Genomic DNA, 71,657 nt, shown 5'->3' with positions numbered 1-71,657 from the left:
AGACCTCAGCACTCAAAACCTGTGTCCCTGATGCGCCCCCTGCTTCTAAGCATTTCTTTGCACTAACTGGAGCAGGAAAGCCTCTGGTGGGCAGGGCAATTGCTTCCCTTTGCTGACTTGGTTTTCCCAGGAAAACTGGTCACTTTAGATTTGGGGAGTTACCCAGTACAGGGGTCAGGGTGGCTGTCCCTTACAGTCTCTTCCTGTGCCCCTGAGACTACACTCTCCTCTTTCAACATCAGTCCTCTCAGCGCTCTCTGCTTCCTGAACCCCAGGTAAGTGGCTGTGAATGAAGTTTTCTGCTGGGTCCCTTTAAGATGGAGCCTGGGTCTGAGAGTTCTGTCTCCCTCTCGCTAACAGTAACCCAGCTCTTCTTTCAGGTAACTACTGTCTGTATGCCTCTTCTAGTCTCTGGGGCTCCAGGCTGGGGTTCCAGTCCTCGGGCTGAGGACCCACAACTCTCAGGGCAACCCACCCCACCATGAGGGACCCTCCAGACTGTCTCTCACTCCTGGAGGTGGAGCAGCTCTTTCCACATCTTTGCCCTTCTTACCAGTCTCAGTGTAGTTTCTTTGGTGATGCTTGGTTATAGATTCCTCTTAATTTAGCCCACAGTTGGTTTTTCAAGATGATTGTTCCTAAGTTAAGTTGTAATCCACTTTGGTTCTAAGAGGTAGGAGTTATAACGTCTGCCTACTCCATCACCATTTTCTCTTCTTGTGATTGATTTATAGTTTTATACCATTATGGTCATAGAAGATGCTTAGTATGATTTAAATATCCTCAAATTTATTGAGATTTGTTTTGTGTCCTAACATGTGACAATCCTAGAAAATGTTCCATGTGCACTTGAAAAGAATGTATATTCTGTTGCTTTAGGGTGAAATACTCTGAAGATATCAATTAAATTCATCTGATCTAGTGTGTCATTTAAGGCCACTGTTTCCTTGATTTTTCTCTCTGGAGGATCTATCCACTGATGTCAATGGGATGTTAAAATCTGCTACTATGACTGTATTACTGTCAATTTCTCCCTTTATATTCAACAGATTTTCTTTATATATTTATATACTCCTATTCTGGTTACAAGTATTTTTTTTGTTTTGTTTTTGTATTTTTTAAGTGAGAAGAGGAAGATAGGAAGACAAACTTTCACTTGTGCCCTGACAAGGATCCACCCAGCAATACCCATCTGGGACCAATGCCTGAATCATCCTCAGTACCTGAGGCTGGTGCTTGGACCAACCAAGCTACACTCAATGCCTGGGGACAACATTTGAACCAATGGATTCACTGGCTGTGAGAGGGGAAGACAGAGAAAGGGTAAAGGGGGGGAAGAGAAGCAGATGGTTGCTTCTCATGTTACTCTGATTGGGGATTGAACTCAGGAAGTCTACACGCTGGACCAATGCTCTATCCACTGAGCCAGCTAGCCACGAAGGTTGCAAATGTTTCTAAGGATTATATCTTCTTGTTGAATTGTTACTCTAGCTTTCCTTTTCATTTCCAGTTGCATGAAATATCTTTTTCCATTTGTTCACTTTTAGTCTGTGTATATCTTTTGTTCTGTTGTGGATTTCTTATAGATAACATATATATGGTTCTTGTTTTCTTTAAAAAAAATTTTTTTTATATTGACAGAGACAGTCAGAGAGAGAGGGATAGATAGGGACAGACAGACAGGAATGGAGAGAGATGAAAAGCATCAATCATTAGTTTTTTGTTGTGACACCTTAGTTGTTCATTGATTGCTTTCTCATATGTGCCTTGACTGTGGGGCTACAGCAGACCAAGTAACCCCTTGTTTAAGCCAACGACCTTGGGTCCAAGCTGGTGAGCTTTGCTCAAACCAGATGAGCCCACACTCAGGCTGGCGACCTCGGGGTCTTGAACCTGGGTCCTCTGCATCCCAGTCCAATGCTCTATCCACTGCACCACTGCCTGGTCAGGCTGGCTCTTGTTTTCTTATCCATTCAGCAAGACTATGTCTTTAGATAGGAGCAATTAAGCTGTTTACATTTAAAGTGATTATTGATAGGTACATATTTATTGCCATTTTATTCTTTTTAACTATGTTCCTTCCCCTTCCTTCTTTTTTTATTCTTAAATCAGGCCCTTTAAATTTTCTTGTAGTACTAGTTTGTTGATAACAAACCTTTTTAGTTTAGTTTTTTTTTTTTTTTTTTTTGTCTAGGAAGCACTTTATCGCTCTTTCAATTTTAAATGATAGCCTGGCTGAATAAAGTAGTCTTGGTTGTAGATCCTTGCTTTTCATCACTTTGACTATTTCATGCCAACCCATTCTGGCCTGAAATGTTTTTGTTGAGAAATCAGCTGACAGTCTTATGGGAGTTCCCTTGTAATTAGCTGTCTTTCTCTTGCTGCTTTTAAGAGTCTCTCTTTGTCTTTAACCTTTGCCATTTTAATTCTATTTCTTGATGTGTTATTCATTTAAGATACTGTATTCTTCATTTCTGTCTGGTTTTTTGTCATGGTGTCTTCTGAGACCTAGTGGTGCAGTCTCCTTGCTCAGGTGCTCAAGTGGTGCTCAGGTGGTGCTCCAGGAATGTCCCTTCTATAGGTAATGTGGGCCTTCCTGTTGTAATTGAGTCTGTATTGCTATTGGCTTATTTGTGCATGGCATTGACTTTCAGGTTGGTTGACTGTGAGAAGCAACCTTGTCCACAGTGTATGAGTTGGTGTGCAGTTGCTGACCATCTGAAGCAAAATTTACCTCAGCAGGGTCTGGTGCCTGTTGAGATCACCCTTTGGGTATGCCACTTGTGAAGCTAATTGGATCCTGCTATGATGTTGTCTCAAGTTGACCACTGAGTGTGTTGGTTCTGGAGCTTCTTGGGGTGACTCTAGTACTGTATAGGCAATGTTGGACACTTCCTGTGACTGGACATGGGAAACCTATTTAAAGTTCCACAGGGACCCACAGTTTACAACTGCTTCTGATGGGCCTGGGTATGCATGGGAAGGACTAAGCTGTGCACCAAGGCTACTTTTATCAACATCAAATCTGAGGGAAGATCAGCAAAAGACCAAGTACCTTGTGGTCCCCCTCCACCTGCTGGCTGCCTGTTAGGCTCAGTCACTGAAAAAGCATCTGATGGTACACAGGTTGCATGCATGAACTAGGTTTTCAGTGAGTCACCAGGTAAGGATTAATTGTGTTAACCAGATTGATACAAGGTCAAACTTGGTGTCAGTGCTAGTTCTGAGGCTATTCAGGTCCTGGGGTATACCAAGCCTAGCTGCCACAAACTGGATGCTTGCACACCTTTGTGGTGTGGTAGGGTCTCAGAGAGTCTTCAGGTTGAGGCCAGCAGAGTTTGTGAGGCCCAATCAGATGAAGATTTGGCCAGTTAAAAGAGGGCTCTGCATCAGTCAGGCAGGCAAAAGAAAAATTCCACTTATTTTTGAATCACACAATTCAGTCTGTCTCAGATTCTTCCAGGAGCTCAATTTCAGCAGTACAGGGCCACTGGGTGTCAGGAGGATGGTGCTAGTGGATCTTCCAGAAGGGGAGGTATTGGTCCGGTTTATGAAAAGATGGAGAAAGTAGTCTCCAACCCAGAGCCACACAACTCAATCTGGCCCAGATTCTGTCCAGACTGCAGCAGGGTGGGGCTAGTAGGAATCAGGAAGGTGGTGCAAAAAAAATCCAAAGAGTGAGGCTAAAGGATCTTTGGAGCAGGGGAGGCACAAGTTAGGTTCATGAGAGAGTGGGGGAAATGGCCCCTGCTCCAAAACCCACACAACTCAGTTTCTGACACCTCCTGCGTCTACCTAGTTCTTTATATGCTGGTTTAAGGCAACTGACTCCTCAGTAGGGCACAAACCCTACAGGGTGGGATGACAGGGAGTCCAGAGGGTAGGGCTATTGCTTTCCCCAAGGCTGATGCCACATGAAGGGGAGTGCTCCACCCAAGAAAGATGATGTCTACAGTATGAGAGAATGACTCAGCACAGGGATACTGATGGCTGTCCCTTCAGCCACAAAGCCCAGTCTCACTTTGTGTGACTTGAGTCTACTCTGCCCTCCCTCTGCCAGAGCCCAGGGTGAGTGGCTGCCAATAAAATTTTGTAATTAGGCCTTTTAAGAGGATGCTTGTGTCGCTAACAGACTTCCATCTCTCTCTGATGAAAAGAATACTTATTTTCACAGCCAGCTATTATAGGGGCATCTCTTCCTGGCTTTGGTGCTTTGGGCTGGGGAGCTAGTTTTCAGGGGAATCTTTTAAGTTGAGCTATCCCTCTGGAATCTCAGCCACAGTCCTTTTCACCTCTCCACTCTAACCTTACCAGTCAGTGTGTGTGGCTTCTTCTGTAAATCCTTGGTTATAAGACTTCTCTTCAGCTAGTCTTTCATTGGTTATTCAGGTTAATTGCTCTATTTTTAGTTGTAATTCCAGTTTGGTCCTAGGAGGAGGTGAGTGTGACATCTATGCCACCATCTGTTTTGTACCCTCCACACAGCCTTTTATTAAAGCCACTACATACTATCAGATTCGGTCCTGCATTATCAGGAAACACTTGTCAGCTGAAGGTCTGAAACCTCTTTGTCCACTGCCAGGTTCCCAAGACTGGCTCCCTTTGTTCATGAATTAAGTAGACTAAAACACTCAACATTATAATTGAGAAACAAAAACAAAATAATATAAATGAGATTTTTAGTTGTTTCCAGAAGCAGTTTTCCATTTATTCCTCCCTGTACACAACTTACTTTTGTCAAATTCAGAAGGGGCCCTGGAAACAGAAAAAGACCAAATTTGTCATGTTATAATAATTGAATTTCTTGGAAAAATTAAATTTTAAATGTTTTTCAAGTTTATATTCATTTTAGAAAGAAAGAATTAAGCATAGGAGCACATAAAATAGTCTTGACAAAGAATGTTTCCAAAAACTGAACTTTAAACAAATTTCCAGTAGATGGCAGTATTGGCTAACTTTCCTTTAAAAATAAATTTTAGTTCTTTTCCAGATGCTAATTAAATATTGTTGGGCAAATTAGATATGTTTTTTAAATTCCTAAAGAATTAAATGTGGGGTTTTTTATTATACATTGTTCACTAAATTTTAAAAATAAGAAAAACCTTCAAGTGCTAACAGAAACAACAAAAATAGAGTAATTGAGTGATTAATTGAGTGCTAACAAACGCTAAGGGCTTTGTTATGGACCTCCCAAAATTCTTATGTTGAAGCCCTTACCCATACTCTGACTGCATTTGTAGATAGGACCTTTAAGAAGATAATTTTAAATAAGGTCATAAGGGTGGGGCTGAACTACTAACCTCCAGAAGTGTGAGAAAATTAATTCCTGTTATTTACAGTAAGTCACCCAGTCTGTGGTATTTCATATGGCAGCCTGAGACCACTACCACAGGCTTCCTTAATAGTATATCTTTAAGTTGTCATCACCCTGAGGTAGGAAGTACTATACCTGTTTTACCAAGAACACCAAAGGTCAAAAGGATAAATTGCTTCACAGTATCCAGGTTCATGTAGTGAGTGTGTCTGAAACTGCAGTGCCCCTGCTGATTCCACCACAGACAATGACCTCTGTGTGGCAACAGCCAAGAATCTGTTTTCTGTCTTCATTGTGCTCAACCTATCAGCATTGTTTGACACAGATTTTCATTCCCTCATCATGCTTAGTGGTTTTCTCCCTACTTTTTTGGCCATTCCTCTCAGGTAGACTTTGTTAATGTCCTTGTATCTCCTGGACTCTAAACCCCAAGCTAAGTCCTATGCTTCTTTTCCTGTTTATCTGTAAGCATTCCCTGGTGATCTCACCAGACTGATGGTAATTGCTACAACCTCCAAACTGGTTTTCCTGCCTCCATATCTGTCCCCCCACAGTGACACAGCCGCCAAGGCATCCTTGTTAAGATATGAGTCAGGTCATACATTCTTTGACTCAAAACCCTTGCTCTCCTCTACCTCCAAGATAAAGCCAATGGTTCATGAGGACAGGTCCCATGAGCACCCCTAGCTCCCAGACCCCTGTTAGCTCTAACTTTCTCAGTGGCTTGATCTGTTACCATGCTTTCCTTTGCTCATTCACTGCAACCAGCTGAGCCAGTTCTATTTCTGTATCAGGACCTTTGCCAGAGGCAGATTTAATGGCGGGCGCACTGGGTGGCCACCCTAAGACCTGACTTCTAAAGGGCCCCAAAAAACCCCAACTTTATACTTTTTTCTAATGACACCAAGTTTGGTTTCATATGTGTAATTTTGACATTAATAGTACATAATATTTTTTATTTATTTAAAATATGGTTAACATGTACTTTTATTTTTCCTGTCTCTCTCTTTTTTTTTAAAGGGCCCAATATTTTCTTCTGCACCCGGGTCCTCAACCAACCTTAATCCACCTCTAACCTTTGCATTATCTGATTTCTCTGCCTAGTGATGTCTGTGTCATCTTCCTCTTGGGGCATCCCTATCTAAATTGCAAATCAGACACTTTCAGTACTTCTTAACTCCTTTTTCTCATTTATGTTTCCTTTCCCCTCTTTTGTAATTATCTAACACACTAAATATTTTACTTACTTATCTTGTTTATTGCTTGCTTCCTCTCCTCTAGAATATAAACTCCACAGGGTCAAGGATAGTTGTCTTTTATTTTCCTTGTTTTAGCCCCCAAATCTAGAACAATGCATGGCACATGACAGATACTCCACAACACAATGAAAGAACCACAGCACATTGTTTCACCTAGAGGGAGCAACTAAGAAGGGTATTGTGCAGAGAAGAATTCCCAACAGCTCTTTACCTCTCGCACAGAGAAAACCAGAAAAATTAGATAAAAACTACTATATGCAAGACTAGCTTGAATAAAAAGTTATCAGACATTGAAGATTTTTAAGTATTGCAATTACCTATAAAGAAAAACTACCAGATCTCTGGAGACATTGGAACATAGGACAGTTTCTAAATTTCTTGCTGGCTATTTACCATCACTAGATGTCAAGGCCAGAGGAAGGATTGGTTGGTTTTGAGTGGTGTTCCAGGCCCAGGTATTTACAGCTAAAATAAATGTATTCTTTATCTGACTTTCATGTATGTAAATATTCAAATGCAGTATTGTAACATGCTTAGAGGGTTTTGTAAACAACAAAGAGCATGGTGAGACTAATTACTGTTGTTTTTTTTAAAATACAACAGCAGACTTGCTTATAAATATTATTGTATGTAATCCACTCATAGGCTTGTATGAATCACTTTCCTTAAGGAAATGTCATAATTTTTATAATATCCCTGAATATTATTAGTGTATGTTTATATAGCACTCTTCAGTGAAGTCAATAATGTGATTTAGTGGCATATTATTTCCACATCAGGCAGAACTTACTTGGCTTTTAAAAGTTGGGTATAGACCACCTCACCCCTGTTAGATTAGCTATGATCAACAAGATGGGTAATAGCAAATGTTGGAGAGGCTGTGGAGAAAAAGGAACCCTCATTCACTGTTGGTGGGACTGTAAAATAGTACAACCATTATGGAGGAAAGTATGGTGGTTCCTCAAAAAACTGCAAATAGAACTACCTTATGACCCAGCAATCCCTCTACTGGGTATATACCCCAAAAGCTCAGAAACATTGATACGTGAAGACACATGTAGCCCCATGTTCATTGCAGCACTGTTCACAGTGGCCAAGACATGGAAACAACCAAAAAGCCCTTCAATAGAAGACTGGATAAAGAAGATGTGGCACATATACACTATGGAATACTACTCAGCCATAAGAAACGATGACATCAGATCATTTACAGCAAAATGGTGGGATCTTGATAACATTATAAGGAGTGAAATAAGTAAATCAGAAAAAAACAAGAACTACATGATTCCATACATTGGTGGAACATAAAAATGAGACTAAGAGACATGGACAAGAGTGTGGTGGTTACCAGGGGTGGGGGGAGGGAGGACAGGGGGAGAGTTAGGGGGAGGGGGAGGGGCACAGAGAACTAGATAGAGGGTGGCGAAGGACAATCTGACTTTGGGCGAGGGGTATGCAACATAATTTAATGACAAAATAACCTAGACATGTTTTCTTTGAATATATGTACCCTGATTTATTAATGTCATCCCATTACCATTAATAAAAATTTATTTTAAAAAAAAAAAAAAAAAAAAAGAAAACCTCTTAAAAAAAAAAAAAAAAAAAAGTTGGGTATAGAGTAAAATACAAATAAGTGAAAATGCTTTGCCTAATAACAATAAATCTAAAATTAGGATTGGCTCTCATATGCCCCCAAATTTTTACTTAAGTTCCAGCTGAAGGTGATGAAATACATTAGACAATATTTTCTAGTTTTGTGAATTGTGGTTTTTTAAGTTGTATGGTTTCATTTAGACTCTTGTTCTGAAAGCAATGTTTTTATGGAACTCAGCTGTCAGATATATGAATCTGATTCAAGGGGCGTTAGCCTCAGAGACCATCAGAGCTGACACTCTAGCTTTACAAGTCGGGAAATATGACCTGGAGACACGAAGCAACTTGCCTAAGTGACATGCAGGTACCTTGTGGCAAGGCAGGCACTAGAATCCTATTCTTCCAATTCAGTCTGGGTCCCCTTCCTTTACCCTATATCACCTAAAAAATATATGAATCTTCCAAAACATTGTAAATTGAGCATTGCTCTACCTGTGATAGCAGCAGTTTTTAGAAGGATATATATTTAAGCAGGTCATATGGCTTTAGTAAAGAATGGGCACAGCATAGGAGTAGGGACCGGCATTTGGCAATCATTGTAGCAATGATAAAACCCTGGCAATGGAGAGTGGGCTCCTCCACCAAGCTGAACTGTGTCTCTGTCACACTGCACCTGGCTCTAAGGACACATGTCACATCTTTAGCTCTCCCAGGTAGTTCTAATTATAGTTGGTAATCATGCCTATAAATTTCATGTACAGAAAAAAAGTAAAATAACAGAATCCTTATTTAGAAAAGGAAACATAAATATTTTCTACACCATCAGTCTCTATTCTATAGTAAGCCATCTGATAATGGAGGAAATGGTTTGAAAACCCACCTAAATTAATCTGAAATGTTGTATTTCCTGCCTTTAGGGCTTTGCATTTTTAAGTTTTATGTTGTAATAAATGATGAGCAGGCTTAAAGTAATGCTTCTCTTATTTTGCACACATTTCAGGGTATATGTGCATAAAATTCACATAGTAAGATGCATGTTTTCCTAACATTCAGGTATACTTAGAACACACAAGAATGCCAGACTAGAATCTAGTTCCTCCAAGCAACAAATAGTATCTTCACATATGACATTGATTTGTCAAGCATAGTGTGCTAGTGTATGAAAATTCTAACACTAAAATATGACATTCAAAGTAGAGTTCATAAATCTGAGTAAGACTTAGCCTCCTGTGCATTAGGTGCATAAGTATCATGTTAATGTTTTATGTGTGCAACAAATAAGACACAAAAGAAAACAGTTAAAAGGTTTCACAGTACATCAGTGTGGTAATGTGTACATTAATGATGAAAATTATAACAAAAGCTAAAAGTGAAAAGGAGCGCCTTAAAAACAGATCTTTAAAAGAATAATATATTTTGTACAGGACTTTTCAAACATTTCAGTCACTAAAGCTGTTAAGAAACAATCAAAAACCTTTTATGATGGTAAAATTTTAATAATTTCCACATTCAAGGCAATTGGCAATAAAGTTTATAACACTAATAATTACATGAAAGATGATGGTAGTAAAAAATAACAGCTGTACATATTATGACAGTTTAGGGATTAAGATTGTGTAAATCATTAGGGATTAATCTTATTCAGGTCAAATAAGAATTTTTCCATTTGTAGGTTATCTCTGCTATAGTCCTTGTTTTATATTTGCAAATAGATGAGCTGTGTTATTTACTTTGAAGACAGAAGTGAAAGGAAAAACATTATGGAATTATATCTTCACATGTTTTACTATGTAAACATGTATACATTTATATAAAATCCTACTTATAAAATGTCCCTATTGAATGCTAGCAAAATCCCATTGAATTCTAGGGGTTGCACAAACATAGTTTGAGGAACCCAATTTAAAATATGTGCTTTAAAAAAATTTTTTTTTTTTTTAGAATTATCATTGAATCAGTTGGGATGATTTTGGTTCCAACTAAGTTAAATGTCTTTTATTCACCTGTTTGCATATTCAGTCCTGAGGTAGAACAGCTACAGGGTTAGTTAACTCAGCATCTTAACAAGATCATCAAAGACCTAGAATTCTTTCCTTCTTTCTACTCCGTTATACTTTGCATGTCGGGGCTTCCTTCACGGTCACAATGTGGCTGCAGTAGTTGCAGACATCATATCCCTTATATCTCCACAAGGTAAAACCAAAACTTAGAAGAGAAAATAAGGAAATCAGCCTTATCTTCTGTTCCTTTCTAAGAGGAAAGAAAACAATCCCAGATGCCCCTACCCCAATTAGGTTTCCCCTTAGAAGGCTGAAAACTGCATCACACGCTCATTTCTGAACCAGTCACCAGAGAGGGGAGTGGAATGGCCGTCTCTGGCTGACATAAGTGATTCCCACCCCAAGCCACATGCGAACAGCACTTAGAAAGTTTTCAAAAACCGTCAAACTCCAAACCAACTAACCACAATCTCTGGAGGTGGGCCCAGGTGTCAATATTTGTACAGATTTCCCAGAAGTTTCGACAAACAGTGAGGGGTAATCACACCTGTTAGAATTGCTATTATAAAAGAAAAAAACATACAAGATAACAAGTGATGGGGAGGATGTGGAGAAAAGGGAACCCTTGTGTACTATTGGTAGAAACATAAATTTGTAAATTGGCACAGCCATGGTGAAAAATGGTTTGGAGGTTCCTCAGAAAATGAAAAATAGAACTACCATGTGACTTAGCAATTCCACTTCTGCATATTTACTGGAAGAAAAAATACTAACTCAAAAAGATATATGCACTCCAATGTTCATTACAATATTGTTTACAATAGCCAAGATATGGAAACAACCTAAATGTCCATCAATTGATGAATGGATTAGGAAAACACGATATATAAATATATATACAAACACATACACATAATGGAATATTATTCAGCCGTAAAAAGAAGGAAATCTTGCCATTTGTGACAAAGGGATGAACACCGAGGGCACTGTGCTAAGTCAGACAGAGAAAGACATAGTGTATGATCTCACTTATACACAAAATCTAGAAAAACAAAAACAAAAGCCATGCTTGTAGATATAGACAACAGATTGATATTTGCCAGAAGCAAGGAATGAAGGGGGGTGTGGACAAAACAGATGAAGCAGGCGTCAAAAGATACAAAACTGCAGTTATAAAATAAGTTTTGGGATGCAATCGACAGCATGGCAACTAAAGTTGATATATTGTATTGCATATCTGAAAGTTGTTGAGAGAGTAGATCTTAAAAGTGTTAATCACAAGAAAAACATTTTGTACCTACGTATGGTGCTGAATGTTAAGTAAACTTATTGTGGTGATCATTTTGCAATACATAGGGTGAAGCAAAAGTAGGCTTACAGTTGTGAGTATGCGAAACACAGAGTTTATTCTTATATTATTATTTATTCATTGTTGTGTTATTTTCCATGTAAACTTTAAACCTACTTTTGCCCCATTCTGTATACAAATTTCAATGATTATGTTGTACACCTGAAACTTCTCCTCCCCCCCCCCCTCCTTCCTCTCTGTCTCTCTCTTCCCCTCCGGCAGCCAAGGCTCCATTGGAGCAAAGATGGCCCGGGCGCTGGGGATGGCTCCTTGGCCTCTGCCCCAGGTGCTAGAGTGGCTCTGGTCGCAGCAGAGCGATGCCCCGGAGGGGCAGAGCATCGCCCCCTGGTGGGCAGAGCGTTGCCCCTGGTGGGCGTGCCTGGTGGATCCTGGTCGGGCGCATCCGGGAGTCTGTCTGACTGTCTCTCCCCGTTTCCAGCTTCAGAAAAAAAAAAAAAAAGATTGAGATAATTTAAAAGAGTGAGAACCAGTCTAATTCTTAGATGAATTGAGATTGATCCCCTTGGGTAAGAGAGGAACTCAGTCTTTCTTGAGACATGTGGTTACCTAATATCTGAACAAAGTCAGAGTTCTGCTATCAGGGAAGTAAGGAGAGAATGGCTTTTGTTGTTGTTGTTGTTAGGTCCATCATATTACAGAGAAGAGTTAAGAACTGGTCTGAGTTATAAAAGCACTTGTTATAAATATACTATACTATAAACACTGAAAATGATTTTCACTTTTGAAGTCACAAGCAGTCTACTGCATAATCACTGGTCATTAAAGAAAATGAATTTCTTCCTTTTCCTTAGGCTCAAAACTACTTAGGCTTTAAGAAGCAGGTTTGTCAAGATGACAGAGCTCCAAGGTAATGGATTCCAATGACAAAACAGGAAATTGATTCATGAGCTTTTTGGCATACCTCCAAATTTACTTAGCCAGAAAAGGGATAACTAGATTTTTCTACTTCTGTTTATTATTCTCAATAAGAATGACCAAATATTAGACTAGATGTAACCAAATATTAGATTGAACCTTATTCTCCCCATCCCACCAGACTGCCACCCACTTTAATATTTCAAGAGGCAGAGGTACAGAGAGGTTACATAATCATTGGAGATTACATCAGGAATCTGTGGCAAAAGTAAACTTTTTTTTTTTTTTTTTTACAGAGACGAGAGACAGAAAGAGGGATAGATAGGGACAGACAGAGATGAGAAGCATCAATCATTAGTTTTTTGTTGCAACACCTTAGTTGTTCATTGATTGCTTTCTCATATGTGCCTTGACTGTGGGGCTGCAGCAGACCAAGTAACCCCTTGCTCAAGCCAGAGACCCTGGGTCCAAGCTGGTGAGCTTTGCTCAAACCAGATGAGCCCGCACTCAAGCTGGAGACCTCGGGGTCTCGAACCTGGGTCCTCGGCATCCCAATCTGACATTTATCCACTGCACCACCGCCCGGTCAGGCAAAAGTAGACCTTTTCTTCATCTTCCTCCTGCCCTGTCTTGGGCACTCTTACAGTAGAGTGTTTCTCTGATCGCAGTTCTGTGTGTATCTCAACAGTGAATGCTGTGTAAGAGGTGCTAAATAAACAATTTAGCTTTAACACTCAGTTTTCTAAGAGGACACGTGGGGGCAGCAAAAGTTTAAGAAAAGAAAATCCCAGTTCTGACTTGTGCAGGCTGTATACAGGGATGGGCAAAAGTAGGTTGACAGTTCTGAGGGCACAGAACAGAGTGCATTCTTGTGTTATTTAGTTATTAATTATTGTAAACTTACTTTTGTCCACACCTGTACATACATTTGGAAACATTTGGAAAAAGACTATATGGAGGCAGGGGAAATGGGGGTTGGTTAATTTGATGGTACTGAGATTACTTATGACCCACAAGCATCAGCAAGGTGTTGGGGATTTCAGAGAAAGTGGTAGTCACTGTGACTCAATTTTGCTTCCAAATGTGTCACTACTAGAAGATTATGAAAAACACTTCTTATAAATAGGAAGTATGTCTTCAAAATGTTTGTGAATACTTCCTTGTAGATGTTAATGAGATTTTATGTCATATGAATTGGAATGAGTAAAGGCAAACTTACTGGTGAAAATGTCCTTAGCTATTATTACAACCTGTTTTCATTGCTATGATTATTGGTGGGAAAAAAAATTCTCCTATGGTACTTCTATCTTTTATTTCTTCACTCTTTCATGTTTTATTTCTTATTGTCAGTTGTTTTGTATCCTTCCCTAATAACTCCAAGTTGTGATTCCTGAGAGATTATTCCTGCTTTTATTCTATCAAATTATTACCTAAATGTGAAATTCTTCCACTGGGATTCATTGCTATAAAATACACTGCTCACAAAACTTAGGGGATATTTTAAAGTGAATATGAAGCAATTAAAAAAGAAGCATTTGATTTATTTTTATTAAACAAGAACATCAGAAGAGCAAATGACAAGTCAAATGATTATACCAATGAGATACAAAACCAACTTTTATTTCATTGATGAAAATGCACTCTACAAAAGACTGAAAGTACTGGAGTATCTGCATATTCCCTGATCCCTTAGTTTTTGTGAGCAGTATATCAGGCATGTGTCCAAGCAGTGTTCAAGACACATTAAAGAGGTAGGTAATGACTTCAGGTATATTCAAACTAGAAGTTTACATTTTCTGGTTTTCCTGTAGCTTTCAGTCAAGGTGGAACTCGTTGGTAGGAAACAGTCACCAAGGAAACATCAACATTAAACCTAAGAGCCATTTGTATAGCACGATTCAGAATCTAGATTTTGAAGGTCATTTGTAGCAACATTGCACATTTCCTATCTGCAATTGACAGTGGGCATGCAGGTCATCTTTGATTCAAACCCTTTTAAGGCAGATTGGATGCTTTAGGTTGACAAACACGTTTAGTCAAAAAGTATTTTAATTAGGCCTTTAATCCTGAAGACTATCTAAGACACAGCACCTACTATTGTGGACAAACTGCCTGGAACTGGTGTGGTGGGTGGAAGGCAGGCCACCACCCTGGACATCTAGTCTTAAAGCCTTTGGCCACCAACAAACTGAGTGGTGCTGGGTTCAGAATACACACCTGTAGTGAGGGGCATTATGATTAAAGAGAGTGCTAAGGCTAAAAAATTCTGTGATTATAACAGTTTCTTCTTCAGGATAAAACTGGAAAACATCCTGGAATCCCTCACTTTGGGAGGTTTGAGCCAGGCTGCTGTTGAACATAACAAATCAGACCTTTTCTATCTAGTATTGGCACTGGGGCGCAGAACTGCCAAGGCCAAGGACATTCTGTTGTTTGAAGATGTTTTGGTTGTTAGGTCCTCTTTTTAGTAGTAAAAGGAAAGAAAAAGTGATGTTTAAAAATTCTGTCATTATTTGGTGGGTTTTGTATTGATATTTGAATGTAATAAAAGTATTTTTCATGTTTTACTTAACTTGAATTTTATAAAATGGTTGCTTAAGTTCTCAAAAAAAGAAAGGAGAAAATATGTATTTAAACAGTTTTTAGGTATTTTTCCTTTTATTTAGTATACTTCAGAAGTTCACTCAAGTTGTAATTTAAATTTTTTTTTAATTTAAAGATAAATGAAAATTGAAAGCAGTAAATACTATTGTCTGAGTGTTTATTCAATTAAGTGTCTTAGCTGACTTGTGTTTAAAAATTCCTGAGACAAATGAAAGCTAGTTTTTCAAAATTGGAAATAAAATATTTAAATTGAAGATCACAGTTAACTTAGTATCCTGTAACTTTGGTGTTTTGAATAATAATTCTCAAAGAGAAGAGTCAAGCCAGAAAGAAAACTGTATATAAATTGCCAAGTTTTGGTGTTTGTTTTTAATCACTTCCCAAGAAAAAAACACTTTCTTTTCATTTTTCTCAGCACCACACTTCAAAGGAAAATTTTGTAATTCTTAATGTCTACAACATAAGGGCTAAAATGATCTCATTAGAAAGGTTATATATTTACATTGTAAGATTCAGAAAGAATACATTTTGAGTTTAGAAATAGATGAAGTGACATATGCCATGTTAATTTTCTTTAAAAAAAAAATCATGTAATTGATCTGGCCTTGTTAAATTGTAAACTTAAATTTTGAATGCAACTTGTTGTGTTGAAGTAAATAAAGAAAAAACACAATGCCATCTGAACAAGGGCTCCCAAAGGTTCCAGAGCCATGTTAAGTATTGTTTTATTGGGGGGGGGGGTTAAGTTTTAAGTTAATGATTAAAAAAACAACTTGTAGACTTGAGAAGCAAGCTACATACGTCTTTGGTTTTTGAATATGTAATTGCAAATCCAGAGGTAGCTGGTCTGTGATCGTTGATAAAATAATCTTGTACAGCCCCTCAAGACGCACAGCAGAGCCCCTTCACTGTAGAACAAGCCTTTCAGCATCATGTGCAAACACAGTAAGGAGCTATTATTGAGAAATTACAAGATATTAAAACATAGAAGTCACACAGGTTTTAATGGCAAGTGGGGTTTGCTCCTTCAAAGCCAGTGGCGGCGTGGAGAAGCAGTAGAGCCCACGTCGGAGAGTCTCGTTGCGCACATCACCAGGTGCTTCCTTGAGGGAAACAGAAAGGGCATACATAGCCAGTGATTGCCACGTTTTAAAATAAGACCTGACCTCTTATTTCTAAATCAAAACGTCAAATCCTCGAGAATAATCTCTGAGCACGTTTCACAGCCTGTCCCAGTACTAGTCAATCAGAACAATCCGAAAGCAAACGGAGCCGGATCGGAGTGGTTCCACCACCTCGGGCCCCTCCGGGCCGCGGGAAACGGGGCGAACACTCAAGGGACTGACTGCACTAAGGAACCAGGACCGGGCCGTCGTGACAGCCCGGGCTTTTGCAAAGCAGAAAGCTTGAGGCTTCCTCTCCCGACTTTCAGCAAACTTGCATCACTTTAGAAGCCTCTCCGACTCTATCAACCGCTAAATTCTGAATGTGAATGAGGCCAGCTAGCTCCCGGCTCCCCGGCCCGCCAGAGTTTGGCGCCGGAACTCCCTCCAGACCCGGGCCATGCTCAGTGGGGACTGGGCGCAGGGCTGGGCGTCCTGCGCTCCGCGGGTCGTCCCTCCTCACCCGCTACCCTAGGCATCTGCCCAACCAGCCTGTGCGCACCCGGCCACAGCACAAAGTGGTGGCGGCGACCCCTCCGCGCCTCTAGGAGGGCGCCCACCTGTTTGCCTAGATTACTCCGTTTCCAAGGAAACTCCCTTGTAGTCGAACGGTAACCAGTCCCCCACCCTGGGCACACACCCTCCTCGGGATAACACGGCCAGAGGAGCCGCCAAGTGTGCAGCCCGAGGGCCCGGCGCGCTTGCCCGCGGTGCGAGTCTGCGGCCGGGAATGCCGCAGCCCAGCGCTCCCTGAAAGCGCACCCGAGCGGCCCCACCCAGCCCAGCCAGCACCCTTTTTAGACTGAGGAGGCAGATTGGCCCTGGGGCGGGAGGGCGGGGCAGGGGGGTTCAGAGCAGGCACTGCCATTAGGTGCGCACCTGATCTTCACAATGAACTGGACGGGTCTGAGGGTAGGATGCAGAGGAAGGCGGGGATTTCACTCTTCCAAGGCTTCAAGAAGCTGGCGGACTGCATAATTCTGTTGTTAGACTTCAGATTCAAACGACAAGTTCCAAGGACAGGGCTCGAGCAAACGAGACTGAGACGCCAAGTACGGTTCGAGGAGTTGAGAACAGAGGAAGAGGAAAGACTTGGGAAGAAAAAGAAGCCCGTAGCTCAGAGGTTGAGTACAAGTTACATCTAGCCCCAAGTAAAATCTAGGTGTGGTTCTAAAACCTGTATCCCGCGAAAACCTCCAACGCCACCGAGAGAGGAGGGGGAACGCTGGCTTTGTACGCACTCACTTAGCAGTTATGTTGAACTTGTTCTTAAATTGGTTAATCCTAATGCAGGTAATATTGCTTGAGAGACTTACACCTCGCCATGCCTAGGACTGGGATGCACCATGTTTTCCCAAAAGAAAGGTAAACCTGAGGTCGCAAGTTTTCTACATGGCTAAAGGTCAGGAATACCTGTAGATTAGAAAGCCAGCCCCAAATTCTGCCTTAGATAGAGGCACACATTTTTTTTAACTCAACAGGTGCAGATTTGAGCTTGTACTAATGTCTCTGGGGGAGGGAAGGCTGGTTAAAATACGGATATCTGGGCCCCTCCCTCAGTGTTGTTAGTAGAGATAATGTGGTGCCTGAGAATTTGCATTTCTAATAAGCTTCCAGGAGATGTTGATCTTGCTGGTCCCTAGACCACACTTTGAGAACCACTGTCCTAAGCCGTTGGTTCTCAGATTTGGCAGCACGTGGCAACTATCTGGCATATATTTTAAAATATTTATGTTTGGGTTCATTGGGTATTGGCATTTTAAAACTTTTTAGGTGGTTGCGATATACAGAAAGGTTTGAATGCCACTGCCTCAAATCATGCATTGACCTAAGTCAACTTTTGTGGAAGGAGAAGGGACCAGGACATTTTGCTATCCTGCTCTTGGTGATTCTGACAGCTTTGGATCCAGCTACCCAGTCTTTGAAAAGGAAAAACCCTCACTTTGCAGATGTTTTGCAGTGACACAGACATAAGATTAAGTTTCCACCTTCATCAAATGTACAGGAATTATAAAGGATGTAACAGTTCTTCCAAGGCCTTAAAAAATGCAGATGATAATTTAACACTGTATGGAAGTGTCTTCAACCATCTCAGCTCAGTATATCCCATTAGAAACCAAAGCGATCTCTCAGTCTTTGTGCCTGCAGATTTTTATGCTGGAATTATGGAGACCAAGAGTCTAATATCCAGGCTGGATGGCAGGCACTCACATCTGAAGTCGCCAACCACATTGTTGTGAACTTCAGGGAAAATCTTGCCCTTGGCTGAAAGAGTGGGGGAGGGGAAATGGTATTGGATGTCCAAGATCGCTCTTGCACAAACCCCAACTCTGGTTAAATTAAATGGTGAATTGCTGATGCCAAGACTGGAGAGGTCTTCACAGCAGACACAATTAAAGGCAAATGGTGAGGGTAGGGAAAGATGGGGTTAAAAAGGTCTTTCTCTTCATTCTTCCTCAGTGCAACCCTAGAGACAGGCATCTGCACTCCAGAGGAACTCCCCAGAAGCACTCTTCTGTGTATGGTTTTGGCTGCCTTAGGGATTTAGAACTTAACTGTAGACAAGCCAGGACAGGGCCGGAGATAAAATATAGGGACTGGATCCCCACAGAAATTGCTTGTAATTTCCCAGGACTTCTGCTTTTCCCACATTTTCTGTTCATGTGGCAGGTATTGCCACACACCTCCTCCTCCTCTACGAACGAGTGAGTGGGGAATACATGGAAATTAAGGGGAGCGGCACCCCCCCACACACACACATACACACTGGTTAGGAATTCCTGAAGACTGTCCGCTGGGACAGTCCTATATTGCTCCTGCAGATTCAAAAGGAACCTCTCAGTTTCTAAGAACTCACTTCTCGCACCCTTGTGCACATCTGTTTGGGAAGGGAGAGACGGTCTGAGCGTCTCTGAAGACATCAAGAAAGAAGACATCGGAGTGAGGAGCTGCAGATGGGTGGATCTCATAGAGTCAAAAGAGCAATTCAGCTCTCTGCCCCGCACAGTCCCAGCCTAGGCTCCACTGTCACACCCTCGCGCCAGTGCTCGAGCTGTCCTCTGTCTTTTTTCGGTCTAGAGTGACACGGCGTGTCCGAGCGATTTACTCCGGAAAGGAGTTGGGAGAGTTCCCCATTATTCCTCCGCGCCCTCCCCCCCACCCCAACTCTGCGCGGTTCTTCGCTAGGGTTTCCCTCGGGGCAGATTACTTTATGACAGGGTGTGATAAGTGGTGATTTTGTTCCTCTTTTGATGGCAGGATTGCTTTGTAAACAGAAGCGCAAACTCGTTCCGATAGTGGTTCCGCACCAGTGCGCGGCGGCTGCCCTGGCACAGCGGGCGGCCGAGGTTGTGGCTGCACCTGTCGCCTGGGGCTGGGAGGGGCCCGGGTCGCGCGTGAAGGGAACACACAGAGCGGGGTCACGGTTCCCCGGCCTCCAGGGTATCTCTAGGTTTTTGGCCATTGGTTTTCCCGTTTTCGGGTCTTCTGTCCTCCGTGCTCCAGAACTCCCAGTTTGAAAGAGCATGTCTGGGAGGCACTGGTGGACACATGTCAGGGTCTTGAGGTTCTCCCTTCTGCACTCTCTACGGGCACCTTTGGTTAGAGGTTTGGCTTCTGTATTCTGTGGTTACTGTAACCCTACTCCTTTGTCCTAATCCAACTGGAGAGTCATTAACTTTTGTGCGCTGGATGAATTGCTCCAGGTGAGGGCTTCAGGTTCTGGTGTGGCAAGACGTTGCTCAGCTCCCCTTGCCTTTCTCCTCAGATGGTCCACTCTCCTCCCCTCCTTGCTCCCAGTCTGGGGGCCAGTTTACTGCTCTGAAGTGGCCTAAAGAAAGACCTAAAATTGACAGGCTCTCTCAGGCCCCAATGCAGGGAAGATGCTCCTCCGCAGGAAAAGTCTGAGGCACAGAGTGCTCACTCAAGCTGTCCCAATCATCCCTGACTCCTTTAAGGGGAAAGTGAAGCCCAGTTCACCACGGTAGTGGACTTTCAAATTAACCCATTGTTCAGATTCGGGTCTAGATTTTCTAGTGCCTTAAGGGGCCTTGAAGGGGTCGCTGGGCATTTGGCATTTGCTGATGAATGAAAAGGTGGGAGAAGGGCCCTGGAGGCTCTGAGGTGGGGTGAATGCAGTTCAAGCACAGTATTACCCTAAGGATTGTTCCCTCTGCAACTTGGGGGCTGAGGAAGCCGGAGTGAGGGGATGGTTACTGTGATAGAAGTAGATTCCTTCTGGATATCCCTGGACACCAGGGGCTTCAAAGAACCCGAGCTTGGTGTTACCTGAAGCCGGGAGCGCTGCACAATCTGACACCAAGTCACCCAGTTCCTTCCCGCAGCTCAGGTCGCCTGCACTGAGGGTGCACAGGAAAAAAAAATGTTACTGGGTCAAGAGTCTCAGGATGTGTTAGCTGTGCAACCTGCTTTGTGTGTGTTGGGGTCGGGGAAGAATTCCTGCTGTTCTCCCTTTCCTAACACGGTTACACACACACACACACACACACACACACACACACACACACACACACACGGGGGAGGGGAGAGAAAGCAAGAAATAAAGAAGAAAAAAAGTCAGTTTTCTCTGATTTGCAAGAGGACAGATGTTGCAGTTCTGGAGACTGCTTGGGTGCTGATGTGAGTTGCCAAGTGGTCTTAGGCCTGCCTTGGCACTGGGCGCAGCTAGCTCGCTCAGGTGGCTGACTGGCTTTTGGCCACTGGGTGAAGTTGGGAGGCATGTCGCCCCTTCTCTTCCTCTTCCCATGGCTCCCCCCGGAGGGTGCAGTGTCAGGATGGTAGGGCTAAGGAGGAGGTTGAGGTGGGGAAAGGTCCTTAAGGGTGAAGTGGGTATTTGGGGATCAAAGGGAAGAGTGTACACCTGGGATAATGAGGGTTCTGAGGGAGAAATAGAGGGAGGTGCAGTTGAACCAACATCCTTTTGCCTTGTGCCTAAGAGAAGGGAGTGATGGTGTTGACCTGATCTGGAATTGAACAGGTCTTGGGTGAGGCTGGGGGATGGGACCATTCTTGATCAAAGTCAGCAACCTTTTTTGAGAGAACAGGTGGGCCAGGTGTTGTGCTAAGCATTTTGTGCACATTCTTTTAGTGAATTCTCACAACAAATTACCTGTTTTACAAATGAATACATGAAGGTTCAGACAAGTTCAATAACTTGCCCTAGATCACTCAGCCCAAATGTAAGGGACAGAGCTGAATTTGGACCCAGTGGTCGTTTTCCAAGCTCTGTTCTTTAATTTTTATTTTATTTATTCATTTTAGAGAGGAGAGAGAGAGGAGAGAGAGACAGAGAGAGAGAGAAGGGGGAGGAGCTGGAAGCATCAACTCCCATATGTGCCTTGACCAGGCAAGCCCAGGGTTTCGAACCGGTGACCTCAGCATTTCCAGGTCGACGCTTTATCCACTGTGCCACGACAGGTCAGGCCCCAAGCTCTGTTCTAACTTCCCGCTGCCTTAGGATTCCTCAAGTCCCTCCTCCTTTCTCTCCCCAGCACCAATCCTGACCAGGGCCCTATACCTAGCATTGGAGCAGACCCCAAGGGCACTCACACCCAAGGCCTGAGCTGTGTCCTTCCAAATCTTCCTGTCCATTTCTATCTGACCCTGAGCAGGTGGTTGGATTCCCTCTTAACCACATAAGCATCTTTTTGCCTTTACTTTCCTGCACACGAACCCCTCTCTCCCCTCAGCACTCCCTCAAAGTGCAGATGTTGGAGATGGTACCCTTAGGTCCCATCCCACCCTGACATGCACCCACTCATCATTTCCCAGGTGGGTCTGGCCCAGTCCTCCGCATCTCAGGTCTTTCCAGCTTTTGTTCCACTGGTGCACGAGAGAAGTGAGGCTGTCTGGGTCTGAAACCAAGCTAATTTTTAAGAGAGCACAGCGCCCCAGTCTGAATTTTTAAGAACTATAAGCATATTCTCAGGTAGAGTCTTGAACTTTGACACATTCACCACTCTGTTTGGACAGTCTGGAAAAAACCAGGGAAGTGAAGTGTATATAGATACTTATGACTTTGAAACTGCTGTAATGTTAACCATTTAAATTTCTTGTAACCCCTCCCCCCCCCACACACACACACAAACAAAAGCTAAACTTGTGGAGCAAAGTTCTAAGGCAGATCAAAGATAGCTTTAAATCAGCAATAGAATCAGCATTGGCATGAAAGTCTCTCAGTCCAGGGACAATTAAAATGCTTAGGCGATACTAGGACTCCCCGAAAAGACACCACCACACCGTCCCTGGGATGCTGGGAGGGTGTAAGGTCATCTGGGCGGGATACCAGGGATGAAGGCACGAACGCAGGGTTAGAAAGGGGAAGTATTGGTGTGGGGACAAATCTCCACTTCTCAGCGCGGAGCTGCCCTTTTGCACACATTTGTCCAACGTGCCAGAGAAGACAATTCGAACCAATTCTTTTTTTCATCTTTCAGTTCCCGCGACGGCAGCCCGGGAGGGAAACGGGACATGTACTAGGTGCCCAGGCCCAAGCCCTGGACAATCAGAGATCTCTTGGCTGTCGGGATCTAGCTGGCAAGGTCGCAAGGTGAGCGCAGCCTGAGGCTAAGCTACTTAGCCTCGTCTTTCTCCCAGCCAGGTGTGGTTCCTGCAGGGGAGGTGAGCTCCCGGGGAGCCCAAAATCCTGTGGCTTCTTTTAAAGCTCCCTTCTAATTAGAAGCAGCGGTGAAATCACTTGAGCGATTTTATCTGTCATGGGAAAGCAAACCCCAGCGCAAACCTCAGTTACCCATCCCAGAACCACCAACGCACCTATTCTCCCTTTAAAAAGTTTTCAGTGGAAAAGAGCTGGGAAGCCAGAAAGGAGTGGGGGAGGAGAGGGAAGTTGTGAAAGGGTGGACTTTAAATAGGAGCGTGCGCGTGTGTGTATGTGTCTGCGGTGGGAGGAGACTAACCCTAGAAGCCAGAGATGAAACAGAACTGTGAGACTCTTCACTTACTGAAAAACACTTTGATCTGGGGTCCGACGCTGAAGCAGCCCTGGGGTTGCAGACTGGGATCTGCGAGGCCCAAGGCTGTCTTGAACGTCGTGGTCCGGTAGGGAGGGATCTGTTCCAAACCCAGCATCCAGGTGCGCAGGACCTATCCAGATTGATCCTATCTTCGGGCCTTGCACTACCTTCCCCCTCCGACAGTCGGGGTGGAGACTCTCCCAACCCCAAAGTTTCAAAGGGGAGCAGAGACTTGGGAAGAGAGTGTGCATACCCCCAATGCTTGAGTGTGAAAACACAGCCTCTCACGTCGCGCCAGCAAACCCCAGCAAGCAGTCTACCTCGGTTCCCAAGTCGGGAACTGACCGGGAAAGCGGGTTGGGGCTGTTGGAAAAAGCTGGAGCTGATGGCAAGATTGCCATGGCTATAAATCCATCACTTCCCAAGTCAGCTCCGTGAAGCTCAGGGACTGGGGCTGACAGAGTGAATTCCTGGACTAGCGCGCATGCGTCGGCAGGTAGCAACCCAGCTCTTTATGACCAGGTGAGATGTTGGTGAGCAGGTAAAAAAAAAAAAAAGAAAAAAAAAAAAAAAAAAAAGGAGGATTTGCCTAAGCGATTCCAGGGAGCGGGCCCAGTCGAGCCCTACAGCCCATGCCCGGCGGGAACCCGTCGCCAGGAGCGCCGAGCCGCGATGTCCATACTTGCCAAAATGGGGGACTGGCAGGTACGGGGGTTTGCAGGGCTGGGGCCCAGCTGAGTGGGGGTGGAACGGGGGGATGGGGCCGGGAACAGAAGGCGGAGAGGAAGAGCCTTGGCCCAGGGCAGGAGAGTCGTAGGTGAGCGCGCTTGGCAGTGTTCAGCAGAGTTCCTAAGGGAGAAAGAGAACAGGAAAAAGGCGCGCAGGCGGCGGCCCGGGCGCTGGGGCAACACACGCTGCCAGAGGGCTGGGCGCCGAATAAAGTCCGGCGTACGCTCCACAGGTGGCCCCGGGGGTCACTCATTTGTAGTTCGCGCTACAGCCATGCCCCCACCCCACCCCAAGTAGAAACTGGGGTGGATGACTAATTCAGGAGGGGGGAGGGCGCAGGGCGGGGGCTGCGGTGAGCCATGAGGATGGTTGCCTGCTCGCTATGCCTTTGATTTTGTCCCAGAGCCCAGGGATACGCGGAGATGGGGTTCCGGCGCACCTGTTTCTCCTTGTGTCTCCAAGTTTTGGGAACCTAAGGAGTATGGAGAATGGAAAGGGTTCCAGATGGAAGGGTCGCGCGACGAGCAAGTTCTTTTGGGAGATACTTTAAAGAGTTTGCGCAAAGTTTAGCTTCTCACTCAGTCCTCCTGCTGAAGGCAGTTTTCGCCTCTTGGGTTACTGATGGGGTGATTGGATGGGGGCAGGGAGGTGAATGGTGGTCAGTGAGGCAGAAAGTTTAAAATTTCCCTAAATCAAAGCCTGCCACACTTGGCGCTGCTAGGCCGCGGGCACCGCAAGGCCAACTAGGCTTCGGATCCTGCCGGCTCTGAGCCACGGAACCAGATCCCAGCAACCCAAGCATTAGTTCAGCGCTGTCCTTCTAACTTCCAGACGTCTACCCTCTGGGAACCAAGGCGGCTCTGGCGAGATTGGTGAGGGTAACAGCCTCTCTTCTATAGCCGATTTCATAATGAGAACCTCAGCGCCCCTTTTTCCCACCCCAGCAAAGCAGTGCCTGACTAGCGGGAGGTTCTAAGTGCCTAAAAGTTTGTGGGCGGTTTGAACCAAACGCCCAGATCTTCCCAAAGAAAAGTCGAGCCTTATTCCTTCTGGAGCGAGTTTTTTTGCTTGTTTCAAATTTGGGCCATTAAAGGCAAAGTTCAGAGAAGCCCCGTCTTCAGGACACTCCCTGGAGTTGGGGAAGGGAAGTCATCTTGCAATATTCATTTCTTTCCTTGTACTTGTATGTTTTTAAATCAACCATGAGCTTTTTTTTATACCTCTCCACCCAGGCAAATTTCACTTAATAAAATTTCATTCCCCAAGTTAGACTAATTTTGTGGGTTAAGGACGCAAATCTCACACCAAACACAGTCCTGGGAATGCGCACCTTTCTCTCCTTTGCCCCTGTGGGCCTCGGGGCCCTTCTTTATTCTCTTCTCTGGAGGGTGAAGATTAGGGAAATTCTTTGGAGGAGATTTTGTGGTTTCCTCCTCAAGCGGGAATAACTTTATTGCAGAATTCCTTGGTGGTGAGAAGGCGCTGCCAATGCAGGCTGGGACTGGGTCTGGGCCTCCAGAGGGCCTAGCTACAGTTTAAAAGTAGTGAGATTACAGGATTATAGGCTGAAAGGAAAAGGAGTGAACCCTGGGCCTGGCTCCTGTGGGATTACAATTTGGCAAGTGGTAGGAAGCCTGGATCTCGAATGGGGTGCTGAGGATTTGAGGCTAGGAGCTGTTGCCTGCTCTGGGATTGGTTTGTTCAGTTTCTGGTCCTACTGGGTGGTGACAACTGGAGAAAAGAGACGTTCTAGCCTCTCTCAGTCTCTATTTCTCTCAATATCTCTGTTTCACACAGAGATACTTGCTCTTCTCTCGACGCCCTCTCTACACCCCCAAATCTGGCCTGGATCCCCGACCCCTAACCCCAGGCCTGACGCTACCGTTCTGGCGTTCCGCCCAGGCCAGGGCATTGACATGCAATCAAGCGACTTGTCGTGGTAATGACGCTCACACTAACGCGGTTGGCTGGTTCCAGGAGCGACCCGGGTGCTAGCCCGAGCCTCTTTTCAGTGCCCATAACACTGGCGGCTGTGCTGAGCTTGCAGGCCCTAATCTACACCTCAAAGGTGGGAATACGACAACAGTTTAGCAGCCCCCGCGGACTCGGAGCCGGAGATCTGTGGGGCGCCGGACAGCAAGGGGGGGGGGTTCGAAATACTGAAGAGCCTAAGCCTTCCCCAACCCGCAAGCTAAAAGAAAGAAAGCGAAACTTAAGAGCTCCCTAAAGCATGCTGTGACGACGTCTGGGGGTGGAAAACACCAGGCTTCCAGGCCTGGGGTTTGGCCTATAGATCAAGCTCTGTGCCTACAGACGCCTCTGGGAAGGTGTCACTCCTCCCAGAGGCCCATCTCACTACTTCAAGACTGTGTTGGGCAGTGGGCCCCGCGTCAGCCCCACAGGGTGCGTGGTACTAGTCCTGATTCTTTCCTGGATGGAGTGTGGCGCGTAGCCCCAAGCTGGATTCAGCCAAAAGGCTATGCTAGTGTTCTGAGTCGAAAGGGAGTACAGGGGAGCACCCAGGGTGTGGAGAGGGAGTCCCTGGCTCTAAATCCCTCTTCAAGCAATACTCTTTAACTTTCTTTTGCGGGGTGGAAGGGGCCTCTAGCCTCCTCTGCCTGGCTTGGGAAATTTTCTGCGGTCCTTTAGAAGGAAAATTGCTTTCCCACAGGCTTGAGGGGAGGTGTCCTCTCTTTTCATACCTTCTTTCCACCTGTTAGGGAACGCTTCGTTTTTTTTCAACAGCTTTTATTCCATTTCGAGGACACTAATAGGAATATGGGAGGCTTGGAGAGTTTCAAGAAACAGGCCCAGAGGGAATCAGAGGTCGTTAGTAGAGTAGCTCTGCGACGAGACCTACTGCTGTCGGAGAGTTTTCGGTATTCAAGAGGGAGAAAGAAAGAAACTTTTTCGTGTGTAGGACCAATGAGGAAACTCAGAGAAATTACTCTGTACTTTGAATATCCCCTCTTTGTTTTTGTCTTCTTTAAAAAACTTTTTTGCTAAAACAGAAGAAAATAAATAAAGGCCTGGTGGAGCAAGCAGGCAGCCCCCTGTGTTGAGCGGGAGAGCTTGGACTGGCCAAAATGGACGAGGGGACGGCTGCCCTGTCTCTGGGTTCCGCGTCAGCCGGGCACGGCGCCGCGAGCGCGCCCGCGTTAGTAACCTCACCACGAAGGAACTCTCCCTGCTTTAACTAAAAAGGGGATCTTGGGAAAACCAGAGCAGATTAGAGCAGCGAAGAGCTGCTTCCCAGCAACTTATTTTGATGCATGCATGACAAGGTGCACACGTCAGTATTTCGGCTCAACTCCGGAAACGACTGGTAATCTGTTTAGGAGTTCTGTGCCCTTGTCCACACCGCACCTAGGAAACTCGGCCCCAACATCACGTTGAGTTAGCACTGGGCCCTAGCTTTATACAAACAAGAGGGAAATCATGAACTCCGGGAGCTGTCAAGTAACCTCTTCAGGGTACAACAATTTTTATTTTACACTCGGCAATTAAAGGATCGCAAACCCAAGCCGAGCTACTGGGGCCATTTAGCGAAATCTTCAACCTGGGGGTAAAGCGCAAAGCCAGTAAAATTCCCAAAGCTCTGCGGGCCGAGGTGGTGGCTGCTTGGAGCAAAGGCGATCTCTTATGAAGTGACTTCGCTGGTATTGGTTTGGTGGTTATACTTAATTGTGAAAGGAATAATAATTTCTAATAAAATTGGACGGGACCGAAAGGACAGTGCGGTATTGGCAGCAAAGGTAGAGGAGAGGTACTGAGAGCCTGGCCTCGGGCACAGCCTCTTGGTCTATGCGCAGTATTCGGCCTTAGCGCCGAACTTCTCCTTCTAGGAGGAGACGGAGAGGAAGAGAAGTGGGGACAAATGGGGAGTGCGGTGGGGCTCAGGGGTGATTTCAAGGGCTCACAGGCAGGCGTGCTCTCCAAGAGCGAGTTCGCTGCTCGGCGAGGCCTTTATACCGGGGTCGGAGCGGCCTGCGGCAGACTGTGGTGCTGGCGAGCAATTGGACTATTGTTGATATGCTAATGAGGCGATTAGGCTCTTGGTAAAGATCTGGAAAAGGGAAAAGTTTCTACCATTAGAGGGAGATCTCCGAGCGCACACGGGAGCTCTTTCCCTTCTCGCCTCCTCCTCCTCACCCTCACCACCCTCCTCGCCCTCCTCCTCCTCCTTCTTTCTGCCCTCCTCCTCCTCCTCTCCCTCCTCCTGCTCCTCCGTTCACCGTCGCAGCCGGCACTTTGCGCTTACCCAGAGAGTAGCTGCACTTGGGTGCGAGGCTGAGGGGCGCAAATCCGTTCACGCCGATCCATGAAAATGCTTTGGAAACTGACGGATAATATTAAATACGAGGACTGCGAGGTAAGTGCGGCGCTGGCTGTTATCCTCCCGGCTTCAGGCTCCGAGCTCTACCCTTCCACACCTCGTCTTCTTGCAGCCAGCTGAGAAATGCGGTGGGACAAACTTTCCTCCGCGCAGCGCCGCCGGCCACTCCGATTCGTCCGAAGAACGCAGGGGAAGCGCTGGAGACAGAGGATGTGTACGCTCCCCTTTTTATTTTCCCATCTCGAAGCTTATGTCCCACTTTCCCCTTTTTACTGACCGATATTGTCTGCGCCTAAGTGTAGACAGAAGAGAGGCACATGGGTTTTTGAAGCAACTTCTGGCAATTGGGCAAGAAAGAGCCTGTGCACTCTACGTGTCTCTCTCCAAGTGAGATTCTGGGGGCCTAAGTTACCAGGAAAAGAAGGAAAGTGAAAACCCTTTTCCTTCTTTAACTTCCTCTCTGATCCTCAGTGTTCCTTCCTTCCTTTATTATCTTTTCCTCACCAACCTTTTTAAAAAGGCTCATTTCTATGTGAAGAAGGGCCCGTACACTGTGCTTGAAGCTGGGTTGCATCTCCCTTTTAGCAGGTTCATTCAGTTTGAGGGCACTCGTCTCCCAAACAGCTGCTGGGCCCGCTCCCGGTGCACTCTATGTTATTCACGGAGTTCTAAGCAGCTTCTCTCTCTGAACTACTTGGTTGGAGCATCCCCGGGGTGGGGCTGGAAAACTGCAGGGCGCACGGCTTGCGGGCCTCTGGGTCCCCACGTATCTGCTCCTGCTGCCGCTCGGCAGGCACTCCGTTGTGTGACCGTGGGAATCCTGGCGTGGCTGCAAGGGATCTCCTGTGCGGGGACCCCGCGGGACCGATAGAGCGTCTGCATTGGAGCCCACTAAAAAAACCTAGGGTCTCAGGAGCTCGGTTTCTTGGGGCAGCCGGGAGAACCCCAGCACCGCCGGTCCAGGGCAGGAGGCATTGAGACCCGGCCTGGGGGCAGCTGCTCCTGCCGCCATCACAACCCCCCGCTGAAATGAGTCAAGGAGTCACAGGAGGGAGGGAGGACAAGGCTGAAGATTGCCTATATAAATAGGTGGCAGTCTGGCTTTTGCAATTTTTTTCTTTCCTTTTGGCATTTGAAACTAGGTATGTCAGGCGTGGAGGTCCAGGAGAGTGCGGCAGGGCTTGTTTTCACTCGAAATCAGAACCTGGGTTTATGTGAAAGTTGTGTTACTTCCCCCTCCTTACCCCTCCTATCTGTAGACTATTTTAAATCAGTGTCTCCTTTCCCGGACCCTCTTTTTCTTTCTCTCCATTCCCACGGGGCACGGTGTGACATCCCACGGGGACAGGCGCTTTCTTTGGGGTTCCTATCGTTCGCAGTGCGGGCGCAGAAACCCCATGTCAAACCAGTTGCTTTGTTTTCAGGACTGGAGTTTCCTTCCTGGGCTAGTCGGGGTGAAACTCAGCCGTTTAGTCTCGCAGGGTGAATTGTCCCGGTCAGGGCTGTGGCCCGAGGCTCGGGCATTCACCTTCGCGGAGACCGAAACCCAGCTCCCGGCACTGCGCTCTCAGCGGGCGGGGTCCCCACCTCCGCGCGGCGCTCTGGGCGCCTGTGAACCTAGGGTGGGAGGCAATGAACTCGCACCCCTAGAGAGGGACCCTGTGAGGGCTCATGTGAATGTATGTGAGGCAAAAAAGAAAAAAAAAAACGACGAGAAACGAGACGGCGAAGACAATAAATAGAAGGCTGTTTCAACAACTTTAAGTGCGGTGGGCGAACGCCAGGGCAGGGATTTCGGGTTTCCTAGCCGGCTTGGGGTTATCTAATTATGCCGGGGCTCTGCAGGGACATGCAGGAGGCGAGGTGCCGCTTGTTCTGCCAAACCGGCGGGTGGACTGGCGGCGGCGGCAGCCTTGCCGCACTGAGAGAGCGAGCGAGCCGTGTCACGGGGGTTGGAGGAGGCGTCGGGCGGGAGTGGCCCAGCCAGTCGGACGGGTTTGAGCCGGGAGTCCCTGCCAGCGGCGCCCGGGCTGGGCCGCCTCGCAACTCTGCGCGCCCCGGGCCGCGTTTCGGCTCCCTCCCCGAGCCCCTGCCTTGGAGAGGCGAAGGTGGGGCGGCGGCTAAGGAGGAGAGCACAGCCCCGGGTGTCCGAAGGAAGCTCACGCGGCGGCCGAAGCGAGGGCCGTACCGGGCGGGGTGCGGGGCCATGGAGGAGCGGCGAGGAAGCGGGCAGCTGAATCCCGAGTTCCAGGCCCGGCTAAGGAGCGGAGGAGCTCGAGGCGGGAGAGGGCGGGGAAGCAACTCCGGTGCCGAGAGCCGGATGAACGCCCGGACGCTGTCCCCGGTAGCTCCTGCCAGCCACACGCGGACCCCGCGGTATCCCGAGGTCTGCCCCAGCCTTTTAGGTCCGATTGTCCTCACTTGCTTCCTTTTCCCCCTCCTCCTTCAGCTCCCCCGCGGCCTCCCCCTCCCGCGCGCTACGACTCAGCCCCCTCCCTTCCTTCTCCCTCCCTCCCTCCTTCTCTCCCTCCCTTCCTCCTCTCGGGCTCTCTCCCTCCTTCTTCCCTCCCCTCTTCCTACTCCGGGCTCCTTTCCTTCGCCCACACTTTCTTTCTCACACACGCAAGCAGATGCACTCTCCCTCTCCGCACTCTTTCCCTCCGTCTCCCTCTTTCCCTCTCTCCTTCACTTTTGCAGGCCCTGCAACCTTTTAAAATGTTGCCCCTTCCCTGTGATTCGCCAGCCGCCGCGCCGCAGCTCCCCGCGCACTCGCCCGCTCCCTCTCTCGCCGGCTTTTTGTCTCGCGCGCGCCCGCTCCCCACCTCCGATTTGCTACACTGAGGCTCCCGTCAATGGACTGCATTGAGAGCTGGCTCCGGCGCGAGTTGCCTCTCCGCTTCACGCTCCATTTCCAGGCATTCTTCCCTTATTAAGTATTCGTGTAATATTAATAGTCATGAATATCTGCTATTAGGAGGCTCCAGGAACGCTGCCCAACGCGGTTATTAGAAGCTCAAGCGAAGCTGCCGCTAAGAAAAGAGGGGAGACACGGATTAAGGAACACGCGCGCGCGCACACACACAGACACAGGCAGACACACTTTTTCTTTTTGGGTTTTTTTTTTTCATTTTTCTAAGAAACTTTGATTCCTAACCGATCACGACAGGATAGAGGCCGTGGTGGGTTCGACCAGCTGAAGGCGCCGTTCGAATCGGTGGTTCAAGTTTGGATGGACCAGAGCGGGTCTCCAGTGCTCGGGGGAGCGTCGGCGCAGTGACTGGAGTCCAGGGTGGCGCGGGGCTCCCGGAGCCTTTTGTGTGGGGCATACTCAGGCGACGGGGCAGCCAGGCTCTTCAGGCTTGCTTGGTTTTTGTTTTTTTTTCCCTACTCTGACTCGTTACCCCAGACTCTTCGCAGATGTTAGTTCACAGTTTTTCAGCTATGGTGAGTCCCACCCCCAACCCTATCCCTGTTTCCTTAGGAATTCTATTCTGAAAACCTGGTGCAAAGGATCTTCGAGAGACGTCTGCTTTCCTGCCCAGGCTTTCCATCAGGGTACCCCTTTCCATCTGCATTTCCCTCTACCCTCTTTTCCATTCTCAAATACCCATGTCCCTGCTCGACACCTCCCAGCACGCAGACCTACCTCGCCGATACTTCCCAAGGCGCGTTTCTCGGCCACGTTCATCTTTATTTCCTTGCATCTTCACTTGTTCCCGAGATCTCAACATTTGATGCTAAATCCGTTTGCAGGAAAAAAAGAAAGAAAGAGAGAGAGAGAGAGAGAGAGAGAGAGAGAGAGAGAGAGAAGGAAAGGAAGGAAGAAAGAAAGGAAGAAAAGAAAGAAAAAGAAAACGCAGCAGGGCTGTGCTTCCTACTCTAGGGGCTGGGGTTGAACCGCCGAGGGTTCGCATTCCCTGGAATAAACTCTGTTCGCTTGTTTTGCAAGCGAATTTCAATAGAGGAACAGAATGTCTAGCGTTTCTTCTGCCCTTTGGGGCTGGGGTGGAAGGGGCGGAGGCCTCCGCCCCGGGGTGCACTTCTCTCTTCTAAACCCAGCAAGGCAGAATCTTTCTATTTTAAACCTTGCCTCGATGTCCCCTTCTCCCCATCTATGTCATAAATCGATCCTGTTGAGAAAAAGGCTCCTAACTGAGAAAGTGGAAAAGACAGACTCCCCCAACCCCCACAACCTAAAGTTAAAATCTCCTTTAAACTCGTAATTTAAACGTGTGCTCTCGTTATAACCCCTCTACGGAATGTTTCTATTTAAATAATCATGAAACGTGTATGATTGCCCCCTCCAAATAAATGTAACAGGATAAACAATAACGCAGGTTCAAATCAGGGGAAAAGAAAAAACCACTTCTACTGTTTAATATTTAGTAGGAATTTAAATTTTGCTTAAGGAAGGTTTCACGCCGCAGCTTAACAGGCTATTCTGGAGGCCCTGTCCAACCTCCCCCCCCCCCACCTTTGAAAGAAATAGCTCAAGAGAAGCTCTTACGCCCCAACATTTGCAGTCTTATTCCCCGCGTTTTGGAAGGGCCCGTTTAGCTTCTGGGGCATTTTCCGAAATGAACAACTTGGAGCTAATTTCTTCCTGCGGTCTGCCAAAGGGAAGGGGCGGTTTCCCACGCAGTCTTGGGGAGTGGAGTTAGTGTGGACAGCTGTAACTCGACGCCTGATTTCTTGTTCTTTCTCCCTCCTCTCGCTCTCTTCTAGGACCGTCACGACGGCACCAGCAACGGGACGGCACGGTTGCCCCAGCTGGGCACTGTAGGTCAATCTCCCTACACGAGCGCCCCGCCGCTGTCCCATACCCCCAATGCCGACTTCCAACCCCCTTACTTCCCCCCGCCCTACCAGCCTATCTACCCCCAGTCGCAAGATCCTTACTCCCACGTCAACGACCCCTACAGCCTGAACCCCCTGCACGCCCAGCCGCAACCACAGCACCCGGGCTGGCCCGGTCAGAGGCAGAGCCAGGAGTCAGGGCTCCTGCACACGCACCGGGGGCTGCCCCACCAGCTGTCGGGCCTGGATCCTCGCAGGGACTACAGACGGCACGAGGACCTCCTGCACGGTCCACACGGGCTTGGCTCAGGACTCGGAGACCTCCCGATCCACTCTTTACCTCACGCCATCGAGGATGTCCCGGTAAGAGGCCGCCCGGGTGGCTCCAGAGGGAGTGCAGCCCTGCTCACCCACTCTCAGAGAAGGTGCCGGGGAACACACAGCCGGTAGCCCCGGATTTTCCTCCGTGGTGTTTACGTTTTCAAAATTTCATTTTATTTTTGGGGGCGGGCGTTTTAAGGACCCACGTAGGCAACCAAATTTTAAAAATGAAAAAGAAGTTGAGAGTTCTGCCCCTAGAACAATGGTTCCTGGAACTCCTCAATGCCTACATTACCATTTCCACCAACACAAATAAATCAGAAGAATGTCACAATATCTTCCTCTCTCCAAGACGGTAAACTGTTTTGATTGGGAAAGGATCTAATTCCACCGCTGAGTCTGCATGGGGATTTCTCCCTGTCCTAAAGAAGATGTTAAATATAACCGAAAGAGCTCATTAAATGCTCCTGACAGTTTAAAAGAAAGTGTATGCGACATACTAAAAACGTATTTTTACCGGATTTTATAGTAAAGCATTAGTGATATCTGAAAGTTATGTGTATCCCCTACCCTGATTAAGTAATAGTAAAATAGCAAATCTGAGCAGAGGGACATTAAAATGCAGCCTTCCTTTCCTAGGGGTGCTAAGTGCTGACCTCATAAATCATTAGCTTAGGTTCCCAGTGCCCATCAGAACCTGCTACGCCCCATATTAAATTAAATGTTTTGAGACTATGGGGCAACATTACTTGAGTTTTAATTCAGTTATCAATAAATGCGATTTAAAATGATTCCTTAATAAGCATGGTATTAGCACATTTACTATTTACAATGCAAACCAGCTATCGATAATTTGAAAATTCTTTCTGAAATTAAATTTAAACCAGCATCTCTGCTTCAATTCTACATATTTATGGTTTCCTCACAACCTTCTGAAATGGAATTAGAACAAGCCAATAATTTTACTAAAGCTGTAAAGGCTCTGTTAATGCTTTTTTTGGTGGTGGTGGGGGAATGTATCTGGATGTGATTTTTGCTAAAATGCTATTTCAAATTACTGTATCAAATATTGTAACAGTATGTCCGTTGACAGTTTAATGATTACTGCATTAGATTGCAAAGAAAACGGTCAGATGACTTTACCTGCATTTGCTTGGTGAATTTAAAACTTTAAGTTACATGGGAAAATAGAAAATTTATTACATCTCTTATTTAGCTTAGTTAATCACTGAAATTTGTTGGTCATGTTTAGCAGCCTTGCATGGAAAGCAGGAAAGTAGGAACTTGATCCAGTGTGGGGTTTAGTAAGCCTTGTGTGTGTGTGTGTGTTTTCAAACATGTTTTTAGAAACATACTAAACAGTGCATTTCTTGGGAAGGAAAATGTGAGGAGCAATAGTTAAGAAAAGAGCAATTAAAAAAATAATACTGAAAATTGTGATTATTTTAGTTCTTCCCAAAGATTCTCTGAATTCTTTTCCTAGCCTGGTGTTTGGAAATATTTGAATTGCAAAATAATGTTGCAAGCTTTTGGAACGACTGTGAATTGAATTGCTCTACTTTGCAAAAATTCCAAAGTGGCTGGTGTGAATTTTTAACACCTGTATAGTCACTCTTTGTGGTGAAATTGGTCAGTAGGAGAAATTAACCAAAAGATCAAATAAAAACAAGGAAACCCAAATGCTGCTCTCCCCCTCCGGTCCCCACTTTTTAAGAAAAAAAAGTCTTTCAAAGGAATTTGGGTCAGGAAAAGGGTTGTTTTCAATTTCCCCATTGCTGTAAGTTAACCTTTAATAAGAATGACTGCTAAATATTTAAGAAAATCAAATCGATGGTGAAAATTATTTAATCATTAATATCTCAGTGGGGTTTAAACTTAACAGTCTTCCCTGTATGGACAAGGTCTAGAAATTACACAAATAAAAGTATTATGCCACACTACATTTACTTTATGAGTTTAGGGTGCATGCATAAAGGGATCATATTTCCCCATATAGTTAAAACACAAGAACTGCAGCAGTACTCATTTCTGAACATTTCTCAATTTAATTATACTTAAATCCAGAAGCACTTTAGGCAAGTTACAAATGAGAGCATTGAGTATAATAAAACCTGTAATAAAGCAACTTAGTACCATCCACCCGGAATCATTGCGATCAGGCACAATTAACAGGAGCATAAATCCAAGACAGAATGGAAAATGTTTGAATCAGTATTATTGTTGGACAAAGACTAGAGAAGTTAGTAATAGTTTTTTAAATGGTAATGCCTGTGTTTGGTAATGATTGCGTAATCTTCTATCTCAGCAGCCCTGGTGCTAATTTGTAAACACAGCCAGACATTATATTGCCTGTCAGTTTCTGCATTAGAAAACATGATTTCATTTTACTTTCTAATCACGTTTTGACTATGGCACACATATATGCCCATCCATCTGCAAAAAAGGGAAAAAGGAAAAAACTCACCCCAACAAATTTGCTGAACAACCACCACCAAGGGTTTTTGTTGTTGTTGTCTTTTACCATTCATATTTTTATCTGATAACTAATCAGGCAGTAATTCTTTAAAAAATTATTTTCATTTTTCCATAAGTGAAGGTGTGTGTATGCATTTGCTGTTTATCACACCACCTAAAGCGTTTCCAACACTCCCGTTATTCCCACTTTTGTCATTGCTATTGTGTTTCTCTGGCTTTCACTGCCAGAGCACTGGAATCACTAAAAGTCCGAAGCCGCTGAGGCGCCAGAGTAATGCTAGGTACATTCTAAAAGGTTGAACTGACTGAAAAAGATTAGGGGCTTCAAAACTTGAATTTTCAAAGAAAGTTTTATTCCCCACCCCCACCTCTTTTAAACATAAATTATTTACTGGGGGAGGAGAAATTGGCTGTGGATGTGCAATGAAACCTCTTGAGTTGCAAAGCCCCAAATTCCAGTAAGCCAAGATGAGATGTTTATATATAAATGCCACTATAAGGCGGGGAATTTCGATTTTACACCTTCCCCTCCCCCATCTTGCATGGAATATTCATTTTCTTTTGTTTTGATTATACACTTATATCCATGTATATCCTTTTGTTGCAGCATGTAGAAGACCCGGGTATTAACATCCCAGATCAAACTGTAATTAAGAAAGGTAAGCCATTTCCTTTTGCATTCCAAGCATGTCTTTACAGGCATAGTGTTATTTAAAAGAACTTGCAGAGCTGTATTTTTTTTTTTCAAATACGGTTTTCCTAAAGGCTCAGAATTAGCAAATAGACAAGCATAGAATCGCAACGCTTAAATGACTGGCTTTCAGTAGGTTAGCAATGGAAACAGGCTAGCAGTGTTCTGATTCTAGATTTGACTGTTTAGCTTAATGATATCTGGACAAACACATGAAACCGGTAATAGTTGAATTGATTTGGAAGTGGCATGTCAATTTTGAAACATTTAAATAGCTTAGTAGTCCATTGTGTGAATGGCCATAAATGTTAAGATGTGCAACATGCTCAGAGTGCAAATATACTGCTCACAAAAATTAGGGTATATTTCAAAATGAATATGGATTTATAAAATATACCCTAATTTTTGTAAGAGTGTAATTTAATATAAGGGCAAATGATAAAAAGAAGTAGTACTTCTTAGCAGAGGGGAAAACAACCATGTTTTTAAAATTTTATTTCTCATTAGCTCTTTAAGGCTTTTTCAACTTTGTGAATTAGGTTAACAAAAATTTGGCTTTTGGTTAAAATTAGCATCTTGAAGATGTTAGGATTGTTAGCATAATTGTTCAAAATTGTTTAAAAGTGTCCAGTGATTTGGATGGATTTGTAATTTGTATTGTATTTAGTGAGTAGAAATAAAGTTTACTGGATTAAATGCTATTCACAGTTTTTTATTGTTGTTATGGTAGCAATGTTACATTTCAGGATTCTAGTCACCCTCAGAGGACGATGCTATATAAAAACTGTTCTCATTTCTAACCCCAATCAGTATATTGTTAGCTAGTTTAAAGTTTCATTTTTGCATCTGTTAAGTCTTTGTCATGTCAAATTAGATGTGCAAGGGATAAATCTTAAGAGATGCTCTTTCCAAGTCGACATGATAATTGGCTCTTTTATTAGTAATCTCTCAAGAGTTCGTTTAACTCCTATTGTCTCTATTAGCCTCTCCAGAGCTATTAATGTCACAAGTGATCTATCCAAAACCTAGAGCCCCCACCTCCCCATACATCTAGAATATCCCCACTAAAGAGGGAAGAGTACTGTGGTAAGAATGTATACGTATTATTATATGATTCCAGGTGAAATTTTAAAATACAAGTGCATACTGTACTTAAACGGTTGTGAATACATCTGAATTATATTGGTGTTGAGAAATGTAACGTTAGTACACTTTCTGTTCGACTTAATTTTTTTCTACCTCTGGTGGATCCAACAATGAAGAGCTAGTAATACATCCTCCCTGCCCCCCTTTCCAATGAGGACGCTTAAGCGGAGGACTATCAACTATTTGCTAAACAAAAGGACACATTACTAGTATTCTATGCTAGGCCTGTTTATCCTTCTTCCTCCCAATACAAAACGGGGCTTTGAATGGTTCTCCAAAACTTGAGTCTTTCTCAAAACTAAACATAAGAAAGGGCATATTTATCAAAAGGATGGGGTATGTGTGGTGTGTGACAACAGAACCCACCACTTCCAGATTGGTGCCTTAACTGAAAATGCTCACTTACAGGCTGATTTGCCATGTCAACTTCGGGCTGATTTTAATTATAGATCTATGGAGCAATTTCTCAACACTAAATCCTTCACTCCACAAAACTCCAGAGTAAACATAACTTGCCCCTGGTTTGCAAACATATTCGTCTCCCTTGCACCCTAAACCCGTGCTCGAGCACCTTGTTTGGGGCCCACTGTCCTCGGATGCTGAGAGCTCAGAAGGTGACAATCCCACCACCATTTCTAGACAGCAACCTTGCGTCTTAAAGAAAAGGATCCAGGCAGAAGCACAGGCCTGGCCGGTGGGGCTGGGCGGGGACACCCCCAGGCTGAGGGGTGGGGCACGCCGAGGAGCAGTCTTGATCCCCAGGATGGAATAGAGCACGGACTAGGGCAGGAGGTGGGAAGGAGCCATAGAATTGTCAGGGCTGGAAGAAAAGTGGGGGCTGCAGCACAAGCCTGGGGGCCTGCCCTGGCCAGGGAACAGTCGTGTCCGGCAGGACTTGGGAGGGATCCTCGACGCCCACACACGGCCTCCGGGTCTGTCTCCGCAGGCCCGGTGTCCCTGTCCAAGTCCAACAGCAACGCCGTCTCCGCCATCCCCATTAACAAGGACAGCCTCTTCGGCGGTGTCGTGAACCCCAACGAAGTCTTCTGTTCAGTTCCGGGTCGCCTCTCGCTCCTCAGCTCCACCTCGAAGTACAAGGTCACGGTGGCGGAAGTACAGCGGCGCCTCTCACCGCCCGAATGTCTCAACGCCTCACTGCTGGGCGGAGTGCTGCGGAGGTGAGGCCCAGCGCGGCCCTCCCCTCCCCGCCCCGCGGCCGGGCCCAACACTGCGCCTGCGCCGAAGCGGCGACGCACACAGGCCTCGCGCCGAGGCCCTCCCTTCGCGGGAAAAGAAAGGGGGCGGGGAGAAGGCGTGGAACTGAGTTTGTGCGAGCTGGAGGCGGGGCGAGGTGGCGCGCGCCTGCGCTTTCCTCCGCCTTCCCGCGCGCGCCGGGGCGGGCAGCGGCAGCGCGCTAACTGGGCCGTTTGGCCCTTTCTCCCTCTCCCTGCGCGCACGCGCAGCTCGCTGGGCGGTGAACTCAGTCCCGGCTGCGGCAGCCGTGGGGCGCCTTGCAGCTGCTTTTTACCTTCTTACGCGCACTTTGCGGGTCCTGGAAAACTTCCATTCGGGCTTCTCCCTTTTCCTTAGTTCTGTGTAGGGTCTCTAACGGTAACCCCTCGTTCCTTGACTAGGGTTCTAAGCAGAGGAGAGTGGCTTTCTCTTGAATCTGCACGCATATCTGCTGGTCATTGCCACCTGGGCGAAACGGTGACTATCCGTGCCCAGCGCACTCGCATTAATGTTTGCGATGCACGACGGCCTCGATGCGTACCAGGCAGCATGTAAACCACGTTTAAGTGCATTATGTGCAGTCACTACTGGCCAATGCATGCTACATACGTGGCCAGGGATTCTCATCTCCCCTCCACGAGGTCGGAATGATTAATTGTGTAGATAAGATTTTATAAGAGTCAGCGAGGTAAAGGACCTTCCCTCAGGGCAAGTTTCTCCCTCCAGTGGGCGTCTTCCTTTTAGGGTTCCACCCAATGTTGTGAGGGGTGGATATTTTTTTTTTTGAGAGAGAGGGTGGGGAGAGAGAGGAGAGAGAGAGAAAGACAGGGGGTGCGGGGGTGGGGTGGGTTGTGAGAAGTATCAACTGTGTGCCTTGACCGTGCAGGGCAAGCCGGGGGCTTCAAACCAGCGACCTCAGCATTCCAGTGGATGCCTTATCCACTGCACCACCACACATCAGGCGAGTGGGTCTTGTGTTGAACTTTCCTAGGTATTTTCTTTCTTTTCTCCTTTTTTAAAAAAAGGAGAAAAGAAAGAAAAAGAAAAGAAAGTAGACCAAAACTATATCCTCATGATATTTATTCATTTAACTATCTATGAGACTTGTAGTTCTGCTCTGATGGTTATATCCCATACAAAGTCCATAAAATAGTTTTTGAAAGATTTTAACATCAGCTATTATACTCCTTTCTTCCTACTTCACAGTAACTTTGCTGTCCCTTTGTAATAGTTCATTGTCACAGATCTGAATCTGCCCTCTGCCTTTTCCTTCCCTTCCCCCATACCCAATATTGGAGACTGTTTACCTAGGGGAGTATAATCTAATCCACACAATTAAAGAGCACTTGAGTAGGGAATAAAATCTGAAATTAATTAATTTGCTGTTTTATTTAAACAATTTATCTTAACCACTTTCTGATTATGGGAGTCTATTTAGACATCTATTAAGAGCTGTCTCCATTGTCTCTGAAATCAGTGAAATTTTTAAAGGCTGATATCAGCTTTTGACATTTCCAGTTTGCTGGTGACATGGCATGTAAACAATTGGTGAAATGAATTCCTCGTTGGGGCTAAAGCCAGAGCAAGAAATGAGAGTGATGATAACTTTGTTTACTCTGAACAACCTAACGGCAGATCTTACAAAGACAATGTAAAGACCCCATTGGGATTCATGTGATTGTAACAACAGGGAAAATATACAGTATGAGTTGAACGAAAAAATACCACAAACCCTAGAAGTGTTAGCTGTTTTTGTTTGTGGTTCTTCTTTAGAGAGTTAGGAAATGAAAACTTTCCAACCTGCCATAGTAGTTGCAATAATAACAACACAGGTGGTGCTTTCAGTTTAATAAGCACTTATATCCTATGATCTCTTTGTACCCTTCCTGTCTAGATTTCCCTCCTTTAAATATCTTAGGGCCATGATTCCTAATTTTAAAAAGCACATCTTAGGAAGTTGTCAAAATGACTATAATGTTATGAAGAGCAACCCAATGTTTTCTAAATCCCTTTCTCACCTATATTTGTAAAACAGGGCGAAGTCTAAAAATGGAGGAAGATCTTTAAGAGAAAAACTGGACAAAATAGGATTAAATCTACCAGCAGGGAGACGTAAAGCTGCCAATGTCACCCTACTCACATCACTAGTAGAGGGTAAGCAAGTCTACTTTCTAACAAGAAGGGAACTTTCTTCTGGGGAAATGGATAATTCTTAGTGGCCAGATGTTTGGTTGTATTTTGTGTCAAGTGGGCAGTTTCATTTTTTTTCCAGAGACTAAAGCAGGAAGTGAATGAAATTCTTACATGTCAAAAAACTATTTTACAAAAATTACACCTCCCTACCCCAATTCTGACCTAAACAATGTGAAATTTTAAGAACTGCATATTCTTTAAGTTCCTGTCTCCTTTATAGAGTTCAGCAGTAAATCACTTAAGGTATTCTGACATCTGCATTTGAGAAATGCATGACCATTACTTCCTGAATTAATATGGGAATCTTTGACCGGCATCCTGATTTAAGACTGTCCTGAAAGCTCAGGGTTATATGCCCTTTTAGTTTTTGTTTTCCAAACATATGTTCCCTTATCTCTCCTTTAATTGTGTTTTTTTTATTGGATGGGGAGAAAAGTGAGTGATTTTAGACTTAAGAATTGTTTGGATAAAAAAGGAAAGAGAAATACAAGTGTTACACAAAGTTTCTCCTGGCAGTTTTAAATACATGCATGTACCCATACATGCAAGCATGCACACTCACAATGGACAGATACATGCTTCCAAACCGCTCAAAACAAAAGCCAATCCTATCCTTTTTCCCTGCTCTAGATGCAGTGTCACAAGAATCTTCTCACTTTCCTGATCCTCTAGATTTCTGTTAAGCTTTTCTGACACTAAATTGGCTTAAGTTTGAGTATATTGGAGTAAATGGATAGCTCTCTTGCATGTTCCTTTGTGTTCTGTTAGAAATGCGGTATAGGAAAATAAGGCATTGAAATTATCAGGCAGATTTAAAAACTGTCATTTAAAAGGAGGCATTTTATCTTATTTACATCTTGTGTTTGAGGAGATATAAAGCAGTTGAATTCAACTTCCAGCTTTGTAAATAACTAAAGTTTAAAACGATACTTTTGAGGAGGAATCCTAACATAACTGTTAAATAATAAGCAGTTGTTCAGTGCCAGAAACTATCGACAGTAGCATTATATTCATTATATTAATAATGAATACATAGAGGATCCTCTATCCATACTCCAAAAGAACTATATATAAAGAAAATGGTGGTAGTGGCTTCAGTTGTCGTGTGAGAGTGTATGGGTTTGGAGGTTGAGTCCTGTAGCAGGGAGGCAGTTTCTGGAGAACTGTTATTGTTTGTGATCTGCTCCATTTTATGGAAACAAGCTCTGTGGAGAGGGCTTTGATGCTCTAATTGGCGCATGCGTTCTTCCGGAGCTGGAGCTAATGGCAGGAAGCCCTGCAGTAAAAACCAACTGGTTCAGGAAATTAAAACCAAAGATTCGAAAATCAACAACACAGACAGACTCAGTGGAGTGACCCTCAAATCCTCTTGGTTAATCGGTTTGGATGAACAGATAATTATATGCGATCAAGATAAAATGCAAACCCTTAGTTGTTACCTTGCAGAAAAGCTCAAGCAGTAATTATGAATACCATTTGTGAATGTGCTGATAGGTGTGAGGTTGGAATACAAGAAACATTTTAAAAGAGAAGTTGGGAAAATGTTAGCAGGGTGGTGGGGGGTGAGACTGGAGGGTAGTGGATGGGATTTACATTTTCAAATCATTTTAGCCTTCCAAGGGTAGGTGGCCATTTTTCCTGATAACTATATCCACCAGATCCTACAGAGAAGGAAATAAATGCCTGAAATGAAAAACAAGTTATTTTGTGTTTCCTTCAACATCTAGTTTAAGAAAATAAGGGAGTTGGGAGGAAGTTTTGATCTTGACTCTGCGTTCTCTCTCACTGGCCTCCTCCCCTCACCTCTTGCCAGGAGAAGCTGTCCACCTCGCCAGGGACTTTGGTTACGTGTGCGAGACCGAGTTTCCTGCCAAAGCAGTAGCTGAATTTCTCAACCGACAGCATTCCGATCCCAATGAGCAAGTGACAAGAAAAAACATGCTGCTGGCTACAAAGTAAGGCGTTTACCTCTTTGGGGTCTCTGTATCTCATTGTGAAGAGAAGAAAAACAAAAATCAAAATTCGTTTGTTGCTCTCACTTTACTTCTCTTTTCCTTTTTCAGCTTTGAGGTTGAAAATGTTGAAATCATAACACAATCTGATAAACCATAACCTATTTTAAAGGCGAGATACCGTAGGAATGTTTGTGTAGTTTCATCTTTTCCCTCTCTTCTGCCTCATCTTCCCATTAAAAAAAATTAATTCGTGTGTGGGGTAGGCTGGGCAATAGTACGAGTGTGATAGAAGCTAATTGTGGATTTGTGACTGTTGTTTCAGAAAGAACAGAGTCAAGTCCTTAAAGGGGTAACAGGCTGCCTATATCAGTTTTTGTTTTGCCTAGGTCAGTTTTTGTCTTCCCTCAATGTTTTCCAAGGGCAGGGATTAAACAGTGGCCTGCAAACTGTGCAAGCCAGAAGCTGTCCTAGTTTCAACCCCAATCCTTTATCCCATTACTTGTCTTCCTTTCTCCTCCCTCCTAGAAAGTGATACACACACACACACACACACACACACACACACACACACACACACACATACACACACACACACACACACACACGCATTTTAGCCCACCGGCAAGATGTCAAGTAGGTTTTAAAATGGCCCCAAGTTATATTCCCATGGGTTCCCGGGCTGAATAGGCTTCTCCAGGTGGTGTGTAAAAAAGAAAATGACTGTCTTGATATGTTTTCTGTAAATTAAAAAGCTTGTTTGGAAGCCCTTAATTATCAAAGTCCATATCACAGGAGGGCATGGAACCAGAGGGCCTGAGGCCTTAGGCAGGATGGTTTCTGGCCTGGGGACATCAGCTGGCCTTGAAGGCAGCCTGCCAGGGCTCCCCATTCTCTTTTCTCCCTAGCCACACCCTTAGGGCCCCAGCTAGTCCTTGTTCCCCAGATTCAGAGACAGAGCTTCCAGTGAGCAGGCCTCATCTGCTGTATTTCAACTTTTTCTCTTTCCTTAGCTTGTAAGAGCACCCATATTCACAATCTCCCTAGAGAGTTTCATTTTGGTTTATATTTTGATGTGTGAGAAAAGATGTGGAGGGGGAAATTGATATGTCTGTTTTTCCCCAAAACCATTCTAAATTATCCCCAAGTAACAGGTTTTTAAAAATGCCTTTCTTTTTAAAGGCAAAATAATCCCAAGAAAAGTTTTACTTTTCTGTTCACATGCAACTGATTTGGAGGTGAATAAGGGGAGACCTCATCCTGCAGACTGCTGCTTAAGGTCTCTCTGGAAGATCATAGAAGAGTTTCTATAATATTTTGAACAGAACAGCTGATGGCTGCATGCTATTGGCTATTGAAGATAGACTTGTGATCTAACTTGTCCCTCTTACTCTCCTTTCTGTCCCTTTTCTTGTGTGAAATGTTTTCCAGTGTCTAGGGTGTTTGATGTGAGCCAGAGAGGAAGGGGTTAGAAATTTGGTATAGCTGAGAAGGGGGGTCGTGGTGGGTAAGACAGAAAGAGAATACATTGGTGGGAGTGGTTAAGGAAGGAGAGATGTGTGGACACTGCTGGATCTCCCAACATGTGACCACTGCAGGTCTGCCTCTGCAGCTGGGGCAGTGGGTCAGGTCACTGTCTGCGGGATCCCGGCAGAGGTAACTGCAGGGAGAAAGGTTCTCTTTGCTGCTGGTGCTTCCACAGGGGAGTCTCATGTGTGTTCCTCCCACCCCCCTGCTTCACTGGTGCTGCAGACAGATATGCAAAGAGTTCACCGACCTACTGGCTCAGGACCGATCTCCCCTGGGGAACTCGAGGCCCAACCCCATCCTGGAGCCCGGCATCCAGAGCTGCTTGACCCACTTCAACCTCATCTCCCATGGCTTTGGCAGCCCGGCGGTGTGCGCCGCGGTCACGGCCCTTCAGAACTATCTCACCGAGGCCCTCAAGGCCATGGACAAAATGTACCTCAGCCAGAACCCCAACAGCCACACGGACAACAGCGCCAAAAGCAATGACAAAGAGGAGAAACACAGAAAGTGAGGCTGTCCTCCCGCCCTACCCCGTCCCTTTCCTCACCAGCCCTGTACTCCGCAAGCGCCCACCCACTCAGCAGTCTTCCCGCAACAACCAGCCACGACCGACCGGCAGGTGACAGTTCCGGAATCAGCGAACCCCCCCCCCCCCCCCCCCCCCCGCGCGCGCTGCTGCTGCTGCTGCTGCCGCCGCTGCCGCCGCCGCCGCCGCCGCCGCCGCCGCCGCCGTCGCCACCTCCTTTGCCACCGCCGCGCCGCCTTCAGTCCTCCGGTCTGGGAGTCTGGGGACTGCTGTCCGCTGTCAGAGGAGCAGCCCCTGCTGGCCCACCCCTGCCTCAACTGTCCCCATCAACACCGACTCCCCTTTGCCCTCCTGTGGAGCTTAAGAGAACAGAACAGGCCGTGAAGCCAACAAAGAAAAGTTCTGTCTGAGTTTGTGAACCTTTTATTTTTATTTTTTAAATACCCCCCCAAACACACACACAAATCAACTGGCAATAAAAAATATAAAAAAAACCCTTTTTTAAAAAAAAAAAGTAAAAAGCTTCATGGGACTGAATCACCACCTTCCCTTACATACTTCAGTTCAGATTGTAGCCATACTTAAAAAAAGGCAAAAAGAATAATGACATTTTTATCAGTATTGTGAATAAACTTGAACACAAATACACCAAGTTCCATGTCATGTCTTAGTTGTAGAAGTTTTTCCTTTTCAAGGTAAAGCGACCAACTTGAACTTTCTCTGGCAACACGATTCAGTTATATAAGGGAATCAGTGTTAATGTCTCTGTATATATTTATTTATGTGTAATTTAATGGGAAGTGTAAATATGGTGAGTCTGTTTTAAGCTCTCTCTTTTTTTAATTTATCTGGTAATCTCGTTTACCTCTTGCTTAGTGGGTTTTGAATCTTCCCTATTAGTTCTTCATGTGGTTCATGATACTTATTTAGAAATTCAAGGTTTGGGAGATTATTTTTTTCTCCTCTGGGATTCATGAATTTAGCATGTTAAGGATGACATGAAGCAGCTGAACAAATAAAAACAAAATAAGAACTTATATAAAGTTAGAATTACATTGAGCTTTTCATTGAACTAAAAAAAAAAAATTGATATTGGACCTTGAAAAAAATTTTAAACTTGAGTGGTTTCATAACCCTTCTATGTATTGTAGGGAGAAAAAAAAAGTTAATTTTATTTCATTGTCCTCCCTTAAAAGCATCATTTGAGCAATAAATGAATATTATCTTTAAACCAAGGTTAAGAATTTTTTCTCTTTTTGTTCAGAGAACTTCAAACATTTGGGACCACTTGGTATTCTGTATTTTCACTGGCCATTTTGGAAGCAGTTCTAGTTGTATTGTATTGAGTTGTGCTGGCAGTAGTTTCCATGCCTGTCAATGTATCATAGTCCTTTGTTGCCCAGATAAATAAATATTTGATACGCTTTATGTCGATTTTTTTATTCAGTGGCTGTCTTTACCCAGGCGTATTTTTGTTCTTGGCAGTATTTTTTATTCAGTATGGTTACAGTAATTGAGTTTAACTCTCCCTTGGCAATTGCTCCTTGCAATAAGCAGCTGAACCCATTGTTTCCCTCAAGTATAATAAAAACTTACTTTCAACTTGGAGTTCAGAGCAGGGTATCATTTAGATATTCCACTGAGTCTGTATTCAGACAAATGACACAATAAAACCCAATGTATTCTTTTGGATAAAAGATTGTACTGCTAAAGGAATGACACACTATCTTTTCCTTACTAGAAACATTAATTTTATTATAAAAATAAAGTTTTATTTTATTTATGTTGATCCTTTAGGTTTTCATTTGTGTTTTGGAAACAAAAATATAAAACCTTCAGAACCAAATGTTGAGGATGACAAGGAAGATAGAGAACAGAAGAACCCCCACCTCTCCCACTATGGAATCTGTCTCAGAAGATAACTGAAATTTAAATTGTTAGTTCATTAGCACAAAAGAAACACTCCAACCCTCACTTGCTAGCTCAGGCTTCTCAGTGACTAAGACATGTAAATGAGCTAAAACTAGTTCTAGTTTTCTGCGAGGAGAAAGGAATAGTGGTAGAAATGTATGTGGGTCAGAGAGAGAAGGCAAACTGTCTCCTACTTATTTTGATATTTTATTTAGATATGAATTCACTCCTATGCTGTTCTCATTGTTTCTTGTGGTAGCAGAGGGGAGTGGAAAATTATGTTGATTCCCAGAATCATTTCTGTCTGCCCCTAAATGCCAACCCACCCCTTTCTATTACCACAGGGCTCCTCCTGGAACCTTTTAAAATATAAAGTACTCTCTGAGGTGGGGTGGAGAGGGTGGGGGAGGGTTTCTGCAGACATCTCCTATCTGTCTTCTGCAATAACAGGACTGTGTGCTTTTAGCTTTTACAGAGGAAGGACTTCCTGTACATAAAAATGGTGAATTCAGAGCCTTTAAAACTGATTTGGAAAGTCTGCTTTGGCAGTGAGAGTATTTATAATGATTTTTCAGAAAAAAAATGCGGATGGTTAACTGGAAGGTTTATAGGAAGGGTCACAGAAAAGTATCTAGGTACAGGTATAATCTCCTACATACTGGAGGATGTTTAATGTTTGTTCATCTGGTTTGATATTCTGAAAGGCTAAGGAAGAATAGCATTAGGCAGTGTCCATTCTGCAGCCTTTTGCTTTCTAATCTTCTTAAGGAAGGCAGTGTAAAATCAATCCTGACAGACTAACGAGAATTGGTTGAGTCTAAATTCTATTTTCCAAAGCCAGAGAATTCATAACAATGGTGGGCTTTAAAAAAAATTCAAATGGAGAGTATTCTCAGAACACAAGGCGGCAATTGTTTTTTAAAGCGGTTATTTATTATTTCCTAGAGAGACTGGTTAACTGTAACGTAGATGTAACAAAATAATGAGGTGAATGAACCCTAACTGTACATACTTTTGACAAATGAAATGCACACAGCATCATAGCAGGTGAAGTGAAGCATTGTCTATCAGGGCTGTTTTTCTTGGCTGCATCTCAGATTGTGTGGGGGGATCCTAACCTAGGGCACAGTAGCATTCATAAACAGCCATACATTGTTGCTCTTTTTCCAATGACACATAAATACTCATTTTAAAACAAAACAATCTTATTAAATACCATTTATTCATATCTGGATTTACAGATGCTTGTTATGTTGGAAAATCTGAACCCAATATAATCCTTGCATCCTGAGAAAGACAGAAAGGAAATAGTGGGTTAGAACATTACAAGGTCATAATAAACAATGTTTTTTAAAGGCACAGAATTAGTCATTTATTCTGTAGTTGGACACTTTGAGGACCATGATATAGTCTCTTTCTTTTCTTTAACAAAAATTTATAAGAAGTTATATCTATTTTAAGAGGTGGAAAATTAGAGGGTAATTATTAAAAATAATTGTTACGGGACTAACCAAAGGCTATATGGATTTTGGCTTTCTCTGATTTAACCAATGTGTGTTTTCTAAAACACATGATTATTGGACTGGTCACAGGTTTATATACTAACAGCAGTGATTATCTTTGAATTAAGTCAAATTAGGATACATAGTTGATTTATAAGAATGCTTGCTATGCTATGCTAACTACCACACCCAATTTTTATAGAAACAATATGCTTCTTTATTACCCCTTCTATTCTCAAACACCCTTTGAAAATGATGATCCAACCCCTTCCTCCCTAAAATCGAATATTAATATAATTTGAGTTCTTGATGGAACTAACATCAGGACTGCAATGCCCCGCAGCTGAAATAATATTTAAAATAGAAGGGATTTGACATTTGAGAAGTCAGTGGCTTGAAATACCCAGTTGTACTTAGCTAATTCAGTCCTTAACCTCTGGTTTCAAATAAATCAATTACAGTCGATTCCACTTCAGTTCAGAAGTGCACAGGGTTTTAGTTAATTGAATACATTTTATTCACTTGCTAGGAATATTCATTTATCAAAATTCTAAGTTTAACGCACATTTCTTTACAACTCAGGTTATGTTAGATTACACAATCAGATCAAATTTGTCCTGGTTTCTTTCAAATCATGCTTAAAATCTAAATTTTACCACTCTTTATGAAAAATTTGTCTTCCATTTCTTTCTCAATCAAAAGTAAATTCATAATAATTTCACATAAGCAGAAGAGCCATTTTCCTCCATAAAGAAAAAAAAAATCATGTGGTCATCTGCCTTGCATTAAGTTTAAATAGGTTAAGAACCAAGCTGGATTAATTAGGTTTTAAAAAAGTATTGACGTGAAATTAAAAAAAAATACAAGTTTTCCATTAGAGCTCAACTTTGCTGCAGTTGACAGGTATGACAGAATTTTGTGTTCTTAAAGCCACAAGCCCCTTTCCTTCATTAGCATCATTATCAATCACTAATGCTTGCCTAACATGTCCAAAGAATAATCAAGTTAGAGGATGGCATGAAGCCAACAGCTGCTTCATCCCAGTTATAGATCTCCTCACAAGCCCTCAGTTATGGGGTGAAGAGGGGGAGATGAAGTGAGGGGAAGAATCCTCATTGCTTGGGTAAAAGGGCTATAAAAATCAGGTCAACTCACTAGAGAGCCAAGAAGCAGAAAGTACAACATAAATAATCAGCATTTTTATTCTCTGCATTACAGGTGCAGAGATGGCTGCGGTCCTGAGGCAAGAGTACTAACATTTGTCCTTTAATTGGCTTGATTATCCAAGTTGGGCATTTGAAGAAACACACCCTAATTTCCCTATTGCTTAGTGCTATATGGAAAAAACAAACAAACAGCCCTAAAATGCTAGGAGAGGAAAAAGAGAAAGTAAAAAAAAGAAAATCCACATACACCACATAGACAAACCCAGGTCAACTTCAAACATCATTCAACCACCCATCTCAGAAGAATGAAACTATAGAACAAGCAGGTAACAGTATTTCCCACACTTCTGCAGCACCTCTGGGATGCTTAGGGATATTTTCCTTTGTGAATTTCAATGAACACTTCTTTTTTATATTAAATTTTGTTGCTGCACAGGTTTGCCACTTCAATGTCCTATTGTTGTTACTACTCCTTGATACTGTCCTTGTGATACAACATGGGAGAGAAACTGAAAGTTTGATGCATTATGGATTCCTTTTAGAAGCTTGTACTCAGAATAATTATTTGTAAGTTAACCACTGAGTTATAACTAAAGACACCATTGATGATCAGAGTTCACTCAATTGTTTTTTGGAAGGCAGGAATGAATTAGTTTGAGGTGGAGCATTTATAAACAGAGAGCAGTTGTATGATTGGATGTCATCAATTTCTTTTTATGAAAGCAGTAGCCCAAACTCATGTTTGCCTATGTAGAAATAGGTGAAAAACTTTCTCAGTCAAATCATGAACATGAGTCTCTACCCAAAGAAGTAACTGGTGTTTCCCATGGAGTGCAGCAGGATAGCCACCAGAGTGGAAAGAGAAAAAATGTTGGGGTACAACACTGTGTAACAGATGTTTATGGAAAGTATTTGTGTTTAAAAAATAATATTCTGTTCCTTGGGCTTACAACTGAAAAGAGGAAAGGAGGGAATACAAGATATTTTAGGCTGAACATGTGGCCTTACAACTAAATTTTAAGTATTATTCACATGTAAAACTGTATTTCTTTTTTATCTTTGATGACTGAAAAAGTGCAGCACTTTGATTTCACAGAGAAATTTATTTTTTAACAAAAGAGCAACGCAGCATATTGCTGGAGAAATTGGTTGGAGAAAAAGGAAGCTCAGGGAGATGCTCTTTCTGTAGTGGGTACCTGAGAATACTTACAAGAGGACTTTCTCTTTTCTTTCCTTGCTTCCTTCTTCCCTCCCATTTTCTCTCCCTTCTTTCCTCCTCCCCCTCTCTTTCTCTCTCTCCCTCTCTCTCCTCCCTCTTTCTTTCCTTTCCTGTCTCTTTTTAAACACAAAAATGAGATTGATATCTAAGGGAGACTTTCCTATAATTAGTTCGACTTTTCTTACTAACTAACATCCATGTAGAGGTGGGAATATTTTCAACAACAAGACGAGGATTTGAAAAAAAACAACAACTGGCCTAATTCCATACTATGCTTTCGCTATGCGCAATTTTACTATATAAATAAATATTATATTCACTATATTCCAATAACAACCCTAAACACAAGCCCCCAAACTGAAGATGGAGTCTCATGGTTTAGCTTTTCTCTGTGTGATCTTGGCCCGCTGTTAGGTTGTCCATCGCAACTCTCAAATTTTACTAGTGAAAAAGCAGGGCCCTACCTTGGCCAGGTAGTTCAGTTGGTTAGATCCTCCTCCGGATACGCGGAGGTTGCGGGTTCCATTCCGGCTCATACAGAATCTTGTAGGCACATACAAGAATCAACCAATGATGGCACGAATGAGTGGAACAACAAAATCGATGTTTCTCTCTCGCTCTTCTTCTCTCTCTGAAAATCAATAAATTAGAAAAAGAAAGAAAGAGAAAGGGGCCGGCCCCTGTTTTATCTGGGCACACATCTCTTCGAGCTCCTCTTGAGTCATTCCCATTCATCACCCTTTTAAAATCCAGCCTATCCTGGGGAAATACACACACACACACACACACACACACACACACACACACACGTGTATATATATATGTACATATACTTATATTTATGTTTAAAGTGTTTGGTCAAACTAAATTTAGCTAATATACCTTAAAAGATCCCCACCCCCGCCCCAAGCACCGAGTTCATGCTAGGATCAAATTTCTGTTTGCTTTATCAGCTACCAAATCCTATTTCAGGATACCCCTCTGTCTTTTTTGGAGTCCCCAAGTCTGGTCTGAGCCTTTGTCCACAGCATGGAGTCGGTCCCAGCGCCTGCTCTCAGCTTCGGGTGCCAGGACCCCCGTCCGGGGGCAGGCTGCGGGGTCTGCACCCCTCACTGCGTCGAGTTTGGTCCACTCCTACCCTGCCTGGCCGCCGCGATGAGGACCCAGCTAAATTCCTCGAAAAAGATCTAAAAATTCTCCCCCACACCGTTTGGATTAGAAGCAATTCGCAGCTTGATTCTGATGACCTGGCCTTGGAGGTGGGAGGCGGACGCGGTGAAGGTGGAACGGGGGATAGACAGGAGGCTGGAGGTTGGAACTTGGGATTGGTCGGCGGCGGAGGGGCAGGGGCCTGGAGGGCAGCGGGGGAGGGTGTGGGCAGCCTGGGCGGCGGCCACCGGCGCTCGGGTCCGGGTTTGACCCACTTAGGCTGCAGTAAAACCCTGAGAAAGAGGTTTGGGACTTGCCTGTGCCTCCCACCTCCCTTCGTGCGCTTGCCGGTGCAGTGAGCGGGAGCCAGGAGGCTCTAGGTCAGAGTTTTAAGGGCCTTTTTCACGGGAACAGGGCTTTAATTAAACTGGAGGCAGGATCCGGGAAAGTCTCCGAGGCTCAAAGACTCCCAAGGCCTCACGAAGTTTCAGCATCCCTGGCCCGAGTGTCTAACTAAACACATAGAGCCTCGTAGGGCTTCATTGCGGGCATCCTCCTCCTTTCTCCCTAGTAGGCCTCGAGCTTCTCCCTCCTCACTCATTTCAGCAATCGTCTGACTGCGGGACACCCCTCCCGAGGCGCGGCTGGGACCCGCGCGGCTGCCCAGTTCCTCCTGCCCGACGCAACATTGACCATTAGCCACTTGAGTCTTTGAAAAGTCATTAACACCTTGTTTTACTGCAGCAATTTGGTTGACCTTCCAATACCCGTTTGAGCAAACACCCAGGACTGCACTACTTTAGCAGTGGGAAATTCAACGCGGGGAGCATTTAGGTGACCCAAGTAGGGATCCCCCATTAGGATCCGAGATAAAAGCCTTGGGTGGCTCTCTTGGCCAATCCCAGACCTATCTGCACCTTTAGGCTTCCCTTCCCCCGGCCTTCCCCTCCTGCTTCCTTCCTCCTCCTGGCTTCCACCTCCTAGCCCTGCCTCCCTTCTCCTCTTCCCTCCTCCTCTTCCCTCTTTCTCTTTCCTCCTCCCCCTTCTCCTCCCTCTTTTTCCTCCTCCTGTTCTTCCTTCTCCCTTTGTAAAAATGAGCTCCGACTTCGGAGCGGGGGAGGGGAGACTGGCAGGGCTGGGCTGGGCTGGGCTGGGCTGGAAGGGGGCCTTCGCAGATAGTTGATATTCCGGGTCCAGCCGCTCTCCGCGCTCCCATTCTCTAAGCTCAGCCGGGGGGAAATGTCGCCCCGGGCCAAACATATGCTTCTTTCCAGCGCGCTAATCCACCTTCAGCGTGGAGGCATAATTGCTCGAGTGTCCATGGATTCGAGGCGCTTTGTCCCTCGCTGGCTCCCATCAGCCATGGCACACGCCATTTCAATCAAATCTTTTTAGAAAACTGGCTTCTTTTATCAAATCCCAGCCCTTGCGAATGACAGGAGCATTTAACAAAACACCCTCGGTGTTCCCCCGCCTGCCTCCCTCAGCCCTGGCGGAATAGAGAGCTTCGGTTACTGCAACAACTTTTCATTGAGTTTAGCGTCTGAGAAGGGAGGAGGGAAGAAAGAGAGAGAAAGGAGAGAGAGAAAACATCAGCATTTCAGACCCCAGGCGTGTCTATTTCTAAAACCTTTGGTGTCAGGTGGTCAGGTGTATGCAAAGGATAGGTCAAAGGTCACCCTTAAAGAGAAAACATGTTTAATCTGTTAGTATTAGTTATTTCTTTGAAATTACAGAATAGACTGTCTCTGTGGAGTCTTTGGGCAGTTCAGTGTAATAAAAAGACAGGCAGAGACAGGCTAAGAGAAATGTGCAGAGGATAGGGAAGGATCCTGTAGAAAGGATGTTACTGGTAGTCTAGCAAGATTCTCTGACCCCCCCTCCCCCCAAAAAATCCCTTGCAGTGGTTCCCATGTGCATATCCATTCTTTCTTTTGTGGCCAGTGACTAGCATAAATGAAAGTTGAATCCCAAGATCTCTGCCTTATGATAATACCCTCTTTGTAAATATGGAAGTCTTACACACTCTTCAATATTTTGAATGGATTACTAGCTTCAGGAGAAAGATCTTTTATTGGTTAGGAGGGAAAAAAAAGGGGAAGGATATCAGAGGGAAAGACAAACTCCGGAAAAAGACCTTAGAAGTTGATATAAAATATATGTTTGATGCTGTAGAAAAAAGTAATAAAGTCAAATGTAAAAGATGAAGTGTGAGGTTTGATTTTGTGTAGCCATTATTATGTAAATACACAACCAAAGAGATTGTAGCTCTATTGTAGGAACAGAGCTTTACTGCTTATTTATGAAATGAGAAAGTCAGAGTAGTGAACAGTTTTCTTTAAATCTCAAATCATCTCATACTGAGACCAATTTTAGGGATGTAGGTAGTTTCTCTTCTGCAACAATTTATTTCATAATGATCAAGGAGAAGAAAGTCAACATAAATGGCACTTGTTCTACAGTCTTAGAATACAGCAGGCCTTTATAGCATGAAACTCCATGAGGCTTCCTGGTGGTTTGCCTTATTCCTCACATATCCAGGCTAAGGAAAACTATGAAGTATTTGAAAGTGGCAAATTCCTCCCACACACATGCCAATCCCACTATCCTTGGTCCACTTCCAGAGTCAGATAACATCACTGAGCGATTCGGGGTTAAAACAAGTGGATGAGCCAAGTTTGCTGTTAATATCGAGGTCCAGGTACTTGTTTAAAGTCAGATCCTCTATGACCACAGTTTCAATAGCTGATTGGATGGATATGTCTTAGTCTTCTAAAGTGTTCAGGCTGTGGGATCAAAAGTGATAGGAATTTGGGGAGAAGGCTGTCTTGATGCATCCTGGAAACTGGAAAATGAGACATATATGAGCTTCATAGCTTGAGAACAAGAAATTACTTTGTTGTGGTTACAAAATAATAAAAAAATAGATAAAATCCTTCAAAACCTACACCTCAACAGGGGTTTGTCAGGGGAAAAAGAGAGAGAGAGTAATTTTGAAATTTGTATTCATTGGTTTATATTATCTTTTTGTAATTATAGAATAAAAGAAAGATGCAGTAACACCAATACTGTATCACCTCCAATCCTTTTTTTCATCTCTGCAGTACCATAGGGTGGAAATTCAGTAGGAAGAAGTAATCTTGGGAAGGAGAAAGAAGTTAAATACTAAACACCAGGATGGCAAGGACAATGAGAACCCTTTAGTGGGGGAGACCAACTCAATAAACAGTTTTGCATCTTCTCTTTATTTCTTACCTACACTTTCCATAACCAGTTGAAGGGAAGGACCCAAGATAATGGGTTCCAAGTGGAGGAACTTTTTCTGGAATATCAGGGAGCATGGGAGTGAGCCCTAATCTTGAGAATACTTCTCCAAAGAAAATGATGTTGAAGATACCAATGAAGTTTGATGGCTGGGAACTGAGTGGGTTTCTCCTCTTGTATCAAGAGACATAAGCAGGTGACCCTAGCTTCTTGAGCCACCTGACACAAGGTGGGAGTGAGAAGACCCATTATAAGGACTTGATGAATTCCAAGGGGCTTCTCATTTCCTGGCATTGCACCTATAAAAGCTCCATAGAGAAAAGTACTGAAGAGGAAAGCCTAAAGTAAACTAGCTCATTAATAAGGAGACCATTCTTGGAGCCGCCCCCCCAAAAGAGATGCTGATTTCTCCAAACTACATGTAGACCACTGAAATCTAATTAACTTTGTTAAAAGGCTGGGAAGCTTGGATTGGCACTTCTCCTTCAAGCTATAAGAAAGCCTTGTTGTGTTCCTCAGTGACATGGCTTAGAAGGAAGAGAATCCATTTGTGTGTTTCTGAGGGGGACTTTTGCCACTAACTCAATCAAGAAGTCTGAGGGGAAGGCTGAAGCATGAAGTTGCCTCAGAGAATGTCAGAGCTGGAAAATCCCTTGCTATACTCTTTAATGTAACTTCCAGTCCTTGGAAGTTAGTGCCACATCAAGAGAATCAAGTCACTGGTCTGTGACTCTGCAGACCTGGACCTAGAGCTGTTTAGGAAAACTATCTCAATGGATGTCCATAATTTTGGAGAAAGATCTTCTAAAGAAAAGAATCAAAAAGGAAGCAAGAGTTCAGAGAATTCTCTTGAATTTTCCTTCCATCCCATCTTCTTTCCCCCTTTCCCCACTGAGTATTTTGGCTGAATTTACTGTTTCTTTGTATTTCCCTCCTTTGCTGAGAAAACCTTAAGAACCTTTCACTAGGCTTAGATTTAACCACAACCCTTACTGACTCTGGCTTATGAAAACCAGACTTCTCTGAGAGACGGATCTTCTGGCAGCAATTAGTCTGACTTTTCTTTAACAAAATTCTTTGTAATGCCATTCAGAAAACAGGCAGCAGGAGTTTGTGGCAGGAGTATGTGTGTGGGTGAGTATGGGAGGGGATAGTTGAGGTGGGGGATGGTGTTACAGAAGGCCAATTTGTGTGATTTAATGGAAAAAAATCCCAATGTTAACACATTAACTTTGGGAGCTATGAAATATTTAATTAGTGCACTGGTTGGGATCCTATTAAAACTGGCTCTATTTCTGAAGACTGCCCTGAAAATTAGCGTGTTCCTTTTCTACATGCAAAGTATAAAACAATATAGCCATCTCTCATTGACACTGAATTATTTTGAACAGTTTACCAAAGAAATTTATCTTTAAAAGCAGGACTGCCTGAAACAGGCTAAGGAAGGATCCAACATTGGAAGGTAGAGGCTATGGGTGGATATCAGGAAAGAGTGAAAGAATCAGCAAGGGAACAATAATCTGTCACCATCCCAGCAGAGACTTCTCTGTTTCTGACTTCTGGGGTAGTAACACAGTCCTGGGATTCCTTCCTATTGATCCCCTCCCCTATGTGTATTTAAAAATCCAGCCCCACAACACACACACAACTTAAAGAGACCTATTCACTGAATCTGCAAAGCTACCTACTTCCCCTGGTTATGTACTAAGTTGAATCAACTGGCTATAGGGTTCCATTGCTGCTATATGATAGAAAAAGAAAAAATTAAGTATTCCAAGGAAATTGATTCTAACAGTTTATTTTCAGTCGATGTGGGTGTCTGTGTGTCTGAAGGTGGAGACACAAATACACGTTAAATTTGTGGCTGCCATCCTAACAAGCAGCCTACGGTTTTAGATCTCTCCTCCCTTTCTGGGGAGATAAGAATTTGAGCCATTTAGCATGCAATGCAGAAAACTCTGGGCAGCCCGTCCCTGCGACAGAAGATTCCTTTCTGAACTCCCTCTTGTTCTGGTTTCCCCGACTTTGAAAGGACCCAAGCAAGGTCTGAAGGGTCAATTTAATTGAGAGTTTATCCCAAGCTGGAAGGCGGTCAGCTCCTGGCTCCAATCTTGCTCAGAGGAAGGAAAAATTGAGGGCTGCCCGGAGTAAGCACGACCCCTCCTCCTTTAGACCTGGGGCGCAAGGATTTTCTTTGGGCTACCAAGTGAACTCAGACTTGTTCCTGAAAACCAGGGACACACTGGACGTTCGTTTGCCTCTTTAGGCCTCCGGAGTCGCTGACTACGCGAGCTCTTAGGCAACCTGACTGGTGCCTTCAGTTTCCCTATTACGGAGACTAAGGCAGAAAGTTCCTGAGGAGGCTTGGGACACTTGTTCTTCGGGAAATCAAAGTGGGGGCCGACAAGAAGGAGGGCATCAGCTTCTGGTCGTAGATCAAGGCGGTGGTCCCTGATGCGGCACCCTGTGCAGAGCCGCAGTAACCCAACAATAAGGGGCCCAGAACAATAAGGGTCAAGACGCAGCGCTTGTTCTCCGACACAATGTCCATCTTAAGCATCGAGGGATAAAAATCCAATCTTTCTGCACACCCAATCCATCATTTCAATAAGAATGACTTCACTTTAATAAAGATTTAATACGTTAAACCTGTCTTTGTCGCTGATTGATGTTTCTTTGTTTTGAAAACGATTTGGGTTTTACTGATCAGGAATTCTGGGGGAAATACTGTAATTCAGCGGCGGGGTTGTTACATTGTTTGATAACACTTACAGAAGAGGAAAAACCCCGCGTGCGCACTGGCACACGCACACGCCCGCACACTCAGAGGCCCGCTTCTTTCTTTCCTTGGGCTCGCCAGCACGGAAACCCAGAAAGCTTTCCTGAGCGGCCCGGACTTGGGGGGAGGGAAATGACGGGAGGGGAGGCGGCGCGCGCCGGGAAGGGAGGGGGCTGTGGAGCGAAGCGTCTGTCGGAGAATCATTTGCCCTGAATCACAAATTTTCACGGCTTAAAAAGAAAAGGTAAAGCTAATGTCTGGCTCAATTAATATACATGGTAATTTCACACCCGGAGAAGGACATAATTTCATCCGAGCGTTATCGGCGCCATCACGAGGGGTCAGGGCGCAGCTGCGGCGAACCCGGGTCATTACGGAGTCGCAGAGCGGCTCCCGCGCCCTCGCCCAGCGCACGCCCGGAGGCGAAGGATGGCTGCGGGCGAGGCCGGGGTTTCCCCCGATAAAGGACTTACCCACAGTGCGAGAAATGGAGCGGGGTGCAGACGAGGGGTAATCAGCTCGCAGACTGAGCTCCCGCCACGGTACCCCGCCCCCCCTGCCCCCGCCACTGACTTTAAAAATAAAAGATAAAACAAACAGCCTATCCCGTCGTCTCAGTCTTTTTCTCTTCCCTTCTCAAGTTCTTTTATAATAAAACCACGACCAATACAAAATAAATCATACATACACATTTTTATTTTTTGAAAGTTGTCTTTCATTCGTTTTCAATAGAAACCTATTGTATCTGTAAATTTCAGGACAGTTGTAGTTGATAAATTCCTGGTGTCAAGATTTGGGGCCAGGAGCTGGGAGACAAGATATTAGCTTCAATCTCATAATCTCTTAATCACATTACACTTTAAGTGAGCATGTGTAATTTCACCCATCAATGATTTATTTAAGCATTTGAAGAACAATTACTTGTTTCATACACAAATACTGACTGGAGCATTGTTTGCTAGAAAGAAACCCTGAGATTTAGGAAAAAGAACATAATCTTTTCCGTTCCATTACGTGACCTACCTCGGAATCAAAATTTATATATAATCAAGACCCGCAGGGCCCATCTCCTCAAAGGAAGGCCCTGCCTCCCCCGCCCCAGGTCAATCCAGCCGAACCACAAGGGGGGGCGCCCCTCCCCTTTTTCTGGGTTTAGATTTTTGAGCAGATCTTCAAAGCTAATATGAATGCACATTAAGTAGCCGCATGCAAATAGGATGGAGCCAGGCAGCTAAACACACAAAGCCCATCTCACATAAAACAAAAGCATGACTGATGGCAACCCGAATGCTTGTGTGTTTGGGGAAAAAAATTATACTTGTCCAGTCTCTCAGGTGTATAAATCATTGAAGAGTGATGTGCATATTTCCATGAGAGAAGGCGGCCAAGTTTGGGGACTAGTGGTCGGTGCGGCGAATACCAAGGCCGGTATATTTAGGTCTGGAGAGACTCCTGTGCAAAGAATTTTAGCACTTTCTTCTCTAGGCGGCCGACGAGGCAGCGCTAACCTGACAGCTCTCGGGCAAATGCTTAGAAAAAGTATCAATAGATCGCTTTCCTCGGCCAGGGACTCCACTACCCCGCCTTGGGCAGACGGTCCCTCTGCAAGGCTGACCGCTCCGCGTGCAGTGCAGGCTACTAAGGGCGGCGGTCAGGGCCGAGACCAGCTACAGCCGGGAGTTTCCCGCGGCGCCCATCGCAGCTGTGAACTTTTCGTTCGCGGTGGTATAGGGGGGCTTCGCTGAGATGCTCAGCTCAGGCGTCGGACTCTGCTGACGGGGTCTAGGGAGCTCAGCCACTGGGGGAAGCGCCTGCAGCGTCAGTTCTTTGTTCTGGATCTTTCAGAGCCTCCCAGTGAGGCACCCCTGGGAGGAACGACGGGTCGCGCGGTCTTTGGGGATTGGGGCGGGGAATCCGACTATGCGGGCCTGGCTCTGAGTGGAAGGCAAGATTGGAGGGGCTAGTGATGGGACTAGCTGGTCACTTGGGAGGGGGTGGGGGTATTTGCTAAAGCAGGGAGTGGTAAAACAAGTGGGAATTAGAGAAAACTTTGCAGTATCTCATTTTGAATATAGGAAGGAGACATCTGAAAATAAGCAAGGATCTTTGTTTTTCGCTCCCTTTCCTCTCAGCTTTTCGCCTGTTTTCAACTCTCTGTTTCTCTTCTCTCTCTTCCTTCCTCTCCCCCTTCCACCTTCTTTATAAATATGCTAAAGGGAAAAATGAGCCTCAGCCACTGCTGACAGTGGATCAGATGTATGGGAACCAGGCTTAACGGCTTCTGGTCAGCGAGGGAACTCCAGGCCCTCTTTCTGGCGACGCGTGGGCCTCTTGTCCTCAGCGTGGAGGAGATGGCAGTATTTCCCACGCATCAAATTCTTATTCCAAACTCGAAATCCATCTTGCTGCTTCAGTCAGGCTCGGCGGATTCATAATAGCGACGACAAAGAGTAATTACATATTAGAAAACAAAACAATAATTACACCATCAAGTCGACACACCAGTCAGCGAAGTACAGTCGCTTGGGTTGCTAACTGCAAAGCCCGCGCCTCACCCGCGTATGACTCAGCAAAGCGGAGAAGCGCCTGGATCGCGTACCCATCCGCGGATGCGAGCCACCTGTCCCCAGGCTGGACTGCAGATGCACTCCCGCTTTTGCCCAGATCACCTGCTAACAGGTCTTAGAGAGCGTTCTTCTTTCATAAGTTTGATTTAGGAGTTGTCTGGCAGAAAAACATTACGAGGACCAAGTAACTGGTTTCTTGGAGAGCCAAGTTGAGTTTTGTTTTTTCTTTTTTAAAATCAAGGTAGACACAGATTTTGGGTTTGAGTTACATTAGAACAGAGAAAAGGCCCTTACATGTTATGTTAGTTTCCCCCAGCACCTGTTTCTCGGTTACTTGACAGTGCCCTCAAGCAGCGGCGTCTTTGGGTTTCGGCTTTGCTCCCCCAAGTGTCAAGTCGGCCGAACCCTTCATACGTCTTTCCCAGGGACTTGGAGGCGGGATCTGGGCCTAGTTTGGGACAGAGCTAATCAAGGCTCATCGCAGTCGCTGCCACATCCCCCATTTCCTTTGGAGCAGCCACCTGGGAGGCTGCTCCTCCGGCATGCTCCTTCTTTCCCTCCTTGGTGGCTTCACGCATCCTCGGGGTCATCCCGGGACCCAGGCCCGAAGCGTGGATGCGGGTTTGGGGGCGGCCGGGGAGCAGAAGCGTCGCCCGTGGCGGGACTGAGACTTGCCCGGCTCCCCGGCTCGCATTCGTTCCCGGTATGAAAATGAACCGAACCCAATCTGCTTGGGCCAGGAGGAAGTGGCTAGAATATGCAACTGAGTTGGGCACACGGGGAAGGGCTTTACAAAGACCAAGCCGAGGCCTCTTTTTTTCGGGTCTCTTCTCCCTCCACCCTAGGCGTTTCTTTCCGGAGGGGTTGGGTTCGGGGCGTCAGTACTCTCGTGCCAAGGGGGCGTCGGAGGGCGACGCCCGATCCAGGGTCCGTCCCCACCTGGCGCAGGATGTCGCGCACCTTCGCCTAGAACGCCTGGAACATTCCCGTGGGCTCCAGATGTGAGCGGCATTCAGGCCTAAAGACAAGCCGCTCATTCCCCTTAACCAGGAGACACCATCCACAGGCGATAAGAGTCAGATGTGGCCAAAGAGGAAAAAGGCCGCAGCAGCTTAGAGTGGGCACCTGGCACTTGGGGAGCCTGACGAGTCTCCGGGTAAAGCCAGGCAGAAGCGGAGGAATAGCCCGCGCTCTATCTAGCGCCCTCTATAGGGCTCAAGAACCCTGCCGAGGGCGCACGGGTCTCCCTTCATCCTTCAGGGCTCAGAGGAGGACAAAGGACCTATAAAAAAAAAAGAATCCAACAACAACAACAACAACAAAAAATATCAGCTTGACCCCTAAAAGAACACTGTTTAATGAGGTGGAAAATTCTTCCACACAAATTGCTTTTCCTACTACTTTATGAGAGTTCATAAATGTTAATGAAATCCAGTTACCAAAAAGTAACATACATCATTGCAGCTGAAGGGAGGCAGAGGAAGAAAGGTGGTGGTTAAGGTACAATCATAATTAAAATAGCAGCGGCAGCAACAATGCTGCCAATGGCTAATGTGGTTGGAGGCCTAGTCCAGTGCCGCACAATTCTATTCAATCTAGTTGGCCACTAGTTGTTTCACTGGGCAGGAACAACCTAAGCTTAGCTGCAGCTGCAAGAACCCAACCAAAAATGTAGAGGTTCAGTGTAAAAACTGGTGTATCAAAGTAAAAATAAAAACGAAATGCTTACCTATTTATTTTCTTTTACAATAGAATGCTTGTTATTGACGCAACTGTCCTCATCATTGATGCAGAAAAAGGAGGTTAATGGAAGTGCCTAGGAAAGAGGACAGAGGACAGTAAGTTCACTGTCCTTCCCAGCCTGCAGGATGTAATTGTGATTATATTTTCCCTCCTCTCCATGCAAGAGCTCTTATACTTTCTTCTTTTTCAAAAAAACTATTAATTGATTTTAGAAAGAGAGGAAAGGAGAGAGAAAAACGGACAGACAGAAACATTGATCTGTTTCTCTATGTGTCCTGACTGGGGTTCCAAACATCAAGCATATTGGAAAGATGCTCTAACCAAACAAATTAATGGCCAGTGTAAGATCTTATTCTATTTCAAGGGTAGTTTCCATGCTCAACACTCAGCCCAGTGTTTGGCACATAGTAGGTGCTTAATAGATGTGTGCTGAATAAGTGAATGATTGAATGGACCAGTAACAGAAAGTTAAATAAATCAATGGACAATTTACTTGATAACATCTGAAGATGGATGAAGATTGTCAAGCTTTCAATATTTTCAATATCCAACAAGTATTTTTTTGGTAACTTACTATGTTCGGTAACTATTCTTGGCAATGGGGATACAGCAAGCCAGCAAAGCAGACAAAAATCTCTCCCCTCATGAAGCTTACATTTTAATTTGGGTTCTTTGATACACGTATTGTTTTATACGGTAGGGTTTCCTATCAAACTTTGGGAAAATAATTTTTCACCTTTCAGATTCCTCTTTATTAAATGAAGTGTAGGAGAAAAGATGTGAGGTTTACTGGTGAAAGTCAGTGGATAAAAAATATGTTTTTTCTTGGCCTTGGCCACTTGACTCAGTGGATAGACTATCGGCTCAGCATGTGGATGTCCCAAGTTTGATTCCTGGTCAGGGCACACAGGAGAAGAAGTAACCATCTGCTTCTCTTCCCCTTCTTGTCCTCCTTCTCTCTTTCTCTTCCTCTCTCCCAGCCAATGGCTCAATTAGTTTGATCATTGACCTCAGGTGCTAAGCATAGCTCAGTTAATTCGAGGATCTGCCCAAGAGGGGGGTTGCTGGGTGGATTCTGGTTGGAGTACATGCAGGAGTCTGTCTATCTCCCTTTCTCACACTTAAAAAAAAAAAAAAAAAGAATATGCTCCCCCCACCCCTGCCTTCCAGCTTTACTGATATGAAATTGACAAATAGGAATTGTATATATTTAAGGTGTATACAGTAGAGTATTGTTAATTGTGGTCACTATGCTGTACATTACATCTCAAAAACTTAAACTCTCACCAACTCTCTGAGATCGGTGCTATTGTTGGTATCTTTATTTTTTAAATAAGGGAACCAAGACTGAAAGAAGGTAAGTAATATATCTCAGGCCACTGATGAATAACTGTCAATGTCTGATTTAGAACTCATGACACTAGAATGAAGAATGCACTGTAATAGGACTTTCAGATATTGTGATCAAGGGCAAGACATTGCCCTCAGCTTTCTCATCTATAAAATGCAGGTAGTATCTGTCTGCTCTATATTGTTCACAGTGTGATGAGGATAAAATCTGATCCATTTATAAAATCATGAATGCTAAGATGTTGCATGGATATAGCAATTTTTTGTTATATGCTGTTTTTTTAAAAAAATATTTATTGATTTCAGCCTAACTGGTGGTGATGCAGTAGATAGAGCATTGACCTGGGATGCTGAGGTCCCAGGTTTGAAACCCTGAGGTCACTGGCTTGAGTGTGGGCTTGTCCAGTTTAAGAACAGGCTCACCAGCTTGAATGTGGGGTTCCTGGTTTGAGTGCAGGATCATCAACATTACCCCAAGGTAATTACCCCTTTGGCTTGCATCCAAAGGCTGAAGATTTGAGCCCAAAGCCTCTGGCTTGAGCAAGGAGTCACTGGCTCAGCTTGTGCCATCTCATCAAGACATGTATGTGAAGCAATCATTGAACAATTGAAGTTGAAACAACTGCAAATTGATGCTTCTCATTGCTCTCCTCTCAAAAAAATTTTTTTACACATAGGTTTTAGAAAGAGAGGAAGGGAGAAAAAGACAGACAAAAACATTAATCTGTTCCTGCATGTGCCCTGACAGGGGATTGAACTGGAAACCTTTGCATATTGGTGCAATGCTCTAACCAACTGAGCTACTTGGCTGAGGCTTTTATGCTATTTCTTTTCCATACTTGCTAGTACCTCCAATAACCACTCTCCAGCAGTAATCACTGAAATTGATTGACTTTAGTTGAGTTATTGTTTTGGTATATGGGTAGTGATGGATCTGGTGAACATGAGGTAGAGAAACTGTACTGGTTGAATGGAGGAAACACCACTGGAGATGATTGGACTTTGCCTACATCCTTTGGGATCACAGGGTCTGCCAGGAGTGGGTGTCTGAGGTCCTTGTTCCCTGCCCCCCAACCCATCTTCCTTAGGGATATCCTCTCTTCTAATTGCACTGTGCACTGCTCTGCCTTGCCTGGGCTATTAGCCCTGCTGTCAGCTATCACCCTTAGCACAATAGCAAGGAAGGTTAAGTGTTAACTTCTGTGAGTAAATTTGCAATGCTGCTTTGAGACAGCATAATTACTACTTCCCATACCTTATTGTGTCTGGTAGAGAAGTGATCACAAAGACATCAAATGACCATCAAGTCTTTGTTACCACCTATTGCACTTGTCATTCTCCAAAAAGTAGGCAAAACCTTGTGTGTGTTTGAAAATCTTGAATACTTTTTTTTTTTCTTCACATGAGTCACTTGTCTCCCATAGCACCTGGAGATGTCTTTAATGTTTGAGACTTGGGTCAGTTAGTTAAAGAATAAAGAAGCGAATTATTAAGGACATACTAGCTTCTTAGTTGTTATAGTAATCATTCTTTCTATTTCATTCATTCAATCAGGTGTTCATTTATTTATTCAATGTTTTTGAGCTCTTTTCTGGGAATTAAAACATTTCATTGAGGAACTCCCAAGCTGGTGGGGAGGCAGATGAATAAAAATGTAATTGCAGCCTGACTGTGGTGGTGCAGCTTTCACCTGCAATGCTGAGGTCGCCAATTCAAAACCTTGGTCTTGCCCAGTCAAGGCACATATGGGAGTTGATGCTTCCTGCTCCTTATTCCCTTCTCCCTCACCCTCTTATTGAAAATAAATAAATAAAATCTAAAAAAAAATGTAATTACAGAACAGGAAGATAAGTTCTAATAGAGACTTATACATGTAGTGAGGCTGGATCAGCTAATCATTTGGATATATGAAACTAGGTCAGAACATGTTATCTCAGTGGGATGATATTGTCCTTAAAGGGGCAAACACTTGTTCTTGGAGGGCAGACATATCTTAGCGATTACAATGGTTTGTGGCCCTCCAAGCTCAACCCTACTTGACAAAATTTTATTCCTTTTTATTTAATTTCTCTTATTAAATAGACTTTAAGTTAAATTTATTTTTCTCCTTCAAGGAAGTAATAATGAATAAAAGCCTGATAACCACTGGGCTAGATAGATGAATTTGCCTCACTAAATTAGACTATCTCAGCCTACCACGTTAGCTATGTGGCTGCCTTGCTCAGTTAGTTAAAAAGCAACGATTAATTTGGTTAATTATAAAAAAATTTGTCATTATTTTACTGATACTCCCCCCCCATTCCTGGTTTGATATAGAAAGATCCTCTCCAACCCTCATACAATAAGAAAGTGAATTCTCTAAAATTACTCTAGTACTTCAGAAATTAGTTAACTCTGGAGAAGCACAGAAAACCAGCTTTTGGCCTCCATTTTCCTGCTGCAACATGAAGTTGCTAGATAAAATGTTGGCCCCTTTTGAAGGGAGAGAGCTTGAAAAGTTGATATCTCATATTATTAATTACCTATAGATGATTTCCTCTTGTTCATACAGAGATTAAGATATCAAATTTTAATACACAGAGAAAGCAATAAAACCCCTTTGCAAGGTTGTAAATAATTTATTCTTTTGGTTTGCAGTTTTTATCCTTTGGGCTAACTGTAACTAACTCTTCTGTATCTTGCCAAAGTTTAAACTAAGAAATTGCTGAACCCAATATCTGAGACTTTTTGCAGACAGTTTTGTAAGAAACTTTTTACTATATAACGACATTTAAGTGGTTTAAGAAAAGTTGTGAGGCTGCACGATTTGGGCCTCCAGATGCCCCGTGTCAGCCATATGCAGCCGGCATATTAAAATTTCCTCCTTTAATAAAACTCTTCAAAATTAAAAAAAAAAAAGAAAAGTTGTGAAATGTACTAACAGTTGGGCTCAAACAATCAAGCAAGCAGAAATGATACTAATTACTGAGCAACTTTAATGAAAGAGGAGAAAGGAAGATGGCCTGAAGATGGAAGAAGGGATAAAGTCAGTCACAAAAATAGATTTATCTAAAAGGGCATCATGTAAAATAATAAAATGCTCTGGCTGAATAGCTTGGTTGGATAGATTGTTTATTGTTTACATACACAAAGGCTGTAGGTTTGATCCCTGGTCAGTGCACATGCAGGAACAGATCAATGTTCCTTTCTCTTTCTCCCTTTCTGCCTTCTCCTCTCTCCAAAATCAATAAATAATTGAAAAAAGAAAATAATTAAAGAACTTTCTGTTCAACCTTCCACAAAAGTTTTTTTTTTAAGATTTTACAATTTATTTATTTTTTTACATTTTATTTATTCATCTTTTTAGAGAGAGGAGACACAGAGAGAGAAAGAGACAGAGAGAGGAAAGAGATAGAAAGAACAGAGGGAGGAGCAGGAAGCATCAACTCCCATATGTGCCTTGACCGGGCAAGCCTGAGGTTTCGAACCTGCGACCTCAGCATTCCAGGTCAATGCTTTTACCCACTGTGCCACCACAGGCCAGGCTTCCACAAAAGTTTAAAAATAAAAAACCCTAACTCCCCACAAATGTCTTGTGTAGGCCTAAAGAATCAATGAACACATAAGAGGTGCTGTAGAAAACCTGGATTAGAACTCACTGACAACAAAGGACAGAGCAAGTCAGCTGGAGTTAGTGACTTCCCTAAACAAGGCCAACCAGGTTAGGGTGGGATCGCACAGTGCTTCTCAAATAGCATTTCAATCCATCTGGGTCAGAAGGGGCCACTGCAGATATAAACTTTTACATATAAACCTTTCTTGTATGAAGTAGCTGCTTGTCCAGTCACATACCATAGTCACATAGACAGAGACACAAAAGCCATTTGTTAATGCTTCAGACAAGGCTGAAAGGGAGGCATGGGAAGGTTTACCCACATTCCTGAGAGAATGTAACAAACAATTCTCATTTACACCATATTAGTATGGACTGTTTTATTGTAGTCTTGTTATTGTAGTTGTTATTCCTTCAATGACACCATTTTCAAAAGTTTAAAAGTTGACTGCTAACATTTGTTTCATTTTAAATCTTGGTGTTAAAATTTTTGAGGAGTGTGTGTGTTCAGACACAAGGAAGGTCGAAGAAAGAAACTAGTTTTTAAATTCTTAACTATGTCCATCTTTTTTGATCCACAACACTAAGTACATTTGAGAAAATATCTTCACAGTTAAAAAAAGATGGGCATATTTGGAATTAGCTGTGGTTTGGGTAGAAAGAGAAGTGGATTTGGAGGCAGAGAAACTGAGAGTTTTTAGCTGCAAGCAAACCACTTCGTATAGATAGATTTTCATTTTCTCATCTGAAAAAATGGGCACAATAATATATATATATATTTCATAGGAATATTGGGTGAATTAGATAAAATAACAGATAATGTATAAAACTGCAGAGTGTTTTGGAAATGTAAGATGGCTTTATAATTGTGCTGGGAAAAAGCTAAAACCAAGACTTCCTCTCCAGCATCCTCATATACAGTTTCTTTCCCCTACTTCGTCCACATGCCACACTGGATTAAGGTTGAGTATTTTATCATAGCCTAGATTTATATTCCTAAATTTAGCTCTAATTATATCAATCTCCTCTACACAAAACTACAGCATTTTCCCTTTCATAAAGATTAACTTCTAAAACTCAGCTTGGCCAGTAAGGTCTTTCTTGATACAACCCCAAATTACTTTTTCCAGACTTTTGTTCATTAACTGCTTCCAAACACCCATGCTTTGGCTGCTCCAATCTTCTTGCCTTCCCTTGCCTATCTGAGGGGCTAACAGGACTCCTCCTGGCCTTAGTTCTGTCTAGAATGCCATTCCTCCCACTCAGAAAAAAACAAAACAAAACAAAAAACAAAATTTATCTTTTTACTCCCAGATTATAAATTCATCTCTTAAAGCATCTCTAATTCCCCTAGTCAAAAACAATGGTCTTTTCTTCTGATTTCTTTTAGCGTAATTCTTGTAACTTTATTTAACCCTGTATTAATTCTATTTAAACCCCCTTGCTGTGAGCCTATGATCATCATTATTTATTGAACATCTCTGTCTTTATAATAAAGTTTATAAATGTAATACTGTGCACACTTCAGGTACGGTGAAGACCTGTTTAATAAAGCATGAAGAATACTCTCATTCTACTTTGTATTTGGTTAGTTGTTCAGGTCTATTTTTTTCACCAGATGACAAATATATTGAGGGCAGGTTTTATGTTTTATCGGTAGCTGTGTTCTTTATAGTGATTGGCAAAGAGCTTTCTGTGTATTAGTAACAAAAAATGTTGGGTTAAGATACACTTAACACAGATTTAGATCTTTTACTGTGAAATGTGTTAAACAAAAGGCAATAATCAAACATGATTTAGAAATGAATATACTTCTAGAGAAGATATGTTCCTGAAAATATGTGACTAAATTGGATTTTTTTTTCAAAAAAATTTTTTTAAGTGAGAGGAGGGGTAGAAGTGAGACAAACTCTTTCATGTGCCCCAGTTGAGATCCACCAGAGCATGCTGATTCAACAGAACTATGTTTAGCTTTTGAGGCCAATACTTGAACCAATTGAACCGCTGGCTGTGGGAGGGAAAAAGAGAATAGGGGGAAAGACAGGGAGGGGGATAGAAGCAGATGGTTGCTCCTCCTATATGCCCTGACCAGAGATCGAATCTGGGACGTCCATATGCTGGTCCAATGCTCTATCCACTGAGCCAACTGGCCAGGACCAGATTTTTTTATTTAATAGGAGATCTTTTAAAAGAAATCCTTGTGTTGACTTCTTTTGTAAGTGAAGACTGTGCTAAGTTTCCATGTGGGGTTTCTGGGAGCAGAGTACTTAAAGTCAGCCTTCCCATCTCCCTGACATCTTCTGTTCCTCTGAATCGTTTGCCAGCAAACAATTTAACTGCTTTTTCATTTTGACAAATGAACATCTTCAGGATATCGCAGTTGAAATTTCAGCTCTTTGGTCCATGGCCTCATTTCCACTGAAATTTCCCATGGCTTTCTAGGTAAGTGGGAGTCATCTAAATTAATGACAAAGCCATTCGATCTTATTGGGTAATTAATACATGATGGAGAAAGGATCCTGGCCACACATTTTTGTTTGGGCCAGCTATAATAAAGTGACTCTGGGCCCGCGGGATCTCACTGTGACTGCACCAAGGTAATAAAGCGATTGAGGTTTTTGAGATCTTGTTCAGATACACATACACTTCCTTAGCATTTAAAAACAAAACTTTTTTCTTAGCATGTGGGAAAAAACAACAACTTTCAAACAAACCAACCCCAAGCAAGCACAAATGGAGGCAAACCTCTCTTTTAGAGAGGTTCCAGAATGCAGCTCAAATGGGGGGGAGAATACCCCTTTTCTAGCAGTACACTGGTTCATTTGTGATAGTAATCTTTTAAAATTTTTTGGCGCTATGCATTTCTCTTTTCACATGAAAAAATAAAACAGTATAGAGACACTATAAAAATTTCTCCCCATCCCATCTGTTATGGATGATATGATGTTCCCACAAAAGTCCTAATCCCAGTGTCGCAAAATGTGTCCTTATTTAGAAATAGGGCCATTGCAGATGCAATTAGTTTAATTGAGGTCGTACTGGAGTAGAATGAGACCTCAGTGCAACATGATTGGTGTCACAGGGGAAAAAAATCTTGGATGCAGCTAGAAAGGGGAAGCGCCATATGATGACAGAGGCAGATATTGGAATGATGCAGCTGCAAACCAAGAAACACCAAGGATTGCCAGTCACCACTAGAAGATGGAGAGAAGCAAGGAAAGAGCTACCCAGAGTTTTAGAGGGAGTGAAGCCCTGCTTACATCTAGGTTTTGGACTTCCAGCCCCCAGAACTGTAAGAGAATAAATTACTGTTGTTTAAAGCCATTCAGTTTGTGATACCCTTTTTTTTTTTTACACCACTTAGGAAACTAATATGCCATTTTCCCACTTTTTGGTTTCTCTGTCTGGAGGCAATCAATGTTAACACTTCTGATAGTAATACTTGATTTTAATTTAAAAATCAATGTGTTTTATTTTTGAATAGATACTACATTCACATGGGTCAAAAAATACACAGAAATTTTTCATTCTTCATTTACCTATTTCCCATCATGCTCCATTCTTTCCACCATGCTCGTTCATGTCATTAGTTAATTTACACACACACACACACACATTATAGATTTCTATTTCTCCCTTACATAATAGGAATATATTATGCCATTGTCCTTCACCTTTCCCCCATTTATTTCTGATTAAAAAAATATTTCCCAACCATTTTCCAATTAAAATTTTTCTGGCATGGAAACTGATGATTACTGTTACTGCTTCATGGTTAAGGAGAGTAGAAGTATGAACTTAGGGGCATCTTTCATTTTTAACGTCCAAACTGAGCTGACTTTCTAGGGTCTGCACTTACGAGCTCACAGGTAAGAGAAGAAATATATCAGTCAAGACTGGAATGCCTAGAGCAATGCTCCTTTTATTGAAAATTACAAATTTAGGGAAATCACTATAGCTTGAGACTCAAGCTTCTAGTTCCCATGTCGTCTCTTGGAGTTGGTGTCAGTAAATGGATGAGTGTGAATGAGTTGGTGTTCTGTATCCCTACTGTCTCCTGGGAGTCCTCATGGTCAGGTGGGAGGCTCAGAGGGAGTGAGCCATCCACATCTCTGCCATCCAGTTATGGTGGGTTTCAGGTTTCTGATATGAGGAGAAAAAGGACAATAAAGTATGCAGGTTAGTGAAAAACACTGACTTTGCAATTAAACGCTTAGATTTAAATTCTTGTTACCAGCTGGGGTGGCTTGGCTTAGAGTTATGAAACCTCTTCATATTTCAGATTCATCATCTGCGAAATGAAGATTATTATGAGGGGTAAAGGTGCTCGTTGG

General features: G+C 43.9%; 1 protein-coding gene across 6 annotated transcripts; it reads left to right on the top strand.

The window, feature by feature from the left end:
• The first annotated feature begins 23,580 nt into the window (after positions 1–23,580).
• TFAP2A (transcription factor AP-2 alpha) lies at positions 23,581–49,851 on the top strand. 6 transcript variants are annotated; one of them, XM_066377011.1, is made up of 8 exons: positions 23,581–23,674; positions 32,943–32,996; positions 33,140–33,377; positions 36,418–36,469; positions 38,594–38,825; positions 40,916–41,034; positions 42,887–43,028; positions 44,778–45,201. In XM_066377011.1, the coding sequence occupies exons 1-8, from the start codon at positions 23,637–23,639 to the stop codon at positions 45,064–45,066; spliced, it is 1,164 nt and encodes a 387-aa protein (XP_066233108.1). In that variant the 5' UTR covers positions 23,581–23,636; the 3' UTR covers positions 45,067–45,201. The 6 variants fall into 6 exon arrangements, with proteins under 6 accessions (XP_066233108.1, XP_066233106.1, XP_066233105.1 ...); XM_066377009.1 differs by lacking the exon at positions 23,581–23,674 and adding an exon at positions 23,751–23,857 and having other exon boundaries at positions 32,943–33,377; XM_066377008.1 differs by lacking the exon at positions 23,581–23,674 and adding an exon at positions 28,000–28,253 and having other exon boundaries at positions 32,943–33,377.
• The last annotated feature ends 21,806 nt before the right edge of the window (positions 49,852–71,657 follow it).

The sequence above is a fragment of the Saccopteryx leptura genome, chromosome 3 (assembly GCF_036850995.1).
Source record: "Saccopteryx leptura isolate mSacLep1 chromosome 3, mSacLep1_pri_phased_curated, whole genome shotgun sequence".
Lineage (NCBI taxonomy): Eukaryota > Metazoa > Chordata > Mammalia > Chiroptera > Emballonuridae > Saccopteryx > Saccopteryx leptura.
Note: the sequence above shows the minus strand (reverse complement) of the source record. Positions and strands in the feature narration are given on the sequence as shown.

Excerpts from the sequence above, each read along its gene's own strand:
- TFAP2A (XM_066377006.1), top strand. The coding sequence starts at position 30,046 with ATGCCGGGGCTCTGCAGGGACATGCAGGAGGCGAGGTGCCGCTTGTTC. Across the intron at positions 38,826-40,915 it reads CTGGGCGGAGTGCTGCGGAG|GGCGAAGTCTAAAAATGGAG; the intron begins GTGAGGCCCAGC and ends TTTGTAAAACAG. Across the intron at positions 41,035-42,886 it reads ACTCACATCACTAGTAGAGG|GAGAAGCTGTCCACCTCGCC; the intron begins GTAAGCAAGTCT and ends ACCTCTTGCCAG.